At 48.0% G+C, this 72,089-nt stretch overlaps 1 protein-coding gene across 1 annotated transcript; it reads left to right on the forward strand.

Annotated features, from left to right (window-relative positions):
* The first annotated feature begins 3,311 nt into the window (after nt 1-3,311).
* Nucleotides 3,312-35,353, forward strand: LOC126995870 (PDZ domain-containing RING finger protein 4-like). The gene is given in 12 exon segments (XM_050855767.1): nt 3,312-3,665; nt 4,540-4,725; nt 15,204-15,309; nt 15,312-15,448; nt 20,134-20,232; nt 20,601-20,701; nt 23,773-23,950; nt 24,298-25,053; nt 25,481-25,894; nt 29,425-29,562; nt 34,941-35,238; nt 35,241-35,353. Coding segments are annotated over 12 exon segments (2,874 nt in total). The 5' UTR covers nt 3,312-3,317.
* The last annotated feature ends 36,736 nt before the right edge of the window (nt 35,354-72,089 follow it).

The raw sequence follows: 72,089 nt of genomic DNA on the forward strand, positions 1-72,089 counted from the left end.
GTGTGTGTGTGCACAGGCGCGGCTGATGGCTCAATAAATTAATCATTTATCTATTTATTCACGTAATCTTCCCGCCTATAATTTTTTCATGGCTTCGATTTGAATATTTATTAGGTTTCGGATCCCCGGCGTGTGTGTGTGTGTGTGTGTGTGTGTGTGTGTGTGTATACGTGACAGTGCAACGAGAACTGAACTGCCGTATCCCGTTTTATTTTTCTATAACTTTAAAATATGATCCGCGTCTAAGTCATTACCGTAATCACACGCCTCCATTACTACAATTCACGCTTTAATGTTCTCGTTCTGTCCAATCCCATACCTGCGTAATGGGAGCCATCTAAGTGTTAATATGACCCCACGTTCGAACCCCGGCCTGAGTGGAGACAGATGGCCGGTCACCTCACCTATGTCACCCAGCGGTCCTTAGGTAACGGGCGAAAGGTCCATGTTCTTAAACGTATCGGACTCCCATTACGACTGTTTCCCAAGGCCCCACAGAGAAGATTAGCCCACAACCACAATCACCACCGCAATCACCATCACCACCACCACCACCCATCATTACCAATCGCATGCTCCTCCGTCTTGCCATCATCACAGAGCCATCATCTTCCACCATCCACAATGCCCACTTACATCATGGACACCTGGCATTACCTGGCGGGCCCGCGACGTACAGGTGATAAAGATGGACTGGTAGAGGGATGGAGTGATGGAGAGGTGGCGGAGAGGTGCAGAAACTTAGTAATGGGGTAGTGGAGGGCGGGATGGAAGGAGGGACGAGAGAGGGTTAACCGGGCTTTCATGGGAGATTTTCCCGCTTAAGATGCAGAAGTCCTGATAACTAGAATCACAAAACAGTCCATGAAAGTCCCCGCAACTCATACGAGAGGCTTTTCCAACAGGCTTATACAGACGTGACACAGAGAAGATCAATCGGATTTTCATGGGTGACTTTCCCGTTCAAGGTGCAGAAGTGGTGAAAAACTATCGCCAGCATAAGAACATTAAAACATAAGAACGTAAGGAGTCTGCAAGAGGTCGGTTGGCCTATACAAGGCAGCTCCTGTAATCCTAACCCCACCTTACCTCACTATCCATGAACTCGTCCAACCTCTTCTTGAATGTATCTATATTATTGGCACCCACAACATGACTGTCAAGCCTGTTCCATTTGTCCACCACTCTATTAGTGAACCAATTCTTGCCTATGTCTCTGCTGAATCTGATTTTGTCTAACATAAAACCGTTGCTACGCGCCCTACCTGGCTCTTTTACCACCAAAACACTATTGACATCACCTTTATTAAAGCCCTTCATCCATTTATAGACTTCGATAAGGTCTCCTCGCAACCTTCGTCTTTCCAGAGAGTGTAAATTTAAATGCTTAAGTCTATTCTCATAAGGCAAGTTTCTCACTCCCTGAATCATTTTAGTCATCACAGAACAGGCCATGATAATCCCAGGAATTTATTCATACGGGCGAACCGAGGCGCCGTGACGCTTAAAAGTACGGGGTTGTCCTGTTTTCTGGAGGAGGTGGAGGAGGAGGAGGAGGAGGATAATGAGGAAGATGAAAGTAAGGATGAAGGTGAAAGAGAGTTTGTTAATATGTTCACTCAGTACCCTCCTCCTCCTCCTCCTCCTCCTCCTCCTCTTCCTCCTCTTCCTCCTCCTCCTCCTCCTCCTCCTCCTCCTCCTCCTCCTCCTCCTCCTCCTCCTCCTCCTCCTCTTCCTCTCCCTCCTCTTCCTCCAGGTGTGCGCCATCCAGGTGACCCTCGTTAACCACCTCATTAACGGCATGTACAACGTGGTGCGCACGCGCGCATGCACACACACACACACACACACACACACACACACACACACACACACACACACACACACACACACACACACACCAAACCTTCTTTTCTAATATTTTTTTCATTAATCTCCTTGCGTCGTTTATTAGCTAATCAGTACGCTTATACTTGTGCCGCATCCGAAAGTGAAAGTTAATACAGGTGTCACTATGAGTAATCTTCAATAGCCACCAATTAGTCATTATCATAGGAGTTAATTTCCTCACGCGCTGATAAGAATGATTTCAATACATATTATCAACGTGTCATTCCTAAGGCCTCCGTGGTGCAGTGGTTAGGGTGCTTAACTACGAATCCACTGGCCCAGGTTCGAATCCCGGTCCGGGTAGTCTGTGTGCATCTCACCCATCTGCATTTTCCCTTGCGGTCGATAAATGGGTACCTGGGGAAACCTGTGGAAGGCAAACTGTGGTAACATGGATGTCACACTGGCCCTGTGCCCCGGGGTGATGGGCTCATACCACCACAGGCTCGCGGGCCAATGTGACGGAGGTGAGCACCGGGGCCACGCCCAGCTATAGCCCCCAACTTTACCTTTACCCAAGACAACTATTTCTGCATGAGTTAAGATATTTTTCCAACTGTGCTAATTTTCACAAGGACGAGCAAGACAACTTCCATAGAGGATTTTTTTATTTTTATCTACGAGTCGTTTACACCTGCGTCAGTAATTTCCTTAGGTGCATATGTCCACAGGTGTTAATGAGGCTTATCTATACAGGTGCAGATATTTAGATATTAATTAGTGTAACGTCCACCTATGCTTTTTTTTCAACAGGTGTTAATGAGACATTTCCAGAGGTGTTACCGACAATAATTTCCACAGGTCCTAATTGCCAGAGGTGTTAATGTGGGTAATTTTCATAGTTATCAATTTATAGAGGTATTGACGAGACCCTTCCACAGGTGCTTATTTCCAATGGTTGTGATGAAGGTTATTTCCATAGGCGTCAGTGAAGTTCATTTTCTAGAGGTTTCTAACAGACTGACTTCCACCGTTTTTTATTTCCAAAGGTTATGAAGAAGCTTATTTTCAAAGGTGATAATGAGGCCTATTTCCATAGGCCTTAAGTATAACAAGTTCTACAGGTAATAAGTTTTTGGATGTCATAATTAAAGTTCCGCAGGTGCTAAGGTTTTGGAGGTGGTAATTAGTAAGTTCCACAGGTCCCAAGCTCCACAGATGTTAAATTCACAGGTGCTAAGTTTTTGGAGGCCATAATTAAAGTTCCACAGGTGTTAAGTTCACAGGTGTTAATTTTTTTGAAGGTGGTAAGAACCACAGGTTCTAAGTTTTTGGAGGTGATAATTTAAGTTCCACAAGTTCTAAGTGTTTGGAGGTGGTAATTGAGGTTCCACAGATGACAAGTTCCACAGGTGCAAAGTTCCACAGGGGCTAAGTTCACAGGTGTTGAGTTTTTGGAGGTGACAACTTCCACAGGTGCTAAGGTTATGAGTGTTATGATTAGAATAAGTTCTCCAGGTATTAATTTTCCCCTGTGCCACATCCCCCCGGTGCTAACGAACCTCCTTCTCCAGGTGAACGGGCACGACGTGAGCGGGCTGAGCCACACTGAGGCGGTGCAGGTGTTCCAGGAGGCGGAGGAGCCCATCCTGGTGCAGGTGTTGCGGCGCCCCCACAACAACAACACCCAGCAGCACCCGCCCTCGCCCCCCGCCCACGCCCACGCCCCGGGAAAGCAGGGGAGGAAGGGCGAGGAGGAGGAGGAGGAGGAGGCGCGGGAGGAGGAGGGGAGTGTGAGGGATGGAGATAGCAGCACAACGGGGACGCAGACGGAGGTGAGTTGGGTTGGGTTCGGTTGGGTTAGGTTGAGTTGAGGAGGGTTGGGTTGAGTTGGTTTGGGTTGGGCTGGGTTGAGTTGAGTTGGGTTGAGGAGGGTTGGATTGAGCTGGGTTGGGTTAGGTTGAGTTGAGGAGGGTTGGGTTGAGTTGGGTTGGGTTGGGTTGGGTTGCGGAGGGTGGAGGGAGGGTTATGTGCGGGGGCGGGTAGGGAAGGGGGGTAGAGGATGAAGAGGGAAGGAAACTAATGAAAAGAAAGAAAGTGGAGGAGGAACTAAGGGAAAGGAAGAATGAGCGAAGGAAAGAATCGAGTGGAGGAAACAGTGAATAAGGAAAAAAAAAGGATTGGGGTGGGGATGGAAGGGAAGGGGAGGGGGTTGTGTGTGTGAGGGTAGGGAGAGGAGAGGAGGTGTGTGTGTGTGTGTGTGTGTGTGTGTGTGTGTGTGTGTGTGTGTGTGTGTGTGTGTGTGTGTGCGCTTCATCATCATTATCGTTTTCTTCTTCTTTTACTATTACTTATGTTACTACTACTACTACTACTACAGGTCCTATTTCTTCTTCCTATTAGACTATCTTTTTCAACTCTTGTTCTTCTATTATCTTCTTTTACTCTTTTCCTTCTTCTTGTTTTTCTTCTTCTTCTTCTTCTTCTTCTTCTTCTTCTTCTTCTTCTTCTTTTTCTTTTTCTTTTTCTCTTTCTTTTTCTTCTTCTTCTTCTTCTTCTTCTTCTTCTTTTTCTTTTTCTTTTTCCTTTTTCTTCTACATCTTTTCTTCTTCTTCTTCTTCTTCACTACCACATCACCACATTCTCCTCCACCACCACCACCACCTCTCACTCATATCACCCCACTCCACTCATCCCTCTCCATTACAGATTTCCCTGATGGGCGTGAGCGAGTGGGAGGTGGCGGCGTCAGCGTGGGCGGCGGCGGCAGCGGCGGGCGTGGGCGTTGGTGTGGGTGACGGGAGCGATTCTGACTCCCCGGACGGCGACTACATCTTCCCCGGCGATCTCCCGCAGTCGATCTCGCAGTACTTGGAGCAGGAGATTGACCTTGAAGTGAGTGGCAGGGAGAGAAGGGAGAGAGGAAGAGAAGTGAAAGGAGTGAGTAAGTGAAATGAAAGAATAACTGGAGGAAGGGAGAGATAAAGGAAGGAAGAATAGAGTGGAAGAAAAGAATAAGGTAGGTGGAGGAATGAACTGAGTGGAGGACAGAATGAGGTGGAGGAGGAAGTAGATAGAGGAAACTGTAGATGGAGGAAATTAGTGGAGGAAAGAAGGTGGTAGAGAAATTGGGGAGGAAAAAAAGGGTGGAGGAAAGAACCGGGCGGAGGAAACAGAGGATGAAAGAAGGAAAAAGGAAGAATGAAGGAAAATGGTTGAGGATTGATGTAAGAAAAGATGATGGAGAAAGAAGGAGAGGAGGAAAGAAAAAGTGAGCGATGTGTGTGTGTGTGTGTGTGTGTGTGTGTGTGTGTGAGAGAGAGAGAGAGAGAGAGAGAGAGAGAGAGAGAGAGAGAGAGAGAGAGAGAGAGAGAGAGAGAGACAGAGATTTCAGACCATCATTTTGGGAAGGAAGAAAAAAATACGTAAAAATCTGGAAGTAAGAAATGAAGGAAAGAAGGAAGGAAGGAAGAAGGAAGGAAAGAATAAATCATAGGAGAGAGTAAGTGGAGGGAAGGATAGATGAAGGAAAATATATAAAGGGAGGAAGGAATATAGTGGAGGAAAGAATGAGATGGAGGAAGAAGTAGAGAGAGGAAACTAGTGGAAGGAGAGAAGGTGGAGGAGGAAATGAGGGAAGGAAAGAATGGGTGGAGGAAAGAACTGGATGGAAGAAAGAAGGAGAGTGGTAGAGGTTGAATGGAAGAAAGAAGGAAGGAGAGAAGAAAAGAAGGAAGAAAGATAGAAGGAAAAGGAGAATGGAGAATGAAAGAGAGGAGGAAAGGAAATTGGAGGATAAGAGAAGAAAGAAGAATGGAGGGAAAACAAAAGGGGAGAAAACAGTGAATGGAGGAGAAGGAAAGTCGATAATTAGATGTTTAGGTAACGCTTTTTCCCCCCCTCCTCCTCCTCTTCCTCCTCTTCCAACAATCGGACGAGAGTAAGTTCAGGAAAGCAATTACTGATGATTGTTCGTGTGTGTGTGTGTGTGTGTGTGTGTGTGTGTGTGTGTGTGTGTGTCATATCACCAAAGAAACGCCCGAAACCTCTAACAACCCTTAAGGAAGCTTCAAATCCTCCTCTGCCCCGCACCAAGGGAATCCAACACTCTATAGCACACCTTCATGGGATCCAAACCTTTCCAGTGACCCGCGTGTTATGGCTAATCGGGGAGTTTTCATGTTGGCCGTTTTCTTCCTCCTCCTCCTCCTCCTCCTCCTCCTCCTCGCTATGAAAAGAAGATTAGGAGATGAGAGAGAGAGTGAGGAGGAAAGGAGGGAGTGAGGGAGAGGAAGAGGAGGAAGGAGGAAAGAGAGGGAGGGAAGAAAGAAAGGGGAGAGAAAGAGGTTAGATATTATTGTCATTGATCTCTCTCTCTCTCTCTCTCTCTCTCTCTTAGCGAGGTCTCCTTAAAACCTTATTTATTGCGTTTTCATATTTTGTTCTGAGAGAGAGAGAGAGAGAGAGAGAGAGAGAGAGAGAGAGGGGACACAAAGGAAGAACAAACAACAGCAGACCTGCTGGTCCTTACGAGGCTGTTTGTGACAAGCTACACTAACTATCTAATCAAAGGTGGAAGATGAAGGACAGCAAAGGCGAAGGCTCCTCCCAACCCCCCTATCCCTCCAGCCAAAGCTGGCAGGAAAGGAAAAAGAACCATGCAGCATGGAAAAACTGCATGGAAATTATGTAGGAAAGAGGAAAGAACTACCATTACTGCTACCACTAACCGGGCGATAAAAGCGGACAAGGGCTTCAGTATTCGAAAGAACTTAACGTTATTACGACAATGAGTAATATTTTAGTTGCTGGTTGGATTCAAAACACTTGTCTAATCTATTCTTGAAGGTCGTAACTGTTGTACTATCAACATCACAGGGTAGAGAGTTACAAACATTAACTACTCGATTGAAGAAGAAGTGTTTGGCTTCGTGCGACGAGAATCTTTTACCACTTATCTTCAAATTGTGATTTCTTCTTGTTCTATTTGATCGATCAATTGTAAAGTAATCTTCCGCATTAATATCACTGAATCCTTTAAACATTTTAAACACTTCTATTAGATCGCCTCGCATTCTTCGTTTTGATAGACTGAATAAATTTACTTCATTAAGCCTTTGTTCATATGATAAATTTCTCAACCTAGGAATCATCTTTGTTACTCTTCGTTGAACCCGTTCCAACTTTTCTATGTCTTTTCTGTAGTAGGGAGACCAAAACTGTACACAGTACTCTAGACGGGGTCGAACCAGCGAATCATACAGTTTTAATTTGACTTTTTCCGATTTATTATTAAAGACTCGTCCGATGAAGCCAACCAATTTGTTTGCAGTTTTAACTACCTCTGAAAAATGCTGACCGGGCTTTAAATCGCTTGATATAGTGATTCCAAGATCTTTTTCTTTACTTACTGCAGAAAGTTGTTTGCCGTTCATTACGTACCGAACGCGATTGTTATTTTTTCCGATGTGCAACACTACATTTGTCATCGTTAAATTTCATTTGCCATTGATTGGCCCAACGTGCAAGTCGATCTAGATCTAATTGTAAAGCTTCTTCGTCGAGTGTCGCAATTACTTTACTAGCACTTTTTGTGTCATCAGCAAATTTAGATACTTTGCAAGTGAGCCCATCATCGATATCATTAACATAAATTAAGAAGAGCATGGGGCCAAGCACTGATCCTTGAGGTACGCCGCTTCTGACATCGAGCCAGTTAGATATAACACCGTTTAGAACTACTCTGTTTCCGCTCAGAGAGCCAGTCCACAAGCCAATTGTGAACGTTACTAGAGATACCGTGCGCCAATAGTTTCTGAGCAATCGTTTGTGGGGGACCTTATCAAATGCCTTTTGAAAATCCAGATATATGATATCTACTGATCTGCTTTCATCGAACACCTCAAAAATATAATGAAAAAAATCAAGTAAGTTAGTTAAACACGAACGTTTACTACGGAAGCCATGTTGCGAATTATTTATCATATTATTTTCTTCGAAGAATTTCACCATATTGTCGCGAATGATAGTCTCCATTAACTTACAAACAATCGATGTCAGGCTAATTGTTCGATAGTTTCCTGGATGAGACTTGTCCCCCTTTTTGAAAATTGGTGTGACATTTGCAAATTTCCAGTCCGACGGAACTTTTCCAGCTGTTAAAGATTTATTGAATATGATGGAGGGAGGTTTACAAATTTGATGTTTGATTTCTTTTAAGACCCTAGGGGTAATTTTGTCTGGACCAGGAGCTTTGCTTACTTTAATCTTTTCAGTTGTGCGTAAAATGTAACTTTCTACGATGAGCACGCCACTGAACATCTTTTCGGTCCTTCTAACCTCCGGCGGTTGAGGAGATAAACAATCTTCGTCGGTAAATACGGATGCGAAAAAGTTATTTAGGATTGTAGCCATTTCATTTTCATCGTTCGTGTGGTTGCCATTATCATTAGCAAGTGGTCCGATACCACAAGTGAGTGACTTTTTATTATTTGCATTGCTAAAAAATTCTTTAGGATTAGATTTACTCGTTTCCGGTATATATTCTTCAAGATTTTTCTTGCTTCGTTTTATTAATTTCTTGGTTTCGCGGCGAATTCTGTCCAACTCTAGTTTGTCAGCCTCGTTCTGAGTTGATATGTATCTACTGTATACGCATTTTTTAAGAGATAGGCTATTTTGAATTTCGTTATTCCACCATTTGGGTTTCTTCTTAGAAGCTGAACGTCTGTTACGATAGGGTACGCATATGCTTATGGCATTGTTCAATATTGTGGTGAAGGCCCCCCAAGATTTATCAATATCTGTTTCCGCCGTGATTTCAGTCCAGTCAGAATTATTTAGAATTGATCGGAGTCTTACGAAATTCGCCCTCTGATAATCAGACACCTTTTCTTTACTAGGAGTTACTTTACCTTCTTTCATATTGATGCTGAATGTGATTGTTCGGTGATCGCTAGAACTAAAAATTGGATCAACATTTACTTCGTTGATGTAAATCACTTTCTAGTAAATTTGTGTACAGGTCGAGCCCTGTATGACAGTTCAACGGTTCACCCCATCTTTTCACTGGCAAGTTAAAGTCCCCAACAATTACTGCCTCGCAACTGCTACTTGTTTGTAATAATAATTCACTTAATGCGTGGTCGATATCAAGAGTCTGCCTTGGCGGTTTGTAGGTAAGTCCAATTACTATTTTACGAGATTTATTTTTAATTTCAATGAAGACCGTGTCTACATTGGTTATAATATCTGTTTTCACGGATACTGGATGGAGAGAGTTGTGGATATAAAAGATAACGCCTCCACCCTGTCTGTTCTCTCTTTCATGACTAAAGATGGTATAACCCGGTAATCTATATTCCGCAATGAAATCTCTATTTGAAGTGTCTATCCAAGATTCTGTGACTCCGATGATGTGGTAATGATTTGTAGCTGCGAGGACTTCTAAGTCTTCAAATTTGTTACGTAGGCTACGAGCGTTTACATAGCAAGCTTTAATGTGATTCGAGTCGGGGGTTTTGCGGGTTGAGTGCTCCCTTACGGTGGAGCTGCTGGTGTTCTCGCCTCCGCGTTTTTTGGCTTGCGAAGAGCCACTTGGTCACAGAGCAGCCTCCCGAAACGGGCTGCTCCAACAGGGTTTAAGTGGATGCCATCAGCAAGGAACAAGTCTGAATCGTAGTAGAAACTGTTCCACAAGTTAGCGAACTGTACATTTTCTTGTGAGCAAAGGGACTAAAGTCTGTTGTTTGTGCTGAAGGCCTTACTGTAAAAGCTTGATTCGGCACCGACCCTCGGGAGGATTCCTGAGATTATGATGTTACTGGCATCCGTTTTACGTTTATACTGCATGATCATGCGGCGGTATTTTTCAAGCAGTTCCTCAGAACGGGTTGTCTGTACGTCATTCGTCCCCGCGTGAATAACAAAGAGGGTGTTTCGGTCGGCATTTCTCGTGACATCATCGCACGCTGCGGTGATGTCGTCCAGTCTGGCACCTGGATAGCAGTATCGTTTTCTGCGGCCGTTTGATGAACAACCACAGAACTCAACCAGCTGGCCACGCACCATGGAGTCCCCAACTAGGCGAGTCTCAAACTCATCCTCCATGGTGTCTGCCAGCACCTGGAACCTATTGAAGGTAGTGGGGGTCAGTAAATTCTTGGTTGCCTGCTTCGGTTTGGCTCCATTCCTTACAGGTTGGAACCCAACATCCTGTGATGCAGGAAGAGAAGCGTTAAGTGGGGCAGGCTGGAAGATGTCCTGTGAGGCAGCCTGGGAGTTAGCCTGTGAAGCAGGCTGGGGGTTAGCCTGTGAAGCGGGCTGTGGGTCAGCCTGTGAGGCAGGCTGGCGGTTTTCCTGTGAGGCAGGCTGGGGGTTAGCCTGTGAGGCAAGCTGAGGGTTAGCCTGTGAGGCAGGCTGGGGGTTAGCGTGTGAGGCAGGCTGGGGTTTAGCCTGTGAGGCAAGCTGAGGGTTAGCCTGTGAGGCAGGCTGGGGGTTAGCCTGTGAGGCAGGCTGGGGGTTAGCCTGTGAGGCAGGCTCCGGGTTAGCCTGTGAGGCAGGCTGGGGGTTAGCCTATGAGGCAGGCTGGGAGTCAACCTGTGAGGCAGGTAACACGTCCTCCCGTGAAGCAGGAGATTCGTCTGGAGAGGGCACAGTCTCGGTGGAGGGCCTCTCCACCATCGATGGTGGAGTCACTGCCACATTATTTGAAACAAATTCCTGAAGGGCTTCGAATTTCTTTTCAAGATCATTGTGCTTGACTTTCCATTCAGTCACAGCCTTCTGAAGATGTAATCTTTGAACGCAGAGGCGGCAAGTTTTACTCAGCTGGAAGAACTGAGCTGCAAATCGTCCGGGACAGACGTCACACTTAAGGTTCGAAGGCATTGTTAGAAATTTAAGCGAGTTTACAGTTTGGGCAAATATTAAAAGCGCTTTCGAAATAACTTAAAGTGTGACCATAAATTGAGTTGGATAAAAATTGTGCATGGAAATTAGATACTGCTATGTTACATGCCTCCAACACTGGGAGTTCGCTCCCACAGGGTCTTGGAAACGCCTCAAAGACCAATCGCTTGTCCTGAGCCTCGGTCACGAGAGAGACTTCACAACCCGGCGCTTTTCAGCTATTGTCCTCGAAGTTTTGTCCCATAGAACGGGGCCGGCGTAGTCACACAGAGCAGAGCTGGCAAGGGAGGAGAGGAACCAGCAATTCGTTCCCACTTTCCGAAACGTCTAACCCAACTCTGCGACCCTTTCGAGGCCTGGCCAGTGGCACCTGTCACCAGGTGTTCTCCACCAACTCTAGAGAGTATCAGACGCCCTTCCTGAGAGACCAAAAAGCTGAAATATTCCTTGAGTATAAGAAAAACCCTCAGAAACTCCACCTAGAAGCCGGGAGGTACAACCTCAAATGGCCCACGGAAGACATCTCTTTCAGGAGAAAACAAGAACCAGCTGTTATGCAGAATAGGGATGGGAGTACCGTCGATAGAGGGGAGGGACGGGGAGCTCACACCGACAACTGGTTCCCAGGGAGGCTTTTTAGTGTAGAGGTCGCCACACTCCTCCACCGCAGGCCTAAATAATTAGGCACGGTCCAGCTGACTAGGACCCTGGAACTCCAGCCATTGTCTCATAAAGAGATCCTCTGCCTGCAGTCCAACCCACCACTGCTGCTGCCCAGAGGCTTCACCGTGACCCTGGCACGGGAGACAGATCAGGTATTACACCTTGTCCAAGGGTGACCTGAGACTATGCAGGGCAGGGACGTCTAGTTCCCTGAGGTGAAAACACTTCACCCGCATACACCCGCATACCCGGAGGGTATGCGGGTAGATATAGATAGATAAAGAAAGGAAGATAGATAGATAGATGGATAGATCGGGAGAAGAGAGAGAGAGAGAGAGAGAGAGAGAGAAGAAAGAAATTCATAGAGAGATGGAGAGATAATTGAAGGAAAGTGAAAGGGAGGGAAAGGGAAAGTCAGAGAGGGAGAAGGGAGGAGGGTTAGAAGGGAAGGAAGGAAGGAAGGAGAGGGAGAAAATGGAGAAGGGAAGAGATGGAGGGGAAAGCAAAACGCATGAGGGAGAAGAAGAAGAAGAAGAAGAAGAATTATAACAACCAAAACACCACCACCACCACCACCAACAACAACATCAACAACACACACACACACACACACTTTTATTTCATTCCTTCATTCCTTTTTTCATTCGTTTATATCATTCCTTTGTTTCCCTCCTTTATTTCACTAATTCATTCATTTACTTCATTCCTTTACTTTATTTCCTTCCTCTATTCCTTTATTTCATCATTTAATTTCCTTATTCCTTCCTTCCTTCATTTATTTCACTCCTTTATTCCATTCTTTTATTCCTTCATTTCTTCCATTCCTTCATTCCAATATTCCTTCCTTTATTCCTTTATTCCTTTACTAATTCGTTTATCCCTTCCTCCTTCCCATTATTCTTTCCTCCATTCCTTTATTCCTTCTTCTATTCCCTTATCCCTTTCTCCTTTCCATTATTCTTTCCTCCATTCCTTTATTCCTTCCTTCCTTCCTTCCGTCACTCCGCCTTGCCGTGCTGGGTCGTGGCCGCGGTAATCAGTGAGGTAATGAGGACAAAGGGAGGACAATTACTAACATATTTTCACTTCTCTTTGTCCCTCAAGTTCTTTTCGTAAGTTTTCTCCCCTCGCTTATATTTATTTTCATATTATTTATCTTTCTTTCGTTCGTTCTTTTTTTATCTTTTCGTCTTTTCTCTTCGCTTCTCCTTCTCTCTCTCTCTCTCTCTCTCTCTCTCTCTCTCTCTCTCTCTCTCTCTCTCTCTCTCCTTCCTTCCTTTCTTCCTTTCTTCTTTCTCCCCTTCCTCCTCTCTTCATTTTCCTTCTCCTTTTCTTCCTCACTCTCTCTCTCTTCCTTCCCTTCCTCTCCTCCCTTTATCTTCCTTTCTCTTCTCCCTTCCTCTTCCTCACTCTTCCTTCCCCATCTTTAATCTTCCTCCCTCTTTCTCTTCCTTTTCCCTCCTCCTTCCTCATACTCCTTTCCTCCCTTTCTCCTCTCCCTTCTCTCTTCCTCTTCCTCACTTCCTTTTATTCCCTTATTCCTCTCTTTCTCTTCCTATCCTCCCTCTCTCCCTTCCTCTTCCTTTCCCTCCCTCCCTCTCTACATCACAAGGAGAAACAATAGAAGAAAATTTATCCTTCTCCAGAAAACCAATTAGACTTTGGTCTTTCTCTCTCTCTCTCTCTCTCTCTCTCTCTCTCTCTCTCTCTCTCTCTCTCTCTCTCTCTCTCTCTCTCTCTCTCTTCTTCCTCCTTTCCCTCCTTTTCTGCCTTCTCTTCCGCCTCTCTCTCTGCTTCTTTTCTTTTTTTGTTTTTAGTGAAAAATTTGTACAGGTTGGTGATTAGAGAGAGAGAGAGAGCGAGAGAGAATATAGATTGAGCATTTGATTATGTTATTTTCAATCAATTCTCTCTCTCTCTCTCTCTCTCTCTCTCTCTCTCTCTCTCTCTCTCCATTAGGATGATCAAAGCCTCTCTAAACCGATTCTTGAAAACTGGACACACAACAAACACTGGATTCTGATGCTGGGTTATATCATCGATTGTTTATCCTCCTCCTCCTCCTCCTCTTCTTCCTTCTCCTCGTCTCCTTCTTCTTCCTACAATTGCTTTTCCTCTTCCATTGTCTGTTATCCTCCTCTCTTCCTTCTTTTTCTTCTGTCTATATTTCTCCTCCTCTTCTTCCTTCTTCTCCTCTTGCGTTTCTCTCTCCTTCTCTCTTTTCAGGCTTTTTTTGCTTGTTTTCTTCTTCCTTCTTAACTTATTTCAACTTCTCCTCTGCGTCTATTTCCTTCTCTTCCTTTTCTTCGTTTTCCTCCTCCTCCTCATCTTCTTTTTCTCTCCTATTTCTTCTTTCCACTTTTATCAGTTGTCCGTGTTTCCGTATCTTTCTACTTTTTCTTTTTCTTTTTAATTTCACTTCTTTTTCATCAAAATTTTCATCTTTATCTTTTTCTTCTTCCTTTTCGTATTTCCTCTTCTTCTTCTTCCTCCTTCCCATTTTTCTCTTTTCACTCCTACTTTTCTTCCTCCTCCACTTTAAACTTCTCCTTCTCTTTTACCTCCTCCTCCTTTTTTCCTCTTCCCCTTCCTCCTCCTCAAACTTACCTCTTCCTCCATACACACACACACACACACACACACACACACACCTTCATCTCTCTAATGGACACGTTTACCAAGTCTGGAAGTTAGAATAATCTTTTTTTTTTTTGTCTTGGGTTGAGGGAAGGATGGATGGCGGCCTGGCAAGCGAACAACAGGAGGAGGAGGAGGAGGAAGAGGAGGAGGAAGAGGAGGAGGAGGAGGAGGAGGAAAAAGAAGCAGAAGAAGAAGAAAAAGAAGAGGAAGAAATAATAATAAAATGAAAATGTCAATGAAAACGAAAAGAGAAAGTAGAGAGGAAAATGGATCAGAGGATAGGAGGAGGAGGAGGAGGAGGAATGGGTAAAGGAAGGAGGTTAAGGAATAAGAGAGAGAGAGAGAGAGAGAGAGAGAGAGAGAGAGAGAGAGAGAGAGAGAGAGAGAGAGAGAGAGAGAGAGAGAGAGGCTGATTCTATTCTCTTTATATATTCCTCTTAACTTACCTGTATGAGACACTAATTGTGGCCTCTCACTATTCAAGTAAACTTCTTAAAGTCGTCTGAACCGAAATCGAACCGAGCCGAACCTTCAAACGATCGCTCAGTCACTTCAGTTCATATTCTCAGACGCATTCGGCTCGCTCAGCATCTAGTCGGTTTGTCATAAGTGTTTTAACGTTCATGGTGTAGGAGCCTTGTCAAACTATCTCTAGGCCCATAAAACTACCCATGGAAATAGTATTAACTCAACCTCTACGAAAGCCTTGCCAAATCTGTGTGTGTAAGGTCGGTATGGTCAGACGCTTTCGGCTCCCACAATTAGTTCCAAAGTCACAAAAGAGATTAGTCGGCTTCACATGAGTGGTTTTCTACGTTCATGGTGTTGAGGCCTTGTCAGACTGTCACTAGGCTCATGGAAATACTAACACAACCTCTACCAAAGCCTAAAAAAATGTGGATGTGTGAGTCACGAAATGTTGGAGAAGATGGCAGTAAGTGTTTCATCAGGAGCTCAGAGACCGCGCACGATGCTTCGGACGTTCAGAGAGAGAGAGAGACTAAATACCTACCTAACATTTGTACTTATAACTTTCATTTCCTTCCCTTACTTCCCTCCCTCCCACCCTCTTCTTTCCCTCCCTTCCCCCCACTTTCCCTCCCTCCCCCCCTCTCTCCCTCCCACCCAAACCCTCCTAACCAGTCACTCTTTCCCTTCAGGAGATCATCTTGGAACGCACCACGGAGAATGAGAAACTCGGCCTCACCCTCTACTACAGCAACGCCCCCGCCCCCCCGCCCACGCACGTAGCGGAGCAGGACCCAGGGCAGCAGAGGACGAGGGCAGGGGCGATGGGGGGCAGGGCAGCAAGGGCGTGGTGACGGAGGTCCTCGTGTCCCAGATTGAGCAGGGGACGGTGGCGAGCAGGGACGGCAGGCTGAGGATAGGCGACCAGATCTTGCAGGTGAGTACAGAGAAGGGTAGAGAAGAGCAGGGAAGAAAAGAGAACAGCAGGGAAGAAAAGAGAACAGCAGGGAAGAAAAGAGAATAGCAGGGAAGAAAAGAGAACAGCAGGGAAGAAAAGAGAACAGCAGGGAAGAAAAGAGAACAGCAGGGAAGAAAAGAGAACAGCAGGGAAGGGAAGAGAACAGCAGGGAAGAAAAGAGAACAGCAGGGAAGGGAAGAGAACAGCAGGGAAGAAAAGAGAACAGCAGGGAAGGGAAGAGCAGAGAACAGCAGGGAAGAAAAGAGAACAGCAGGGAAGGGAAGAGAAGAGAACAGCAGGGAAGGGAAGAGCAGAGAACAGCAGGGTAGAAAAGAGAACAGCAGGGAAGGGAAGAGAAGAGAACAGCAGGGAAGGGAAGAGAAGAGAACAGCAGGGAAGGGAAGAGCAGAGAACAGCAGGGAAGAAAAGAGAACAGCAGGGAAGGGAAGAGAAGAGAACAGCAGGGAAGGGAAAAAAAGAGAACAGCAGGGGAGGGAAGAAAAGATAACAGCAGGGAAGAAAAGATAACAGCAGGGAAGGGAAGAGAAGAGAACAGCAGGGAAGGGAAAAAAAGAGAACAGCAGGGAAGGGAAAAAAAGATAACAGCAGGGAAGAAAAGAGAACAGCAGGGAAGGGAAGAGCAGAGAACAGCAGGGAAGGGAAAAAAAGATAACAGCAGGGAAGAAAAGAGAACAGCAGGGAAGGGAAGAGAAGAGAACAGCAGGGAAGGGAAAAAAAGAGAACAGCAGGGAAGGGAAAAAAAGAGAACAGCAGGGGAGGGAAGAAAAGAGAACAGCAGGGGAGGGAAGAAAAGAGAACAGCAGGGGAGGGAAGAAAAGATAACAGCAGGGAAGGGAAAAAAAGAGAACAGCAGGGAAGGGAAAAAAAGAGAACAGCAGGGAAGGGAAAAAAAGAGAACAGCACGGAAGGGAAAAAAAAAAAGAACAGCAGGGAAGGGAAGAAAAGAGAACAGCAGGGGAGGGAAGAAAAGATAACAGCAGGGAAGAAAAGAGAACAGCAGGGAAGGGAAGAGAACAGCAGGGACGATAAAAAAAGAGAACAGCAGAGTAGAGAACAAAAGATCACATAAGTGAAGAAAAGAGAACAGCAGGGAAGGGAAGAGAACAGCAGGGAAGGGAAAAAAAGAGAACAGCAGGGGAGGGAAGAGAACAGCAGGGAAGAAAAGAGAACAGCAGGGAAAAAAAGAGAACAGCAGGGAAGGGAAAAAAAGAGAACAGCAGGGGAGGGAAGAGAACAGCAGGGAAGAAAAGATAACAGCAGGGAAGAAAAGAGAACAGCAGGGAAGGGAAAAAAAGAGAACAGCAGGGAAAAAAAGAGAACAGCAGGGAAGGGAAAAAAAGAGAACAGCAGGGAAGGGAAGAAAAGTTAACAGCATGGAAGAAAAGAGAACAGCAGGGAAGGGAAAAAAAGAGAACAGCAGGGGAGGGAAGAGAACAGCAGGGAAGGGAAAAAAAGAGAACAGCAGGGAAGGGAAAAAAAGAGAACAGCAGGGAAAGCACGAGAACAGCAGGAAGGGAAAAAGAGAACAGCACGGAAGGGAAAAAAAGAGAACAGCAGGGAAGGGAAAAAAAGAGAACAGCAGGGGAGGGAAGAGAACAGCAGGGAAGGGAAAAAAAGAGAACAGCAGGGAAGGGAAAAAAAGAGAACAGCAGGGAAGGGAAAAAAAGAGAACAGCAGGGAAGGGAAAAAAAGAGAACAGCAGGGAAGGGAAGAGAACAGCAGGGAAGGGAATAGAACAGCAGGGAAGGGAAAAAAAGAGAACAGCAGGGAAGGGAAAAAAAGAGAACAGCAGGGAAGGGAAGAGAACAGCAGGGAAGGGAAAAAAAGAGAACAGCAGGGAAAAAAAGAGAACAGCAGGGAAGGGAAAAAAAGAGAACAGCAGGGAAGGGAAAAAAAGAGAACAGCAGGGAAAAAAAGAGAACAGCAGGGAAGGGAAGAGAACAGCAGGGAAGGGAAAAAAAGAGAACAGCAGGGAAAAAAAGAGAACAGCAGGGAAGGGAAAAAAAAGAGAACAGCAGGGAAGAAGAGATAACAGCAGGGAAGGGAAGAGAACAGCAGGGAAGGGAAAAAAAGAGAACAGCAGGGAAGAAAAGAGAACAGCAGGGAAGGGAAGAAAACAGCAGGGAAGAAAAGAGAACAGCAGGGAAGGGAAGAGAACAGCAGGGAAGGGAAGAGAAGAGCAGGGAAGGGAAAAAAAGAGAACAGCAGGGAAGAAAAGAGAACAGCAGGGAAGAAAAGAGAACAGCAGGGAAGGGAAGAAAACAGCAGGGAAGAAAAGAGAACAGCAGGGAAGGGAAGAGAACAGCAGGGAAGGGAAGAGCAGAGAACAGCAGGGAAGGGAAGAGCAGAGAACAGCAGGGGAGGGAAGGGAAGAGAACAGCAGAGGAGGGAAGGGAAGGGAAGAGAACAGCAGGGAAGAAAAAAGAACAGCAGGGAAGGGAAGAGCAGAGAACAGCTGGGGAGGGAAGGGAAGAGAACAGCAGGGAAGGGAAGAGAACAGCAGGGAAGAAAAAAGAACAGCAGGGAAGGGAAGAGCAGAGAACAGCAGGGAAGGGAAGGGAAGAGAACAGCAGGGAAGGGAAGAGAACAGCAGGGAAGAAAAAAGAACAGCAGGGAAGGGAAGAGAACAGCAGGGAAGAAAAGAGAACAGCAGGGAAGAAAAGAGAACAGCAGGGAAGGGAAGAGCAGAGAACAGCAGGGAAGGGAAGAGCAGAGAACAGCAGGGAAGGGAAGAGAACAGCAGGGAAGGGAAGGGAAGAGAACAGCAGGGAAGGGAAGAGAAGAGAACAGCAGGGAAGGGAAGAGAACAGCAGGGAAGAAAAGAGAACAGCAGGGAAGAAAAGAGAACAGCAGGGAAGGGAAGAGCAGAGAACAGCAGGGAAGGGAAGGGAAGAGAACAGCAGGGAAGGGAAGAGAAGAGAACAGCAGGGAAGGGAAGAGAACAGCAGGGAAGAAAAGAGAACAGCAGGGAAGGGAAGAGCAGAGAACAGCAGGGAAGGGAAGAGCAGAGAACAGCAGGGAAGGGAAGAGAACAGCAGGGAAAGGAAGAGAAGAGAACAGCAGGGAAGGGAAGAGAACAGCAGGGAAGAAAAGAGAACAGCAGGGAAGTAAAGAGAACAGCAGGGAAGGGAAGAGCAGAGAACAGCAGGGAAGGGAACAGCAGGGAAGGGAAGAGCAGAGAACAGCAGGGAAGGGAAGAGAACAGCAGTTAAGGGAAGAGAACAGCAGGGAAGGGAAGAGAAGAGAACAGCAGGGAAGGGAAGATAAATGAACAGCAGGGAAGGGAAGATAAGAGAATAGCATTGAAGGGAAAAGAAGGGAACATAGATAGAAATAGAAAAAGAAAATAGGAAACAAGAATATATAGAAGTATAGAATGAAAATAGAAAAGAAAAAGCAGAAAGCAGGGCAAGACAGAATACAAGGCAAAACAAAGCAGCAGAAAACAGAGAAATGTAGAACAGTTAGGTAGGTAAGGTTAGTAATAGGCCTACATGCACCCTAGTTAGTTTAGGCCCCAAGGCACATTCATATTTCTCAAGCACATTCTTAGCACAGAAGTTTATGTGTGGGTCACCCTAAGCCTTCGTCTTGGGGTTGAGTGGACATTGCTGGGCTCATGAATATAATGTGATGATTTGTCATGGGTGGTGGTGGTGGTGATATGGGTGGTGCTGGTGGTGGTGGCAGTTTGTAAGAGGGTGGTGATAGTGGTGTGGTGGAAGTATTGTGGTGGTGGTTGTGGTGAAGGATGTGATGTGATGATGACAGTAATTTTTTTTTTTTTCACGATTTTCTATTTTTTTTTTTCTTTGCCATTTTTTTTTTTTTTTCCCTTTTCTCATTATTCACTTTTTTATAATTATTTTTTGCTATTTTTTCTTTTTTTTCCCTTTTTCTTATTATTCACCTTTTTATCATTATTTTTTTGCCATTTTTTCATTTTTCTCCCTTTTTCTCATTATTCACCTTTTTATCATTATTTTTTTTGCCATTTTTTCATTTTTCTCCCTTTTTCTCATTATTCACCTTTTTATCATTATTTTTTTTGCCATTTTTTCATGTTTTTTGTCTTTTCCTCACCTATTTGTCATCTTGTTTTACCATTTTCTCATATTTTCTTTGTGTGTGGAACCAGCGAATTACAGGCCCTATTTTTCTTGGCATAGCACTTGGGTTCGTATTCTCAGACACTCTCGGTTCTCACAGCAAACATTTCCTAAGACCACAGAGGAGATTAAACGGGTTCTCATCAGCGTGTCTTCACATTCATGGTGCAGAAGCCTTGTCAATTAACCCAGTAGCAGCGGGGATAATGTTTCTTAATGGTCCCTCTAAGCGAGAAAAATGAGAAAAAATCATCACTCACACAAACCATTTCATAATATATATCAAAGCATTTGTGATCAGTTTATGTATCATCTATTTTGGGGGGTTTATATCATGGCACAAATTTGGCCCGTCGCTGCTGCTGGGTTATCTATCACCAGGCTCATAACACAACCCATGGAAACACTAACACAACCTCCACTAAAGCCATATTATGAATGTGTAAGCCCTGCATTGTTATAAGAATGTGTCCCTTGATCTGTCTTCTTGTGCTGTAAGAAATATAGATGACCAACCTTCCTTTCTGCCTTCAGATCAATGGTGTGGAGCTCACTACCAAGGCTCAGACCGAGGAGCTCTTTGCTGGCTGTGGCACGAGGGTCAGTCTGCTAGTCTCCCGCACCCAGTATTACGTGAGTCCTCGAGTCTTGGTTGTGGTGTGGTGTGTGTGTGTGTGTGTGGTGTGTATGTGTGTGGTGATGTGGTGGTGTGTATGTGTGTAGTGATGTGGTGGTGTGTGTGTGTGCTGTGTGTGGTGATGTGATGTGGTGTATGTTTGATTACAAGGAAAGGTGATTTTTCTCACTTATTTACTTTTACTTTTTTACTTTGTTTTTCTCCAACTTTTTGACTAATTTTCTATGATTTTCTCCAACTTTTTGACTAATTTTCTTTGATTTTCTCCAACTTTTTGACTGTTTGACTTTGACTTTCTCCAACTTTTTCCTCACTGACCGTTTTATCTGACTGTTCTTGTGTTGACCGTCGCCTTTCCCCCCAGGACGAGGATGACCTGGTGGAGGGCGAGGTGCTGGAGGACGTGGTGGAGGAGGAGGAGGAGGTGGAGCTGCTGGAGGCCAACTCGGAGTTCCTCACAAGCAGGTCAGTCAGCTGGGAGGCAAGACAATGGGTGTCGTGTTGTCAGTGTTTTCCTGTATTGGTGGGAGTGTGTTTGGTTTGAATAGAGCTTTATGGAACGAGCAAGTGTACAAATAGACATACGCCTGATTTTTTAAATGTCGTATTAGTCTTAACAAAAAATGTGGCTGATTTGTCTTTTTTACCCACTTTTCAAGGCATTGCTCGTTGGTTCTGTTGATCTGTTTGTCACTTTTAACGACTGACACTTGGAAATCTGTAGATAAATTGAAAGTTTTTAAAGGCTGTACCACAAGCTCTTTAAGTCAGGGGCGGATACAGGGGGGGCAGGGGCAGGCCTCCCAGAAAATCTTGAGTGTATGTGGATAGTGGGTACAAAACTGACTCGCTTATAAATGTGCTGCAACTATAATATGGAATGTGTCGTCGGCTGTAGGCATATGCAGGCACGGATACGGGCGTGGGGAGCCAGATGAGATAGCCCGGGCCCCCCCAAAAAAATATTAGGATAGCTGAAACATTTGAAATATCCATGAATTAAGAAAACATGAAATATATTTAAGATACCCCTAAAAATCTAGAGAGCTGGGGATGAAGCCAGCTGCCGCTAGATAGCTCTGGATGTTGTCCTTCAAACTTTAAAAAATTCCTTATCTTTAGGTTCCTTGGGCCTTACTATGCGGAGGTGGACGGGATGCTCAGGCAAGATTTAAATTTTTTCGGTGTCTGATGTAATTTTTCACTCCTGCAGGGTCAGGGCACAACGGGCACATGCCCAGGGCCCCGCGTTTTTATGGGCCCCGCACTCATCTAACAATCTATATACTCCCCCCCCCCATCTGCTAAAATTTCCACTTTCTGAGAGTCAAAACGAAAACTGTTACCTTTCTGTTGCATTTCTGGAGAACTCAGGATTTTCTCTATTTATTTTCAGTATTTAAATTATGGAATCGTATATTGAATATTATAGAGCAAGATTTAAAGGCCTAGGAAAAAATCTTTGTGACATTCCTCACATGCAAGCAGAAAGTGAATTTTAGTGCAGGCCACTATCATCATTCGGCACTTCAAAGAGGAAATAAGGGAAGACTTCCTTGCCTTTGTGCACGCCCAAGACCTCACCGGTAAAGGTTTAGCCTGGCTCCTTTTGCGCACCGTTGAAGACCTCGGATTGGACATGGCCAAGTGCAGGGGACTTGGTTTCAATGGAGCAAGTGCCATGATGGGAAAATTCAAAGGGTGTGCTGCAGTACTCATGAAGAAGTAGGCCTACACCCTGGCCAAGCCAATCCACTGCTTTAACCACCGGCAGAATGTAGTACTGACGAAGGCGTGTGACGTCAAAGAAGTGAAGATCGCTCTTCAAACACTGACCGAGGTGTACAACTTCGTTCATTCTTCGAATATGCGCAATCTCCGCTTCACAGAGGTTGTCAAGCTTACCTCGGCCAAGCGCGAAAAGCTTGTTCCCCTGTGCCCCACCAGGTGGATTGAGAGGCATGACGCAGTGCTGGTTTTCGTTGAATTTCTGCCTGTCATCGCTGTTTTCCTGAGGAAGAACTTGACGCCACTGCTGGGGTCTTCATTGCCATACGTGTTCCCCGCTTTCTCGTTGGACTGGTTGTAGTGGAGTGTATATTGGCGCATACTCTCGAGCCGAGCCGAACTCTTCAGAGAAAAGATGGTGACCTGGTGTCAGCCTATGCCATGATTCGTGGCATCGAGACCATTTTTGCCAAGTTCAGAGCAGATGCGGAGAATCATTTCCATGACGTGTTCATGAAAGCGAAAGAGCTTTTGGTCAAGGTGGGGTCATCGCATGACACCATCCCTGTGCCACAACTATGTGGACGACAGACCCAGCGATCAAATGTTCCGGGTGAGAATGCTGAGGAGTACTATCACTGGGCGGTGTACATTCCGTTCGTGGACCACGTCTTGGCTGAGTTGAAGAGTCTGTTTGGCGACGATACAGTGCCTGTCGCACTTCAGCTCAAGCAACTCCTCAAAGGCCCTGAAATGGATGTTGCGGCTGTGCTTCAAGCGGCGAAGCTTTACGAGCTCGACATCGAATCCCTGACACTCGTGATGGCGGAAGCGGAGCGCTGGGCATTATCTGTTCCAGTCTTCCAAACTATCAAAGAAGCCCAGGCACACGCCAGCACCAGCATGTTCCACAATCTCGCCATTCTCTTGAAAACTCTGTTGACACTTCCAGTCTCCAACGCGGAAGCCGAGAGGTCTTTCTCAGCATTGAAAAGCTGAAAAACCTGTCTGAGGAATACCGTCGGCCAAGAGCGCCTGAACGGACTTGCCCTCCTCTCTGTCCACTATGATATCCCCATTTCAGTCGAGAGTGATAAGCAAATTCGCCGAAAAAAAACGCCGACTACTCTTTGCTTAGTGAGGCACTTGTTGAATACTTGGGAATTTGTAAATATATTTCTTTAGATCAGCCAATCTTTGCAAATGTGTTACCTCAATTCCATGTAAAAGAAGCCCTATAAGAATTCCTTTTTATCTTCAGCTGTGTCTAATTTTACCTATTAACTCTTTTTTGTAAAGGTTAGGTTTGTAATTCATATATGACCTGTATTATGATCACCCTTGCTGCTTACACATTGAAATAAACGTTTAGTTTTTTTCAAATGCTCGTATGGTGATGATTTCTTCCTGTTCAGATCTGCCTTTCACTGGTCGAATGTACAATTTGATTTGTTTCTTGTTATTGCTTGCCAGCTTAAATATTGATTGCACTTCATTATGTACAAGAAAAATTCATTTGTCACATATGCGTTGATTGCTCGGGAGCTACGGATTTTAAGCAAAGAACTGCCATCACTATCCATTGGTCTTCGCAGTTTTGAGGCTGTCGCTAACTTATGAAATTTTACCGTCGGGGGTCCCCCCCCCAAATTGATTTTCTGGATCCGCCCCTGCTTTAAGTATGTATAGTTTGAATAGAGCTTTCTGGGATTAGTAAATTAACAAGTCAACTAAGAATAAAGAAATTAAGCTGAAGTAAAGGGTGCAGAGTATCAGCAGCAGCATTAACAACATTCCCTTCTCCGCAGGTCCCCGGTGCTGTCCATGCGCAGCAGCAACAGCGGCGACAGCAAAAAGGTCTCCCAGGAGGACTCGGCCCACGCCAGCACCACCCGCTCTTCCTCCTCCTCCACTTCCTCCTCCTGTGAACGGAAACCGACCAAGAGAGACTCCTCCACATCCTCCACCTCCTCTAGAGGCTCACAGGTGAGGCTCATCAACCTGCCCACAGCCATACCTGGAGGCTGGGTGGCATTGTCAGGCACAGTGCAGTGACTCTGGAGTTTGATCACCGCTGCGCTGGCAGGACTCATTCACCACTATAAGATGTGCTCTCTAGTATTCAGTGTGCAGCCTTACTGTTAACACCTTTCTGAGGGCAGCAGGAAGGTGCCTCATCATGCAATTAAATTTGAAAAAAATAGAATAAAATATCCCCACTTGTCATAAGCCCTTGCCAAGTTTTCAGTAATTAGAATTTGTTGTATAGAGAAAACAAACATACACACAACAAACACACAAACATCCACCCACGCTATCATTGTGTCTTGCAGGTGCAGGTCGCTGGCGCCGGCACGATGGAGCGGGAGATGGCCGTGCTGGGGGAGAAGATGGCAGAGCTGGCCCAGGAGTGCGAGGAGCTGGAAGCAGAGCGGCGGGGCGGCCCCAAGGAGGTGGAGGCCCCGTACAAGGTTCCTCTTGAAGTGCAGCAGAAGCAGCAGCAGCAGGCACTGCAGCAACAAAAACGGTCTCCAGCCAAAGGGTCAGTCTCTGGGCGGCCGCCAGCCAGGCCGCCGCCGCCCCCTGGCTCAGAGTCGGAGCACATCTACGAGTCCATCCCAGACGTGAGTGAGTCTGACGAGCCAATCTACTGTGTCCCGTATGAACCCGGCGGTGGCGGCAGCGGCCGCCGCCGCACGCCAGGCCGCGCCAGCACCCAGCCCCGGCCCCAGGGCCACCAGAAGGCCCTGCAGCCCCAGCCGGCCCAGTCTGGCCGGGCAGGCCGGGGCAGCGGCACCAGCAGCAGCAGCGGCGGCAGTGTGCGTGAGCGGCGGGCGGCAGAGCGGAAACAGTCCGTGGAGAAGTGGATGAGGGAGAACCCTCACCCTCGCTCCCCCCCTTCCACCAAGCCATCACCAACCCCCCCGAAGCCCCAGGAGGAGCGGGACTCCTCCTCCGCCTACAACACCGGGGACTCCACCGGGAGCACCCACCAGCCCCCCACACTGGAACTGAGCCTCGGCCAGGACCCCGCCCTCAGGCAGTCCACCCTCACCCTCTGCCCGCCCACACACGACCAGTCACTCCAGGTAGGCACCAGGCACCCCGAGGCCACACTCCCTGAGTCAGGCCAGTGGTGGCACTGGTGGGGCGGAGCAGCAATTCAATTCAATCGCTATCAGTACATTAGCGCATGGACGAAACAAAGTCCTTTACTTTCTATCTCAGGTAAAAACAATTTAGTAATTATTTTCACCAATGTGTGTGTGTGTGTGTGTGTGTGTGTGTGTGTGTGTGTGTGTGTGTGTAAGTGGGTGAGTGGGTGTGGGTTGTGTGCATGTATGAGTGCAACATATCGCTTTTGTGACAAATGAGTGAGTGGGGTGGTATGGCTGCATGTTCTCTTTTGATTCATTTCTTCACACAAAGACTCGCTGCACCTTCAGCCAAGTGTTCCACCAGCACCAGCAGCAGCTGGCCCAATCCTCACTTTCCTCCTCCTCCTCCTCCTCTCAGGTGAGCCTTGAGTCGGACACATACTCCGCCATCTCCTGTGACAGCTGCCGCCGCTGCATGAGGCTTCCGCCCCTCCATGCGTCCCTCCCACAGAAGAGCAGCGGTGCGGGGCGGAGTCAGGACTCGGACCACGCCTCCACCGCCCCACCCCCCCATCCCCCCACACACAAGCCCCCCGGTGCTCCCCCAGACACGGAGAGCAACAGGAATTACGTGACCTTCCTGCCGGCCCAGACCATGTACACCAACGCCGCTAATCTGCAGCAGACCATCTGGCTCCAGCAGCAGCTCTTCCGGCAGGCCCTCACCAGGGACACCAGCGCCCCCTCCACCCCCACCTCCACCCCACGCGGCCTGCCCCCCCGCGCCCCGCCAAGAGCCCACCATGACCAGCCCGTCAAGATGGAGTGGAAGGTGAGGCGTAGTGGTAGTAGTAGAGCAGTAGTGGCACTGGTAGTTGTAATAGTAGCAGTAGTAGGGCCAATGAACCTCAAGATGGAGTGGAAGGTAAGGCATGGTAGTACTAGTTGTAAGTAGTGGAAGTAGTTGTAATAGTAGTAGTAGTAGTAGTAGTAGTAGTAGTAGTAGAGCCAATAAAGTGTTACAAATGTACTTCTCATAGCATGACTTCTATTAGATAAAGGTAATAACAATAATAGCACTAGATACAATAGTTGTAGTAATTACGACAAAGATTATTCGCTATTCAGTTTTGATCAAATCTTCAAACAGGGTTGACACTTTCAAGCCTTTGGTTCACAGGACAGCAATGATAAATACTTTGAGGCAGAGCATGGTATTGATGCTGTGGCAACCAAAACATAGTGGAGGGCAGACACTGTGCTTTCCCTCCAAAAGTCTACTGTTATCAGAGTCTCCTTCAACACAGGGAAAATGTCACTTAGAAATATGTGGAACTGCTGCACATAATTGTGTAAAATTTTCTGAACAATTTTAATCAAGTTCAGGTTCAGGTTTCAGGCTTCAATTTATTCCTCTGTTGAACTCACTGATTAGACTCATTAAAAAGTAAGAGCTTCTGAACAGTTTTTTTAATATTAAGTTTAGGTGTCTACTTTTAAATGCATTGTTATCTGGGGTCTAAAATTTATTCCTCCATCAAACAAAACTTAACCTTGGTCATCTTAACACTAGATTAATTTAATATAAGACATCCGCAATACACTCTTGTACACTGCTTGTACCCTTAACCCCTAAAGGGCCGGCCTGGGTGGTCATCTACAACATCCACAGGACCGGCACCTCAGCACCAAACACCGAAAATAGCCTATATTCACACACTTGATTCTGCTGAACTACAATGCAATAACAAATTACTTTGTCGTCATAGTCATCATCAACTCTTCTTCTTTTTAATTATTGCATGAAAACGTTTCTATGTGCTGTGGTTTTGGAGAAATATTGAGTTGAAGAGGAGAGACTTTTGGAGTTAGCGAGGCTCTTGCCCGCTCTGCGTGCGTTTAAACATGTGGCCTTGACTAGTGCGTAATGAAAACGGATGCCCCCATGCTCTAATTCTTATATATAGTCAATACTCTAAGCTTTCTCTATGTAACACAGTCTTGTGATGTGTGGTTTGGGAGTCATTGTAGCATACTCTTCTCATTCTCGTGTTGCTCTGCTGGGCTCGGCAGGGTCTGGCAGGAAATCGGACGCGTCAGAATCCGTGTCAGTACGCCTGTCCATCGTGAGAGCGGGCAAGATTCTGAAGCAGTAGCCTACCTAAACATATCTCTGGCAGTGTTGCCAACGAATGGTCATCGAAAATTACCGAAAAGTAAATAAATTTAGCGCGAAAAAAGCAAAGCGGCTATAACCGCCCCCGGCCCTTCCGTGGAAAAGCGGCTATAGCCGCCTCCGGCCCTTTAGGGGTTAATTACCCCCTACTCATAACAGGTACTCTCTTTAATCATCCTCCTCCTCACCACACACTAATTCCTCCATTGAACAAAACACAGCCTTAGGGAGACAGTTTCACACTACAGTACCCTCTCGAGTTTCGCGCTTGCTTCATTCCGAAGGTATGACGCTGAACTCAAGGATCGCGAAACTCGAGGTATTGAAATCCATGTAAAAGCGCTTATTGGTTCTGCCGACCCGTGGAAAATAATGACTTTTTCCAACTTTACTCCCTTGTTATCACGATTTTTTCAACTTTACTCCCTTGTTTATCTCAAAATACGTACCTTGTTAACAGGCAGAAAATGTGAAGTAAGAACAGATTGTTTTTAAGCCCCAGTTGAAGGCGGCTGCCTTACAATTGGCTGGCAGTTCTGAATACACGCTTGTGATCCACGTGGTGTCGTCTGCTAAAGTAAGGGCGGTCGCTAGCGGTCACCCGTGGGACAGTTGGACAAACCTATATTTTTCTGGAAGTTTTCTGTGTGTTATGAAATAATCTGCTAACTCTTTCTGTCAAAAATCATGAAATTGAACGTAAACCGCTGCCGCCGCCGCAAAATAGCTCGCAGAGAGGTTCAACTTGCTTGCTGTTTCCATATTTCCCTCAGCGCTCACAAAGATCACAAGCGGACAGACTAGAACAAAACCAGGCAAATTAATACTTTTAAAGCTGTGTATTCCCACAGCGTGCATGCGTGGTGGACAGAAGAATGACTAATTTCATCGGGGAGATATTTCTCGCAACACTGGCCAGTGTAGTGGAACTTCTTCTTTTGACTTGTAATGCTTTGTATCACTTCTTAGGTCCTCCTTCTCCACACTTTTATTCTTCACAACATGCACTTAGGGCCGCTTTCACAGTCATTTTGTTTGTTTTGATCGTTACCAATGGCGGCGATCGCTGCTTTAGTATTTCCACGTGAAACTGGCTGATCGGGTAGTGGCGGCTGCGGGGTTAGCCTAGCCCCGCACTTACCACACACTCTCAACATCTCTCGCTTCGTCTGCAGCCACCACTACCCCATCGGCCAGTTTCACGTGAAATACTAAGCGGTGATCGCCACCATTGGTAACGATCAAAACAAAGTAACTGTGAAAGCGCCCCTTAGTTACTTAACAGTGCACACTTGTACACTTCACCCTGAACTTAGGTGTTTTTCTGTCCTTTTCTTTCCCTGATTTTGCTTTTCTATGCCCTTTTTGGTTATTTTTCACTATTACTTTTCACCATCGCTGCCATGCATTACAGATCAGAAGAAGAAGAAGAAAAGGAAAACAACACCGAGAATTCTACAATTTTCATAGACTTGATATAGAGATTGTTGGACTGTGGTTCTACAGCACAGGGTGTTCTCTTATCTTGTTAGTTAAGTAGTAAGCAAAGCAGCTCTGCCAGTCCATTTTACGAGTCTATTGGTGGGCCATCTTCCACTGCTCCTCACTCCTCAGCCACTGCCGTCATCTGTTTGTTTACATGCAGCCGTTCGGTACCCACGCTCGTACTCACAACCGTTTTCCATTCATAAGGACAACCAACAATTAACTCGCTCCTGGTTGGGCATACGGGCAACCGCGGTTGTCCATAGCCCCAATGGTTGGACACCACCTTTAAAGGCAGCACGCATGACGCCAACGGTGGGTAGACGTGACCCGTACATGTCAAAGCAACGCAAGGCTCGTGGCGGTAATGTGCAAAAGTCGTGATGGTAAGAATTTAGGACTAAGCGCTAAACTCGAGGATCGCGAAACTCGGATAGTGCGAAACTCGAGAGGGTACTGTAGATTACTTTTCTACAAGACGTCCGCAATACACGTTTACCCCCTTTACACCTTACCACCTCATCCTCCTTGTCCTTTTCCTCTTCCTCCTCCTCACCACACACCCTACCTTACCCCTTACACCTTTTCTTCTTCATGTTCCTCTTCCTCCAATTCCTTCACACCACACACCCAAATACTACACTTTACCTCCCCTTCCTCCTCCTCACCACACTCACTAACTCACCCCCCATCCTCTCCAGGTGAAGCGTCGGCCTGATGGCACTCGGTACATCACGCAGCGTCCCGTCAGGAGCAAGATTCTGAAGGAGCGTGCCATCAAGATCAACGAGGAGCGCGCCGGACTGACCACGGACGATGATGCCATGTCCGAGATGAAGGTGAGGGTGATGTAAGGAAGGGAGGAGGGTGATCAGGCGGTATAGAGGGGATGGGGAGGTGCTAAGGGATTGGAGGGTGTAAAAGGGACAGGAGGGAAAGGGGTTTTGTGGAGGTGGTTGTGACCTGACCACTCCTGAAACTTTATTTGCATACTTCTTGATGGTTGTTTCACATTGCTGGGCTGGACAGCTGAGCACAGTCTTCACCACAGTTCTGAGGAGGGGCACAGTGTGGAGGAGTGGCTTGCAAAGAGTCTTCATTTAATGCACAATTAACTCACCTGCATTGAAATTATCGAGGTCATCCATAGTCCAAACTCCTCCGTGGTGCAGTGGTTAGTGCGCCTAGCTATGAAGCCACATGCCCGGGTTCAAATCCCAGCCCTGGCAGATGCTGCACAACTCATCCAGTTCTTCATCCTCCTTTTGGAGTTGGTCGATGAATGGGTACCTGGGGAAACCTGGGGAAGATGAACTGTGGTAACCCAGATGTCACACTGGCCCTGCGTCCCGGGGTAAAGAGCTCTCACCCACCGCAGGCTCAAGGCCCAGTGAGATGGAGATGACCACTTAGGTCACGTGCAGCTATAGCACATGCACCCAGCTCCACCTTACCCTAGTTGAGTTACCATCATTTGCAGGAATGTGCTGCCACTAGAGGCATGTGTTGTGGGTGCCATTCTGCTGAACAGTAGAATAAAAAATTAGTGAAAGTTTATTGCAATACAAAATCAAGTGGCTGAATGAATTTCATCATAATCCACGCAGCAGAGCACACCACCACTTGGAGGCTGTGAATCCTTGGCAGCGGCTGAACTTCTACCTTGACCTTAGTGCGCTAACACTTCATTTTTTCTCAAAGCCCATCAGCTTCCATCCACCTTACGGAGCAGGTGGGCAGAGTACAACACTGAGCACAAAGTGTGAAGCAGACAGAGGAGCCACCACTGCCACACTTTGGCAAGCACAATATTGAGTTGATACTGTAGCATCCTCAGCCTTGGGCTAGGCACAGTATTTTGTTGTCTCCTCTGCTTGCCTGAAACATGGTGTTCATTGTGCTTGTTATACAATACTTAAAATAAATAGAGCATGCACCATGGCAGGCAAGCATCAGGCAAAGGGTGGTGTCAACCCACCTCCTCCTATGTGTCAGAGAAAGCCAGTGACCCAGTAGCCGGCATGAAGGACTTGATCCGCACAAGTGAGGTGCCCGCACATGGTTGCCATATGTGGCAAATATGACGAAATTAAGAAAAGTGCCTGGCTGCTTTTAGGAGGAAGGGGCCCCTAGCCCTTCATTATCTTTTGGGGTGGTCAGGGAGGTGCTGAATATATTGTGGGTGAGGCTATAGCACACCCTGAGCCTCATGTCTCTTGTTGCAGTGTACGCTCCTACAAACTAGAGCAGGGTTCCCACTGTACTGTTCTGTCGGTGGCCGTAAATGATAATGACATCAATGATGTCATAAAACCAGTGGCTGCTCAACGCAGACGAGACAGATGCCGTCACGAGAAGTTTGTTGACAGACAAAGCACAGACCGCATGGACGGTAACGCTGTCTTGATTGCTGCCTTGTACTTGCTTCTGGGCCAGCCAGGAAGCAGCACAGGTTCTGGATGTACCGCCTGTTACTGGAGAGGCCGCCTCATGGAGGATGCAGAGAAGGTGGTTGATAGTGCGATGGTGTGCGCTGCTGTCACACTTACAGTTTTCAAAGGAAATTATTCATCATCACACGAAACAGACATACATAATGCAAATATAATTTTTTGTATCCAAGTACTTCTATTTCATATTTTCATGACATCTAGAATATTCAACATCACTGCACGGTCACCAGCGCTGCCGTCGCTAGACAAAGTTAACTCCATTTCATCTCTCAAACGTTCAGTGTCGGCCATCAACGGAGGATAAAACGACACCCAGTTCCCACTGTGGACTCTCATATGGGGAGGTTCGTGACATCATTACGTTGATGACCACCATCAAAACGGAATGGTGGGATCTCTGCGTAACTATTGGGGAGCATAGGGGGGGCATCACTGCACTCACTTACCACCTCCACCCTGGACAGTCCCCCTGAGCAAGCCTACATACACCTTACCTTCCCATTCCAATCCCCTCACCACAGCCATGAGTTGTGTGGGTGCCCCCTTGGTGCCCTCCACTCAGGGTTGTCTCGTACTGAAACAACTCTATAAGCAGGATCGATGATCGGAAGGTGCACCACGTGCCCATATAGCCAGAGTTTGTGTTCCTGGATTAAGTTTCATGATGAAAGTTGCTGGTTCAACACAAAGTCTTTCCAGTAATACCCTGTGATCCTGCGAAGGCACTTGGTACCAAAGGCATCAACACGCCTCTCCAAGCCACTATCCAGTGTTCATGTCTCACAGCCATACAGTAAGATGGGGAGCACAAATGACAGGTTTGAATCTCTGTCACTTGCCGAGGTCACCAGAAATTTTACATACCTTGGAAGTGTAGTGCATAAAATTGGTGGGTCTTACCAGGAAGTCACTCAGTGGATTGGCTTGGCCCTCTGTGTTGTGGACTCAACATGAGTATATGGCGATGTTGATATTTGTGCAGAACAAAGATCTGGATTTTCAATTTGCTTCTCCTCTGTCATATTCTATGGCGGTGAGATGTGGACTTTAAATAATGACAAAGAGGCAGATTGATGCTTCTGGTAACAAGTGCCTGTACAGAATCATGGGATATTGCTGAAATGATTTTGTGTCAAATCTGCAAATATTCCTTGGAAGCCATTACCTGCATAGTCTGTGAAGCCCAGAAGTTGACCCTGCTTGTCACCGGGATGTTTCTGTGAGAGACTGTACAGAGTGGAGGAGATCAAGGGCATGCCCACATGACTCATGGCTGTGTGGAAGGGATTGGAATGGGAAGGGTAGGTGTGTAGTCATGGTTCGAGCAAGTGAGTAGGTCTGGCTTGCCATGAGGTAATTACCATGGGAGGGGCCTGCATGGAAACTTGCCCGGAGGAACCCCAAGCTAAGGCAATGCCCCCTCCCCTCTTTGTGTATGCACCTATTTGTTGACTGTTTCTGTCAGCAATGATTTACAATGGTACCACACACATGCACTGTGACAGTAGCACTGAGCACACCCAAGTAGTAGTGTTGTTTAGTTATGGATGGTAGGTACAGGTAACTTGGGTTACCATGGGCTTTGGTTCTGAGAGGCAAGTCATAAGACAAATTGGTTGTAAGTCAAAATTTAAATTAAGGAATATGATATAATATCAATGAAATGTCCTGCTGCCAATAGAGCAGTGTGCCCATTCCTCCTTCCCTCCTCCGCCCCCCCTCTGTCCTCATGTGCTTGCCCCGCCCCAGCCCTGCATCTGGTTGACCTGTTAAGTGTGCAAAGATGTACAACATTAAGCAATGGAGTTACCGAGTCTTAGTTTTGCCAAGATAGCAGCATTAGTGTTTGTGAACAAAGGACGCATAGTTATATGAATGGCCAGTATCACCTTCGTTGCATCTTTTTGCCTTCTGCGAAAGTTTCATTCAGTTGCCCATAAGGACTGCTGCAGTAATGTCATGAGGGAGCTGTTGTTGTGGGAAGCCATGTTGGTTGCACAGTTGATGGACTGTCTGGCTTGGCTCCCCTCCCCACTGACCACTGCCTGCAGGGAGTGATGGGGCTAACAGGTAAACCCAACACAGCTGAGACTTGAGAACAGAGGAGATAACTTTGTGGACTCACTCCACCCTTCTTCGACTCACGTGCCAGCCAAATGGAGTCTGGTAAATCAAACTGTATGGTTGTATAGCTGACTGTAGCAAGAGCAGTACTCACAGCTTGAGTTCCACAGGCAAATGAGGAGGAAGTGTGGGTGGGCTGGGGTAAGGTGAGCATGGGAGGACAACAGCAGTGTATGGGGTTGGGGAGCTTTGTAAACAAATGGCTGCTCTACCCGTGGCAGGATATTTGAAGTGGCAACCCTTAACCATATATTACTGATATTATTGGCCTGTTCGTAATTGCAAGTGGTTGTAAGTCACATACGTCATAACGAGGACTACCCGTATTAAATATGAACAAATTATATCTTTGTAAAATGCAAACAAACTACAATTGAACTACAAGCTTGTTAAAGACTGCCTGTGTCAAAGTACATAAAGGTAGTCCTCAAGTGGATTATGACCTCTCATTTATGACCAGCCCAATATTAGTTAATACTTGGTTTAAGTAATGAGCGGACATTTCAAATATCCTGCCGTGGGTAGAGCAGCTGTATGTTTACATATAAATCCCACACTTCCTACCTCCCCCCCCCATCCATACCCTGCCACTGTCCACACACGCTGGGTGAGGCAGGAGGGGGAAGGGTGAGTGGCTGGGCCAGTCCACCCATGCTTCACGCTCAGTTGCCTGTGAAACTCATGCTGTAAGTACTCCAACACTACAGTCACTAGTCGCTACTCTATCAGTTTATAGGCCTACAGTCTGCTAAACATGCATGCTGCTAGATTCAACATGCCCCAGTTGGCTAGCACTCTAGCTGAGCAAAGGTAGAGTGAGTTTACCCAGTTCCCTGCACTGTTTACAAGCCTGAGATGCATTCAGCTCACCCATTAGCTGCCACAACTCCCCACACATTGAACAACATGTTTCAGGCAAGCAGAGGAGACAAAATACTGTGCCTAGCCCAAGACTGAGGATGCTACAGTAGCAACTCAGTATTGTGCTTGCCAAAGTGCGGCAGCATTGGCTTCCGTGTCTGCTTCACATTTTGTGCTCGTTGTTGTACTTTGCCCGCCTGCTCCGTAAGGTGAAAGAAAGCTGATGGGCATTGTGAGTGGCATCTCACAATCTTCCCACAGCAGCTCTTACAGGCGTTTGTTCACCAGAAACAGCAATCATAGTTGAACAAAACATTCACAGACGGTAAGAAGATGCAGCAGAGGTGATACTGACTACTTATTTAACTACAATGTATCCTTTGTAAGCAATGTGCTCCCCCCCTCCTCCCTACAACACAGCACAGTGACTTGGTGGGGCATTTGGCTAACACCACCACCTTGGCACAACTTGGTAGCTCAATTTTGTAACATTGCACAACACTGTGTGGCTAAAGGGTCAACCAAATGCAGGGCTGGGGTGATGCAAGCTTGTGAGGACAAAGGTGGGGGAGTAGGGAGGACTCAAGGCCCAGACATTTGAATAATATTTCAATGTAAATTTCGACTTACATCTGGCCTGTTGGTCCCAAACCTTGTTGTAACTCAAGTTCTACTAGTACTACAGATACTTGTGTTAGTCATGTGTTGGTTTACAAAGTTAGACGTCCCATTACCAGCCTGCTGCGGCCAGCCGTGACTCACCCACTCTCCCTCCACAGCTTGGCCGCTACTGGAGTCGGGAGGAGCGCAAGCGTCACCTGGAGAAAGAGCGAGAGCGACGGCGGCGACATGAGCTGCTGCGTCGCCAGCACCAACAGCAGCAGCCCCAGCCCCAGGCAGCACAGTCCCAGGCCCCTACAGCACACCTTCCCCCTGAGGAGCCCGTGCAGCCGCCCCCACGTCCCAGCACTCTCGAGAACGGCCTTCACCAGGCGCTCTGGCGGGACCACTCCAGCAGAAGGAAGACCTCGGCCACCCTGGACGCCTCCCACAGGAAAGTGTCGTCCTCCAGGAAGCGTGAGCGAGGAGCCCCTATGGAGTGAGGGACGCCCGTGGTGCCTCAACCCGCCCGCCGCCACACCAGGCCGGCCAGCAGCTGGTGAAAGGCCTCCTCTCCGTCACCACCGTCTGAGGCACACCAAGACCTCGCGTCACACGAGTTACTTATAAGTGATACCGATCGCTTCCTTCCTTTGGGTGACGCAGCCGCTGCACAGGTGCACTCTGACCCCTAAACACGAAGCACTTGCCATGTGCGGCCTGGTCCGGTGACCCAAGGGGAGGAGGGACCCACAATAGATCAGAGCATGTGACTACACCAGCATCTCTCCTTGCTCACACTGTTTCTCTAACCTCAGAGTGAAGCAGGTTGTGGCAACACTCACTCGGTTCACTCTCGAGTGCAGCGCAATCGTTGCCGCGCCGCCTGCACCCACTGGGCCTCCACGTGCATTGTTCAGAGACATAATCTGGCCCTGCAGAAGGAAAAATTGCTGTTTTATACAAACAATTGACTGTCTCATTGTGATAAAAATCCACATGTTCACTTTGATAAACATGTAAATACTGAGACACTTCCTTTGCCTACAAACACAGCTTCTAAATTCATCTGAGAAGAATTTTCAGTCTTCAGCTTCACCGGACAATCATTGAACCTTCAGGCCACTTGCTTTGGCACTCACTGTATCCTGCACAGGTCTTGAACAAATTTGTAGTACTAAACATTTTCATAGTAAACATGACTATAAAACAAAGTTTTGCTTTTAAAGGAATGTAATAATATCATTTTAATCTTATCAAATTTTTTTTTAAATTCTGAGACTGAAATATATCCTTGAGCAAAGTTTATGCAAGACTCTCCACACCCACGCCCTCACCGCCAGTGTCCAGCGGCAGCCTCATGGTTTAGGGCTGAGCCTGTTCCCAGGACACAAGCTTTCCTGGCTTAGCGTGCGAGTTCCCTATGGAGGACTTGCTATTCACTACGGAGACCTTGCTATTCACTGCATTGAGTAGACCATCTTCGTGTGTGTGCGTGTGTGTGTTGGCGCTTCAGTAGTCACAGCGATGCCCAGCCGTTGCTCTCCCTCCCTGGCCGAGGTCTTGTGTGTATCCCCACCCTGAGGCTGATGGTGACCGCTACCCTCGGGCACCCCTGGAGGCATAATGAATGACAGCTGATCTACCAAAAACTCCAAACTCCCTCCCTCGCCCTCCTCCACCCGGCACCCCAGCTGTTAACGTTAGCTCTATAGTGCAACCTAGTTCTCTTCATAAGTTTCTTGTAAATAAGTGGTTTGTACAGGAGAGAATGGAGCAGTGTGTCATAAAGAGAATGGTTTGTGCATCCTTTGTAAACAGGTTGAGGCTCCTAATTTGCACCTGTTGTGAAGCGATGCTCCAGACAGAGGCTGCACTCACCTCCGATGCTGAGTGATGCTAGGAACAGACTGCAGCCACTCGCTCACTCCCGGCAGCTGAGTGAAGGGATAGATGAAGCATGCTTGCCCCTTCACTGTGGAGGGGCAGAGCAGCAAAGGCAGGCAAAGTCCTCTTCTTCCTTCTGCAGCGTGATAGAAGGCAGCGTTCTCACCCCTGCTTGCCTGGAGTGGCCACCGGCAACACCCTGGAAAGATAAGAGTGTGTACAGGGTGTGCTGCCCACCTGTGAGCACCTCTGCACGCAGCACGTGTCAGGAGAAACACTGCTTTGGAAAACTGACCTTCAGCTTGAATATAAAGTTTGAATATAAAGTATCAAAATGATCATTTATTTGCACAATATTTTCTATAACCACTCAAAATGACTCAAGTTTTTCCCTGACACATGCACTACTGTAAAGGGTGCCTAAGAGGTGGCAGACCAAGCCATGCCCACACAACCCAGGCAGGGCGGTGGGTGGACAGGCAGGCAGAAAGACGCAGCATTTCCCAGCCAGTGCATGAGTGCCAGTGTTCCTGGGCCGGCACCCAATAGTTACCATGAGACACAGCCACCCTCACACCCTCCAGCCCACAAACGCTGCCACTCCCATGCACTCGCTGCCCAGGCCAGAGACACAGAACAGTCTCTGGCAGCCCAGTGAGCATTACACTCTTGGCTCGGCTCCACCAGCAAGTTTTGTACATAACACTGAATGCTGCTCACTCAACTCGTCCACACGTGTGCACCATCATATATGTATGTGCGCGCACACACACACACACACACACACACACACACACACACACACACAGTCTAGCAGAGGAGATGGTGTTTGCAGACAACATACAGAGCTTTAAAAACAAATAAAGAAATGTATAGAAAAATTTATCAGGAGGCTGAATATAACTTGTATAGCTCATCCCTGTTAAGAAAATATAAGACTACACACACACACACACACACACACACACACACACACACACTGTTTTATACTTGGTGTTTACATGTGTAATAAAAGCAAAAAAATCAACATGTCAGTGAATCAAGTCTACACACACATTGGAGGCGCCGCCGTGTCCCTCCAAGCGCTGGTCGGGTTTTGTATCTTCAGGATTTTGTCTGTGCCGCGCGCATCAAAAGCGTCATTCATCCGACTTTCTGTGGCTTCAAAGCATTGAGCACAGTTGTGTTTCCTACATAGCTCTTCTTTTTGTTGTTGTTGTTGTTCCTGCAAGGCTGAGGGTGTGCTGGCCAGTCCACGTGCGCCACACCACTCCAGTTACCTATCACAACCGGGGGAAATATAACTTTGAAAATGGTGGACTTTCAAATCTGCTTCTGCACTGCACTTACCATTCCTTGTCTGGCATTCACAACATGACTCCAGACCGAAGGACCAGTAAATGTCGTGCTGCTCCATACACTGAAGCAGCCACCCTGACAGTCCCCTTGTGAACTGTGGCAGGAGAATGAAGCTCGGCCACGGTGAAGGTTGATATGCATTCTTGACTCTTGGCAGTACAGGATTTCCTTCATAAACCTCAACTCAAGTTTTCCAGAGTGCCACCATACCAACAACAATTTGCACTTAAAAATAATTATACAAAATTGATCCCCTTGAAGCTGCCTTCAGGAAATAATGGAAAAAAATTTACCCCGCTCTTAAAAATAATTGCAAAAAGTTGATCCCCTAAATTTAGTTAAAAAAAAATACGGTTAAAATTTGATCCCCTAAATTTGCCCTTCAGAAAATAACTACAAAAGTCAACCCCAAAATTTGCCCACCAGAAAATAATCTTAAAAAAATGACCCCTTACATTTCCCCTTCAGAAAAAAATCATAAAAAGCAGACTTCTAAATATTTTCTTCAGAAAATGAGTAAAAAGTCGACCCCTAAATCTCCCTTTGAGGAAGTAATGAAGAGCCCTGCCCACCCACACACGGCCGCGGCAGGTCCCTGGGTGAGCAAGGTAACTGGAGTGGAGGGCACGGACTGGCCACCACAGCCCAGTCCGCTCCGTCAGGCCACTGTGTTCGCCGAGGCAGCAGCCGCCCCACGCCAGCGGCCGCCACACCACTAGTCTCCCTCTCTTCCCTCCCTTGGTGATTTTAAAAATTTATGCATACTCTATATTGATGTATATTTGTGTATAGGAACAAAAAAGCTTTATATTGAATATGGCAGTTTAAGAATATGTTATGCTTGAAAGTAAATCATTGATATTTAGTATGGATTTTCTGTCTCCTTTTTACATGGTGCATTGTCCTCTTTGGTTGCTGTGAGTGGCAACAGCTATTTGGTGTGTGTGTGTGTGTGTGTGTGTGTGTGTGTGTGTGTAATTCACCACGGCATGATCACATGTTGGACTCGTAATCGCCAGCAGGTACCCTCCTGACATGAGCAAGTGCTCTTTATTGTCGATCTCTGGGTACTGCCAGGACTTCACACACCACACACCCCATCCCCATTGCTCAAGGGGGGACAGTAACCACTCCTATAATCAACGGAAAGAATCTGGCCTGAGCGGGCTCGAACCGCCGCCCTGTCAGGCCGTGAAGCCTGGCAGCGCAATGCTCTAACCAGTTGTGCCACGGTGTGTGTGTGTATGTGTGTGTGTGTAATTCACCTCTTGGTCTGCTGCGGGTCTCTCTCAAGACAGCCAGCCGTTCCCCTACAGAAGAGCACAGAGCTCATAGTACCGATCTTCGGGTAGGGCTGAGACCACTCACACACAACACACCGCGACAACAAGGTCACAACTCCTTGCCTGACGTCGCGTACCTACTCACTGCTAGGTGAACAGGGGCTACACGTGAAAGAAGATGAACCCAACTTATTTTCACCTGGCCAGGGAATTGAACCCCAGTCCTTCCGGTCGTGAAGCAGATGCTCTATCCACTCAGCTACCGGGCCGTGTGTGTGTGTGTGTGTGTGTGTCAGCAAGGGGAGTGGACAGTGGAGTGGTGGAATGAGTGAAGTGAGCTGCTCTTGAGATGCTTGGGGAATGTTAATAAGGATAAGTTTGTGACTAATGCATGAGAACAAATTGAAAGGAAATGTTACCAACAGAGGACCATCAGTAAAATGGATCAACAGAGCAGATGAGTATTGCAAAGTTGGCTGGGAAGGAGTGAAGAAACAGTGTATGTGTGTGTGTGTGTGTGTGTGTGTGTGAAAAATTGCAGACTTCAGCCATGGCCCTCTTGAGCAGGAGTGAGGGAAATGTTACCAGGAAAAGACCACCAGTAAAATGGATTAGCATAATAGATGAATATTCGAAAGAGTTAGCAAGCAAGAAATTGAAGAAGCAGAGAGTGTGTGTTAGAACAGGAAACATTGGAGATTTCAGACATGCTCCCCTTCAGCAATGTTCCCATATATAGTCACTTGGGCACAAGCACCAATTTCAAAAAGCATGAAAAGCCTAGTTAAAGTTAGACTCATCTATACCTACTCTGCACTATCTAATGTTATGTGATGAGGTTTATGATGACCCATTGGCCCACTTGCAGCTATAGTGGATGCCCTCAACTTGACCTGAACTTTTATCATCTCCCAGAAAGCTTACTAAAACACAAAATGCTCTAATGATTTTCCTTGTTGAGAGCAGACCATTAATGTACACAATACCATCATACATTGCTCCCTCGCCCTCGTCTACCCACGCTTTCTTCTCTCGTTACTTACTCACTTACTTCATTTCTTTCACTGTTGGTCTTTCTTTGGTATTCTTTCCCCCAGTCTTGCTTTCATTCACTCTTTACAAAGTCATCCTCATTCATTGCTTTCACATGTCCAGACACCTCAAAGTACCATACTTCACCACTCAGCCACACAACTCACTCCCCTCACTGTCACACCCATACCAAGACTCTCATACACTCACACTATGTACTTCTTCCAGGACAGTATTACCTATCCTTGAAACTGTTCGAATTACATATCATCTTAAATTAGTCTCAATATAAAAGAGAAATAGATCAAGCTCAGGAAAGGGGAAATACTCGCATGATCAGCCAGAAAGGAAGCTCTCTACACAGTCAAGCAGAGGTACAACAGCTTAATGAAGTTGAGGGTCTTTCCACTCAGGCGGGCCACTAACACAATATAGCCTTCCTTGTGCTGCCTTCCCCAAGGATCACAAACACCCTGCCACAGTTCAATTCTTTCCCCTCCATATATTCCACGCCTACACAGGATTGAACTGATTTTTTTTAAACTTATCCACTTCTTCACACAGCCACACTGTGCATCTTGCTTCTGCAGTCCACCATAACAATGATGACCCTCATGACAACTGCCTCATGCCCATAGTACCTACATACATGTTCCGCCTTCCTTGGCCATCCCCTTGATATCAGCTCCAACAACATCCAGACCTTTTTCCCAATTAGCTTTCTGTGAACAACTTTAAAGAATAAATGGCTAAAATTAGCATTGTAATTTTCTCTGTTTGTTATATTATGGTACAAGAGGGCAATGAAAAAATTATATAATTGAAGTATGAGAAGGGAAGCATGTACTATGGGCTTGAGACAGTTATCATGAGGCTCAGTGTTATGGTGGATGGCACAAGAAAGATGTACCATGTGGCTGGGTGAAGAAGAGGTAGATGAGTTTAGGCAGCTCAGTCCTCTGTATAAGTATGGAATATATGGGGGGAAAAGTGTCCATAGTGTGTGGCAGGATGCTTGTGATCCTTGGGGAAGGAAAGCTATCGTGTCAGTGACCCACCTCCACTGTACAACCTGCTGAGGCCCACAGGATGGTAAATTGCCCATCTTGACACCAGAATATTTTGTCTCCAATTAACAGAAATTTGACGAGATTTCTAAACGACCAAACAAGTCAGCTTTTCTCACTTCTCATTCAAGGAAAAAATAAAAGATTTCTCAAGCACTGAATCACTGAAACTATATATGTGCTGAAGAAGTTAAAATAAATACACACTTAAATTTTCATAATTTTCATCATCTTACCTCAGCAGGCGAGTGTTCATGTTCTGTCTTCATATTGTGTTTCCAATGACACAACTTTGGTGAGGAAATGCCATATTCTTGACTGTGTTGTGTGACCGCTGCACAGCTTCTGGCCTGGAAACAATAACAGCCTTGAAAGGGAGAATGAAAAGCCCAGAAGGTTGGCTACAGGCTCACACAGACCCATTGGCAGATCCAAGGGGGAGCCCAGGGGGCCTAGACCCCCCCACGGTCATGAGCGGATACAGGAAAATTAGCTCAAAAGCGTGCTGCGGCTATAACAACAAAACTCTAATACTAATGCCCCTTCCACCCCAAAAAATCCTGGTATCAGGCTCCCCCAGACTTTTTTCCTGGATCCACACCTGCACAGACCCTAAGACATTTGGTGTGATCTGCAGAGATGCAGCAAAGTGACTATGGAGAGGGCTCATGCACCATCATGCACTGTATAATGTTCACCAGACTGGGACTCTAGCACATCCAAGCAACATGAGACACACAATGGACAGGACCCATATCATGTTCTTGTAGGAAAAAAAAATCCTAAAAATGTTTTGCAGAGGTTTGAGACGTCATGACCAAATGATGATACAAAGCAATTTCTCCATCACTGCCATGAAGGGAAGAAACAAAGTTAGCTTGTGTTCTTTATGAGAAGCAATTGACCGACTCTGTCGTGCCGTTCATGGGCACTCTTTTAATTAATTATGAAGGTTCATTATACCTCAAAGTAGAATTAATTGTTGATCATTTAAACCACAGAGTAAAATTAGTAGTTTATTCACCCAGTCTTACAAGGCACCATTATCGCACACAGGATCATCACCTGCCCAAGTAATATAGGTAACGCGACTTTAAGAATGTTACTTGAGGTAATTATTGTGTAGAGATTCTGATGGTGAACTAAGGGTCATAGGACAGGGTCCACTGACTAGAGGTTAGCTTACGTATCTTACATCACTAATTACACTTATAAATACCATGAACACAGGTTAACATTAACACCTTAAACTAACATGCACCCATGGGAATAAGTAGCACCATCATAATTGTTTCCACCCACACGGGGAAACACAGACTCCACCATTCCACACCTTAATTAAGTCCTAACTAAAACTAGTGGGTGTTTGCACTTATCCATTGTTACCCCTGAGAACGACACACATACCACCCTTTTGGCCTTCTCCTTCCTTCCTCTCTTCACACACCCTGCCACAGGCAATCCCCCACAACACAGCTTCAAAAGTGTTTACTGCTGCATGTTGGCCTTGGTCTGGGCGACGCCCAGCTTCCCATCTGTCAGGCTTGCCTTTGGCACACCTGAAAGGGGCAATGTCGCTCGTGAGAATCCAGTCTCAGTTATGGTATTATAGCCGAAGTGAGTTGAACACCGTGAACGGCTCTTTCCTCACCTGAAAGGGGCGATGTCGCTCGTGAGAATGAGCTCGCTCCCACAACCCAGGGCGAGGAAGTCTCGGCCCCAAAACGTCTTGGTGTGACGTCACGGAATGACAAACTGATCACAGGTTAGGCCTGCTTGAGACCTGAGATTTCCTTGGTAGGCCTCCAATATCAATATAAGGTCACTGGTATTTTATTTCCATTATAAATATTTACCGTTCTCCCGCAATAATTAAAAGAAGGCAGACTGACCACTTTTGGCAACGATACCCAGTTTTGACCCCTGACACCTCTGAATTTTGTTGACACGACAGATTGTAGGGGAGATATGGGAGCACAACAGGCCTCTTTGTTTCAACACCCTCGACTTGAGCTGCCAGTCCCAGTATCCCTCTTGGGTAACAGGTTGGATGAGCGTCCGCAACAGGGACAAACTCGCCTCTCTCAGCGACAGGAAACGGCACCAAGGGGTCCTGTTTAGCAAGCAACATCCGCCCCAAAAAAATCCAGAAAAGAAACAGAATCGTTCAACCCCCAGACATACTTCCTAATCACACAACTCATCCGTTTCCGCAGCAGTCAATGCACCCATAGCCTCATGAAGAGATACTACCAGGTCCTGCACACGGGGCTAGCATCCACGCCGGCACAACTTAAAACCTGAGCTCAAGTGAGGTGTTCCCCCTCTGCTAAATATCCACATTATACTGCATCCCTTCCCAACCAGCTACAAATCATCCCCCAAGAATAGACACCAGCCACACCAAGCTGGAATGTGTAATACCAGCAGAAGGGTAAGGGAGAGGAGGAGCTTAACCCATCCTGCCTAGGTGTCCCTCAATTAACAACCCCTCCCCCTCAACATATCCGGGTAACACCTTGTACAACCCAAAATCCTGAAAAAACATACATTATAGTACCATTGTAAAAATCCTGAGCTAACACAGATACAAGTTTATGAACTATGGACACAACATTCCTCCACATATCGCCTTGGTGGTCGACGCACTCGGGGCGGGAAAGGTTCAGGTTCAGTTTCTTCAGGGATTATTATCTCTCTGGGAGCGGTGATCCACTCCTCACTACCACAATAAGGTTTGACCTTCTCTGCAGCCCTTTGCAGTATTCGTCCATCAAAAACATTCTCAAGTACATAAGCAGAACCATCCCTGATCACTTCAACCACTCTGTAAGGGCCCAACCATTTCATTTCAGATGGGAGCAACCGTGATCTAATTCCAATCTTGCTTTTCTAACAGAGCCCTAAGTTTGTCACGCCAGGTAGGCTACCCTCACTTTTCACCCACACCAGAGAACGCACACCGACCATTTGGTTTCTGCGCCCACGGTTAGCTACTGCCCGAAACTTCCTTGACATTTTCTGGTGTGTCTCCCTGAGGATAGCGTAAGCTTCTGCTATACCCTCCTCTGTACTTTCAATTTCTGGGAGACGAACACCCACCTGGTGTGGCGGATGACGCGAGAAGAAGGCAAAGTACGGCTGCTCACCCGTAGTGGTGTGCACTGCCATGTTCAGTACCTTCTGGCATGCTGGGAGCAACCTTGGCCACTGAAGAGGGTGTCCTTGACATAGGGTGGCCAACACAGACTTGAGCGTTCGGTGGTAGCGCTCGCTGATGCCGTTTCCTTGGGGATGGTATGGGGTGGTGTGGCACAGGGTGATACGGTTAGTGCGGCAGAGGTTTTGGAAGGAGGCTGAACTGAACTCGCCACCATTATCCACCAGGACAGCCTTAGGAGCTCCAAAGTCTGCAATATAACTCGAGAAAGCTTCACATACTCCCTCTGTGGCCTTAGTCTTCAGGGGAAACAATTTAGTGTACCTACTGTAGTGATCTAATACAGTCAATACATACCTAAAGCCTTGTGTACCTGCTACCATATCAACTACATCCATACTGACTCTTTCAAGAGGCTTATCTACTGCTGGCATTTCTTGCCACTGCTGCTGTAAGCCTGCAGAATGTTTCAGTTGTTGACAAGTGGAACAGGTTTTAACATAATTACATACCTCAGTCTTCATATTACACCAGAAAAATAGAGACTCCGCAGTGGTGAGGGTTTTCTTTTGACCTAAGTGACCTGACTGGACATGTGCATGATGGAGTGCACTCTGCTTTAAGGACTCAGGGACAACAAGGCAAAATTGTTCACTGCTGTCCTTCCTGGTCACTGTATAGTATAAGATATTATCCCACAAAGAGTACTGGTTCAGGGTGCAACGAGGAAACCTTTTGCATGGAATTCTACCACCCTCAAGGTACTCAATCATTTCCTTCCATTTATCTTCCTCTAACTGCAGTGCCCTCATTTCCTCCTTGCTCTTACCCAACCATATTGGTTCTTGAGGCCTCTGTATCATCCTTACTGGCCGTGAAAGGCTATCAGCAACATGATTATCCTTGCCCTGAACATAGTGTACTATATAGTTATATTCCCTCATCTCCAGGATCCAACGGTTCATTCGGGGGGACTTAGTCTTTTTCTTAAATATACTAGTGAGGGGCTGGTGGTCTGTAAAGATGGTAAACTTTGCTCCCCATAGGTAATGATGGAAGTTCCTACATGTTAGGACCACTGCTAGTGCCTCTTTATCTGTAGCTGAATGCCTAACCTCTGTTGGCTTCAGCTTCTTTGAGAAGTACGCTATAGCCTTGTTTGTCCCGTCAGGCTGCACTTGACTTAGTACACCACCCACATGTGTTTTACTGGCATCAGTTGTTACAACGAATGGCTGAGAGATGTCTGCTCTTACTAGGATTGGTGCTTGTGTAAGGCACTGTTTCAATTTATCAAAAGCTTCCTGACACTTCTCTGTCCACACAAATGCTACATTATTTTTAGTAAGGTTGGTGAGAGGAGTTGCAATTTTGGCAAATCTGGGAATATGTTTCCTATAGAAGCCACACATTCCAAGGAAATGGCAGACTTCTTTCATCTTGGTTGAGGCTTCCATGTCTCTTATTGCCTCTACATTTGACGGATCAGGCTGACATCCCTGTTCAGACACAATGTGACCTAAGAATTTCACTTGCCTCTGACCAAAGGCACATTTACTAAGATTCAGTTTGACTCCACTCTGGGTGAAACACTTGAAAAGGGCGTCCAGCCTCTTAACTAGAGTGTCAAAATCAGGAGCCCATAGAATAACATCATCCAAATAGTTCCTTATCCAGCCTTGTTTAATAAGGGGAGACAATATTGTGGCCATCTGACGGGAAAATAAAGCTGGACTGCAATATAAACTGAAAGGCAACCTTTTGAACCTGTACAAAGACACACCGTCACTGAAGGTGGTAGCGTCTCTGCTCTCCTCGTCCAGCATCACCTGGAAGTAAGCATCTTTCAGGTCTAATGTGGCATAGTACTTGTTTCCTGATGCAGTTTCCACCAACTCTTCCAGTCTGGGGAGAGGATAAATGTCAGTGGTGAGGTGGCTGTTCACTTCTCTATAATCAAGACACATGCGTTTACTGCCATCTGGCTTGGTAACAAGGACAATAGGGCTTAGCCAAGCTGCCGTTGAAGGTTCTATAATGTCATTAGTATCCATATCTTGTAGGAGATCTGCTCTTATCTCTCTTGCCTTTTCCAGGTAATGGTAGGCTGGTTCCCTAACAGGCGTTGGATCACTAATACCAATGTTAACTGGGGGAGATTGAATGCATCCCAACTCTTATTTGTCCAATATGACTGTTAGGTGATGCTCCTGGATCACCTCTGCCAGAAGTTGCTGTACTGTTGGTCTTTTGATAAATGATTCCAATCTTGCTTTTCTAACAGAGCCCTAAGTTTGTCACGCCTGTCCCCACTCCTACGCGGCTGATCTGAATGTGGGAGTAAATCGTTGTGGATGACTGTGGTGGATTTCACGTTACTGCAGTCTGGGGTTACTTGTTCATATGTCCCCAAAAGTGTCCCAACTTTGAGTACTCTGTTACTTCTACCCTTGTTCTCTATAAGGCATATTATCTTATTCTCCTCATCAACTGTGCTAATGTAAGGGTAATTCATACCATGATGAGGGTAAACCATGATGGTCTTCCCTTTTGCAGCCTTCAGCTCTAATGGGTACAAGTGGGACTGATAAGGAGGAATGACAAGCCTTTCCCTCACTCTGAGCTGGTTAGGTGTTTTAACCCTTTGACTTTCCCTGGCAGCAAGGCTCTGTACTCTTTCCACCTTGCCTGGTTTCTTTGTTACTCTGGACACAGGATAGGTGGCATTTCCCCACAGCATAAGGCGGTTTGACTGATTCCAGGTGAGGCTGGCCTGTCCTAAAACGTCACAGCCCAACAAAACATCTGAATCTAAGTAGCTGTCTGGCACTACTGGGAACCACTGTTTATAATTTTTTTCTTCTCCAACTGCTATCTCGAGCCAGGCCATTCCCACAATACGTAGAGGGGTGCCAGTCACTCCAGCTAGGTTTGGTGTTTCTTTCCTGGTATTGATCTCCCCACCTTGTCTCTCTACTACTGATTTCTTTACCAGTTACCAGTTGCCTGTGTCAACTAAAGCCTGCACGACTCTCCCATTTACTGCGATGGATATTATTGGGGAAGTATTTCTTATGGATCCTAGTCAGTGTGAGTTAGATTGGGGCTTCTTCCCTGGACAATTTGGGTGCCCGCGTCTACAGTACTTTCGTAGACAATCAAAACAATGACCTGGTGGTGGGCTGTGTGTACATTCACGCTGGTCGTGGGAATTACTGCGGAAGTAGGAGCAATACCGCTGTCTTCCCGGGGTGAGGCGCTCAAGCTTCTTTGAGAGTGAATCAAGTTGGTTTTTAAGCTCCTGGAGCTCACTCTTTGACTCAGATTTCGGGTTAGTGGCTTCTGAGGCAGGTTGCTCCTTCTCAACTCTACCTATTGTAGGGACATGCTTTGCAATTATGAACTGTCTCTCGTGCTCCACTCGGTCAACAAACTTATTGAGGGGGTAACTCTCATCCAAAAAGCCTTCTACCCTTCCTTTTGCCTCTGTTGGCAATCCACTCCACAATTTCCTTTTTATGGCCTTTTCTTTGTTAGGGAGGGTGTCACTGGGGAACTTACTTTCAATAACAGCATATTTGTACATTAGAGTATTCACAAACCCTTGTGGGTTGAGAGCCCAGTCATACTGATGGCTCTCAAAATGCTGCCAGGTCCTATCAAGAGTCACCTCAGCAGCAAACTGGGTTTTTAGGAACTGTTTCAGATCCTCCCAAGACTGGCAACTACTTTTCCCCTACTGATTATGAATGAGCATGGCAAGATCTGAACTAACTCTTGTTTTAGCCACCTTCATTCTATCCCCATCCTCGGTGGTACATTGTTCGACAAGGTCAAAGAAGAGACCGAGTTTCCCTGCAGCCTCTAAATCATCCAGTTCATGTAACCTCAGGTCCTCAGTTCACCTCAGGTCCTCAAGGTGATAGGACGTGCTCGGGCTAGCTCTTGGGTTGACCATGTCTGGTGGGATGAGTTATAGTGGTGCAGTGAGGGGAGGAGGCGGGGCCGGTGGGGGTACAGTTGAGTTAGTAAATTCTCTCTTGGAGAGAACTGAAGAGTTGGAGAGGACTGTGGAGGCCATGAGGAAGGAAAATCGAGTCCTTCGTTCATCAGGTCCCCAGACAGGCGACGTACATAGTACACCGTCACAAGATGGGGGCTGGCAGGTAGTCAAGAGCCATGGCAACTGCTTAAAGCTGAAGAGGACCAATCCTGCGGGTGTCGAGTGCCACAACTCCTTCCAGGCTCTCTCTGAGCTGAGGTAGGGAGTGAAGGGCAGATGAGAAATCCCTGCCCAGAGGTTACATTTTGGTTGTTGGGGATAGCCAGGTCAGGTTGTTAGATAGGGCCTTCTGTGCTAAAGATAGGACACGTAGGACAAGGGTATGTTTTCCTGGGGTGGGGATTAAGGATGTCAGCGACAGGGTAGAGTCGTGCATGTCAGGCGAGGGAGTCAAACCCATCATCTGCCTGAGCGTGGGAGGGAACGACATAAGCAGGTTAGGTAGTGAGCAGCTCCTGCGTCGCTACATTGAGGCTATTCGAAGAATTATGTCCAAAGGCGGGGTTCCTGTGGTGTGTGAGGTTCTGCCAAGGCGGCGGGTTGGTGCCATTTGGAAGTTCAGGGCTATTGCATTAAACTGCAGGTTGGCAGATTATTGCAAAGCCAATGGATGGAAATTTGCCGACACCTGGGACAGTTTCTTTGGCAAGAACCACCTATACCAGAGGGACGGGGTTCACCTTTCAGGGGAGGGGGTACAGATCTTGTCTGATGCCCTTGAACATGGATTGGGGGCCCTGCAGGGTTTTTTAGGGTAAGTAAGAAGGGGCCTAAGATGGCAATACCAAGTGGGAGCACTAAATGTAGTAATAATAATAGCGGCTGCAGGGTAAGGCAAGGGGTAGGTCTAAATGTGTACTATACAAACAGTGGAAGTATTAGGAATAAGATAGATTTATTGAGGGGAAAGGCTTGCATAGAGAAATTTGATATGATAGCGATCACAAAGTCATGGATAAACACTGCAGACAGACACTTTCTCCCAGAATTAGAGATTGAAGGGTATAAGTTATTCCACCAAGATCAAATAGGCAGGAAGGGGGGTGGGGTCGCACTCTTTGTCAGGGACAATCTTAAGTGTGTCATTAACAACTCAATCAAGGAAGATAGCAATACAGAATCCCTCTGGGTAGAAACAATAGGTAGGAAGGAGAAGCTTGTCATCGGAGTACTTTACAGACCGCCCAACCTTACCAGGGACAGTAGCCAACCCCTTTTACAAGAAATCAGTAGGTCGTCAAGATATAGGAATGTGTGTAATTGGGGATTTCAATTATAGGAACATAGAGTGAGATACTTTATCAGGAGACCAAGAGGCACAGGATTTGTTAGATGTGATACAGGATAGTTTCCTTAAGCAGTTAATTAGAACACCAATGAGGGAAGAAAATATTTTGGATTTGTTGTTAACTAATAGAGAGGACATAATAAGCAACATTGAGGTTGGGGATTCATTAGGTAACAGTGATCATAAGGAAATTAGATTTAATATTAAATGGGAGGATAGAGTCAGCAGTAACAACACATTAATACTTGAGTTCAGGAAGGCAGACTACGAGGGATTAAGAAAGCAGCTGCAGAGACTTACGGGAGTGAGATCAGAAGTAGGTTGGGACCCAGAGCAGGGAGGGGCGGTAATCTCTGGTGAGGTCACTAGTCAGGTCAGTAGCTTGGAGGGTGAGTACAATAGTCTGGTCAGGGAGATTAAATTAGGACAGAAACAGTTTATACCTCACAGGGAAGTCAGGTCAACAGGTAATTACCCGCGATGGATGACAGACAGGCTAAAAACTGAAATAGGAAGGAAAAGAGGACTATATGTTAGAATCAAAAGGGGGGAAACTCACCTAAGGGATAGTTACAACGATTTAGCTAGAGCAGTAAAGAAAAACACACGTATGGCAAAACGTAATTATGAGATTAGAATTGCCAGGGAAGCAAAGACCAATCCAGAGGGCTTCTTTCAGCTTTATAAGACCAAGGTTAGGGATAAGATAGGGCCGCTAAGTCAGGAGAATCACTGATTGATAGTGATGAGGAAACGAGCGAGGCGTTAAATAGATATTTCTTAACTGTATTTACCAAAGAAAGATTAGATGATATACTTCAGGGAGAACAGATCTACAGGGGAGAAGAGGTAGAAGAATTAACCGACATCAACATAAGTAGGGAGCTCGTGATTAGACAGATAGATAGACTTAAAGTCACAAAGGCGCCAGGGCCAGATGAACTTTTCCCCAGGGTAATAAAGGAATGCGTAACTGAAATAAGTGGGCAGTTAACAGAAGTATTTAGGAAGTCACTAGACACAGGGGTGGTGCCTGTTTCATGGAGGCAGGCACATGTTATTCCAATATTTAAGAAGGGAGACAAATCTTCTATGGAGAACTATAGGCCGATTAGTTTGACGTCAGTTATAGGTAAAATGATTGAGTCAATAATAGCTGATAGTATTAGGGACCATATAGACAGACATAATTCAATTCACGACTCACAGCATGGGTTTACTAAAGGAAAGTCGTGGCTCACTAATCTTATATCCTTTTACAATAGAGTATACGAGTCAGCTGACAATAACGAGAGCTATGATGTGGTTTATCTTGATTTTAGTAAGGCCTTCGATAAGGTACCTCACCAGAGACTGTTGAATAAAGTCAGGGCTCATGGGATAAGAGGGAAGGTATTTGATTGGATTAAGGCGTGGATTAGCGACAGGAAACAGATGGTTACTATTAACGGTAAAAAATCCGAATGGGGTAATGTTACCAGTGGGGTTCCTCAAGATTCAGTTTTAGGCCCGCTTCTATTCATTATTTATATCAATGACATAGACAATGGGATAACTAGTGACATAGGTAAATTTGCAGATGACACCAAAATAGGACGCACTATTAGGACAGGGGAGGATGCTAGAGCACTGCAGGAGGATCTCAACAAACTGTCAGCTTGGTCAAAGAAATGGCAGATGAATTTTAACATCACCAAGTGTAGCGTACTTAGTGTAGGAACTCGCAACCCATTACACGGGTATAGTTTAGACTCCACAACGATAGGCAGGTCTGAGTGTGAAAGGGATTTGGGAGTGTTAGTGAACTCTGACCTAAAACTAAGGAAGCAATGTATTAGTGCGAGGAATAGGGCTAACAGGGTATTAGGCTTTATTAACAGGACGGTATCCAACAGGAGTGCAGAGGTCATCCTCAGACTCTATTTAGCGTTAGTTAGGCCACACTTAGATTATGCTATCCAGTTTTGGTGCCCACACTACAGAATGGACATCAACTTGCTAGAATCAGTTCAGAGGAGGATGACCAAGATGATTCAGGGGCTGAGGAACCTCCCATATCAAAATAGGCTGAAACATCTAAACTTACATTCACTAGAGAGGCGAAGAGTGTGGGGAGATCTGATAGAAGTATTCAAATGGGTCAAGGGTTACAACAAAGGCGATATAAGTAAAGTACTGAGAATTAGCAAGCAGGATAGAACTCGCAGTAATGGATTTATATTAGAAAAGTATAGATTTAGGAGTGATATGGGCAAGCATTGGTTTAGTAATAGGATGGTGGGGGAATGGAATAGACTCGGCAATCACATAGTTAGTGCAGGGACGATAGCTTGTTTTAAGAGTAGACTGGATAGCTACATGGACGAGGACGACAGGTGGCAGTGAGGTGTGGGTGCAGTAAGGTGACGGGGTACTGGATGCGTGCCTAGTACCGCCGGTATAATGAGGATCAAGCCTCTACCTGTAACTCCTGTAACTACACCTCACCCATCGTGAGTAGTGGGGGGGATTTTGGAGCTGCCCTGTGTAGGCCACCCGGCCTCTTGCAGTTTCCCTATGTTCTTATGTTCTTCTTATGTTCTGGGCTTAGTAGAAATAGTTTTGGGTGGAGGTGAGGTTCCTACTTCTGTCTTGACAAGGGTCTCATTACCTAGTTGGCTAAGAATTTCCCCCTGTGCAATAATAATATCCCCCAGCTCTTTCAATTTGTTCTCAAATTCTACAATCCTCACTTCTGGCTCTTGGGGTCCTCCTGTTGCCCTGGTTAGGATTCGTTTTAGGTCCGTGCCAGTATCTCATTACCTACCTTATGAAACATCAGTATCTCTTCATATATCTTTTCTACAAACCTTCAACAGTCATGGAAACGCTTTGAAAATCCAATTCAAGGACTTTTTTTTTACTCTTGAAGATATGGGATAATGTTTACGAAAGTGCGTCGCCTCCTCTGCTGGCCGCGGCGACGCTGCAGCGGGTGTTGCGAGAAGTACCTCCTCGCTGAAATAAGTCACATATACATGAGGGGGGGGGGGGTCCAGGGGGGTCGAGGGGGGCGCAGCCCCCCCGTTAGTAGGTCATAAAGTTCGGTTGGAGTAGTGTAAATATACTCCCCGACCCTGAGCCCTCTGCGAGCTATTTTGCGGCTGCGGCGGCTGCAGCGTCGCCGCGGCCAGCAGAGGAGGCGACGCGCTTTCGTAAACAATATCCCTTATTTTCAAGAGTTAAAAAAAAGTCCTTGAATTGGATTTTCAATGCGTTTCCATGACTGTTGAAGGTTTGTAGAAAAGATATATGAAGAGATAGTAATGTTTCATAAAGTAGATTATGAGATACTGGCACGGACCTAATACGAATCTTTACCGTTGCCCCTGAGGACTCAAGTTTTACCTTGTCTCCAGGCATGTTGACAATTAATTTCACTTCTACTGACACTAACTCTCAACAAGTGAAGCCCGTCCCAAGCCTGTTGTTCACACCATCAAAGTAAATCATCCCACTGCTGCCACCATTTTGTCGTGCCGTTCATGGGCACTCTTTTAATTAATTATGTAGGTTCATTATACCTCAAAGTAGAATTAATTATTGATCATTTAAACCACAGAGCACCGTTGCCAGATTGCCGTACTCAGACCATAGTATTTACCGGTTTCTGACGCCTAACTATTGCCAAGAAACATCAGGAATTAAATATTTTAACGATAATTTTAAGTGAATCTCCTTATTGGGGTCCACGAGACAGTTTTGGGGTCGGAAGTCGGTAAATATAAGCGGCTGAGTAAGACAATCTGGCAACTTTGCCACAGAGTAAAATTAGTAGTTTATTCACCCAGTCTTATAAGGCACCATTATCGCACACAGGATCATCACCTGCCCAAGTAATATAGGTAACGCAACTTTAAGAATGTTACTTGAGGTAATTATTGTGTAGAGATTCTGATGGTGAACTAAGGGTCATAGGACAGGGTCCACTGACTAGAGGTTAGCTTACGTATCTTACATCACTAATTACACTTATAAATACCATGAACACAGGTTAACATTAACACCTTAAACTAACATGCACCCATGGGAATAAGTAGCACCAACATCATAATTGTTTCCACCCACACGGGGAAACAGACTCCACCATTCCACACCTTAATTAAGTCCTAACTAAAACTAGTGAGTGTTTGCGCTTATCCATTGTTACCCCTGAGAACGACACACATACCACCCTTTTGGCCTTCTTCCTTCTTCTTCTTCTTCGTGGGTGTTTTATGGGGCTATTTAGGCTGTGGACCCACAGCCTCTAGAGCCCCGTCAGTGGTAGTTGTTATCAGGAGTTGTTGGTTGTGCTGGCCGGCCTGTCACCAGGGCGGGAGTTAGATCCTGTCGAGTTGCCCCGACTTCTGCAGGAAGGTTTGCGTGCACTTGAGGGCGTGGAAGGCAGTGGTGGGGGTGAGGGCGTCGCTGCCCAGCAGGTCCTCTAGGGTTGGCCTGTGAATACGGAGACTGGTTAAGGATGCTTTGAGGGTGGTGCGGAGGGAGTGGAATCTTGGGCAGTGGAGGAGGAGGTGTTCTGGTGTGTCAGGTTGTGTGGGGCACCATGGGCAGTGTGGGTCTTGGACTATGTTCAGTCTGTGCAGGTGGGCATTGAGGCGGGTGTGTCCAATCCTGAGACGGGTGATGGCTGTGTCCAGGGGGCGAATGGGGGAGAAGGGGCGCCAGTGCTGGGCGGGGGAGTGTCTGTAGCGGCCGAGGGTGAGCTGTCTGAGGTCTATCGTCAGTCTGGTGGTCCAGTGGCGGTTGGAGGACTGTCGGAGGTGGATCTTGAGGTCACTGTGGTCCGGAGGGCTGGGAATTGGCTGGGGATGTGTGTGTGCCAGGTTGGCAGCTTGGTCCACCACTGTGTTGCCCATGATGCCTATGTGAGAAGGGACCCACTGAAGGTGGACCCGTCTGCCCCCGGAGGTCAGCTGTGCCAGGAGGAGTGGATGGCAAAGCATAGTGTGATGTGTGTGAGGTCTGTGAGTTGAGATGAGTTGGAGGGAAGTGAGGGAGTCAGTAAAGAGGAGACCGATAGGTGTGGGGAAGCGTTGTTGCTGCTGTGAGGCCTTCCTGATGGCAAACAGCTCTGCCCCAAGGATGGTGGTGTGGGGTTGGAGTTTCCAGTTGGTGGAGGTGTGTAGGGTTGGGAGGTATATGGCCGCACTAGTGGAGGGAGGGGAGGGAATGTGTGAGCCGTCTGTGAAGATGAAAAAGGTGTCCCTGTATTTGGTGGAGAGGAGAGTCAGGAAGAGGGCCTTTCCCTGGTGAGGACAGTCTGCTTTGGTCCATGGTGTCTGAAGGTGTAGGGAAATGAATGAAGGAAGGGGGAACCATGGACCTAGGGGAGAGAGGTGCGCAAGGGGGGAGAAGGATGGAGGGTGACAGAGAGCGGTGTAGATAGAGAGGGCTCGGGTGATGAATGGCGTGTGAGCGTGGAAGGCCTGTGGGGCTGGAAGTGGGTCAGGTTGGTGTTGGGACAGGACAGTGTGAAGGGAGGAGTGAGGAGAGGATGTTATTCTGTGGAAGGTGGTGACTGTCTTAGTGTTGCGTCTGTGGTCTAGTGAGGGAAGGCCCGCCTCTGCCTGCAGGGCCAGGGTGGGAGACGATCTGAAGGCGCCGAGGGCTATCCGCAGTGCGGTGTTCTGCACCACCTGCAGCTGGCGGAGGAGCGTCGGGGAGGCTGAACCGTAGACCTCGCATCCGTAGTCGATTTTGCTACGGATGTAGGCGCGGTAGAAGTGGAGGAGCGTCGCTCTGTCGGCTCCCCACTTGACACCCGCCAGGGCCCTCATGAGGTTCAGCCGGGGCAGACAGGAGGATCGGAGGGCACTGATGTGGCGCTTCCATGTGAGGCGAGGGCCGTCCAGCACTAGACCCAAGAATCTGTGTGTTGTGCGGAAAGGGATGACTGTGCCTGTGAGGTGTGCTTGAGGGATGGCGGGGATGCGGCGACGGGTGAAGCACATGAGGCACGACTTTGGTGCACAGAGGGTGAGGCCCCACTGAGTGCACCATTGGCTGATGGCGTCGAGCCCCCCTTGGAGGAGGGTTTGTGCCTCAGGAAGAGAAGGAGCGGAGCATAGGAGGAAATGTCATCCGCATAGAGGAAGGTATGAGTGCTAGGAGGGGAAGGCAGGTCGGACAGAAGAACGTTGAAGAGGAGAGGGCTTAGGGGTGAGCCTTGGGGAACCCCTCTGCGGATAGGATAGGGGTGGGAGAAGGTGGTCCCGATAGAGACGGAGAAGGTGCGACTCGAGAGGAAGGAGCGGACCCAGAGCAGAGGAGCGCCGAAGAGGCCCAGGGAGGAGAGTTTAGAGGATAGCATTGTGGGAGGCAGAATCAAAGGCCCCTTCGAGATCCAAGAAGGCGGTCAGCGTGAAGCGCCCGCCAAAACCCTCCTGAACATGATGGTCTAGGTCAAGGAGGTGTCGATGGTTCCTCGGCAGGGCCTGAAGCCAGACATGTTAGAGGAAGGAGATGATTGTGTTCCAGCCACCAAGAAAGCCTTGTTAGCACGAGGTGTTCAAAGAGTTTGCTGATGCAGGAAAGAAGGCTGATAGGTCGGTAGGAGGAGGGTGAGGCGGGGTCCGTCCCTGGCTTTGGGAGTGGAAGGGTGATGGCGTGGCGCCACTGATGAGAAAGTGCCAGAAAGCCAGCTGTGGTTAAAGAGCTGAAGGAGGAAGAGGAGTAGGCCTCTGGGAGGTGTTTGAGAAATTCATTGGGAACGTCGTCATCCCCAGTGGATTTCCCCACCAGTGCAGCTATGGCTGTGGCGAGTTCATGGATCAAAAAGGCTGGGCGATGGGGTGGATGGTGGACTGTTGGGGTAGTATGGGGAGGACCGGGTCCAGGAGCCCAGGCGTGTGCGGAAGTGTGAAGCTAGGTGTTCCACCTTCTGGGCATCCCAGCTAGTGGAACCCCGTTGTGGTGGAGGGAACATGAGAGGGGCCTGGGGCCGGACCATCTTCCTGAAGAATAGCCAGGTTTTGTGGTGAAGTGGAGAAGTCTAGGGAGGCGCAGAAGGCGGACCAGGATGCCCTTTGGCTGACAAGATCGTGCGCTTACAGCGAGCCTCCAACTGGTGGAACCTCCGGCGCAGCTCAGGATGGGCCTGCGACGCCAGGCATTGAATGCCCGCAGCCCTCACCGCAGCCTCGCACTGTCTGTTCCACCAAGGGGCCCGAAGGAGACGTGGGGGCTGAGAGGAACGAAAGGTGAAGCAATGGGACCCCGCGACCACCAAGGTGTCAGCTAGGGCCTCTATGGCTGTGTCAGAAGAAGGGTTGGGGGGGAGGGGCGAGGAAGAGAGGTGTTCTAGGAAGGAGTGCCAGTTGTCAGCCCTAAGGGACCATCTAGGGCGGCCTGGGGCCTGGGGTGGCGGGTGTAGTGACGGGAAGGTAAGAATGACAGGAAGATGGTCGCTGCCGATGTGTGGCCCGGTGGTGACAGTGATGAGGTGCAATGGACCACTACCAAGACACAGGTCAAGGGTGGAGGCCCTGGCTGTGGCGGGATCAATCCGGGTGGGAAGGTCCGGGGGGGTGAGAAGAGAGAAGGAGGCACTGCCGGCGAGGAAATCCACTAAGGAGTGGCCGGAACGGTTCTGCTGAGCCGCAAAGAGGGACGGCTCCCAATGAGTGTGGTGGGCATTGAAGTCACCCCTTCTTCCTTCCTCATCCCCCACAACGCAGCTTCAAAAGTGTTTACTGCTGCATGTTGGCCTTGGTCTGGGCGACGCCCAGCTTCCCATCTGTCAGGCTTGCCTTTGGCGCACCTGAAAGGGGCGATGTCGCTCGTGAGAATCCCAGCCTCAGTTATAGTATTATAGCCAAAGTGATTGATTGATTGATTGATAGTTTATTGTTGCAGGTAAACAACAAGGGAGAAGGGAGGAGCATGCCATCCCAACCCCCAGGCAGGACAGAGTGTGATTATACAACTATTAATACATGTGTAGGGAGCACCATGAAATTAAAAAGACACAATGGCAGGAAGGAAAGCACAACAAGGGAGGGGGCGGCACCTCCCCCTGGACAATAAGACAATAAAATGTGGGGATGGAGAACATTGCCCAAGCACTAGATGGGAATGAATACAGAGATAGAGTAATACTAGTCCTTAAAGTAAAATACTGCAGAGATCACAGCCTTGTATAGCACGGCAGTAGTTCAGGCTGCCACACACGGCATCACCACCTTGGTGCAAACTGAGGGTGTTCTTTGAGGATAGCAGGGAGGACATCATGGTTCAGGAGCCAACAAATTGTCTGGGGCAGGTCAAGGCAGTCCCGTGGCTTAAACTGAGCAATGAGAGGGCATTCCATGACATAGTGATGCAGTGTGTGGCCCCTCGGCCTGGCACAGAGCGTGCAGCAGACACCAGGGGAGTTACTAACCTCCCAGTAGTACCTATAGCCTAGCCTAAGGCGCATTGCTACCACATCCTGAGGGGCACTGTGTCGCCCATAGGGGTAAACACAGCGCTGGGAGACACTAACATAGTGGAGGCTGCTGGCGCTGCCATTGTCACAGCAGTGTCTGAGTTGGGTACAATGCCGGATTTATGTATAAGCAGACTAAGCACCTGCTTAGGGCACCAAGGCTCTGGGGGCACCAGGCTGTCTGGGCAAAAAATAATGGTGATTAAAAATATTATTTAAAAAAATGTAAAACCTGGTTTGCCAACTGTTCGCCAGAGTGATTCTCTAACACAAAAAATGATAAAGATGTTTTAACTGGTTTTTGCATCAAGTGGTGAGACATAACAGTGATTAAAAATAAGGTGATAATGACAGAGGGTACCTGCCCAGGAGCTTCCACAAGTTAGGGGCCTCCATAATTTAGAAGCACCAAAATAAGTGAGAATTTTGTATATGAACTCAAGCGTTGACTTGAACGTAAGTTACATCAGGAGAAAGAGAGAGAGAGAGAGAGAGCAGGTTGCAACACTCGATCGTTTCATTGTGCTTGTTTTACGAGATCATTTGTGATACATTTACGGTGGGACCCGACGGAAAAATCCTTGAGTTTTCCACCCACCCGTAATTGAACCAGGCCCTCTCGGTTGTGAGCCTAGCGTGCTACCCACTACACCATGGGGATCCCAAAGAAACCCCTCAATCTAGCATGCTTTTTACAAATGCTGCATATCAATTCAGTTTTCATTAAATTATGTAAAATATTGTGCACTTTCATTTCATTATACCACTCGGTCATCATGGTAAGCGAAAAGTGAGTTAGCATAATTTTAGCGTAATTATATATTCCATTTAGCATATTTTTTGTAATGTTAGCATAATTTCGAAGCAAGTCTAGCATATTTTCGTCAAAACGATTTGGCAACACTGTCCTTGGTGATTGTTTACCCACGCAGAGCCCCCACCCAGTGACCACTAAGCTCTTGATGCAGGTAAAGATTGTTTTTCTTACCTTCCTTTGTATTGTTTCCATTGTTTATCGTAATCTGTCACTCTATTAATATGTCAAGAACCGGTAGGGTGTATCAATATGGTGCAACAGTGATGCATTAGGAAGATATTTCCGTAAGAGTATAGTTTATTCAAGCGAAATCTCAGTCAAACATGCGTGTTCGGTTGTATATATATTCCTCGTGTCCAGTTATTATGAGGTTAATTGTAAATTTTAGCACGTCTTCTCCGACATAAAATAGTTGTAAATTTGAATGTGCTTTTACATCTCCCATAGAATGTCATACAAGTGGGAAAATTACAGGTTTATGTGACTATTTCTCGATGGCGGGCAGATGGCTGGCGGATATATTTTTATTTCTAGATATTGTTTCTTAATTTTTCATGGTCTTTTCAGGCTGTATTTCCTAACACTGCCATAGCACTAAGAATATTTCTCTCAATGATGGTAACTAACTGTTCTGCTGAACGTTCATTTTCACTGCTCAAAGGATCAAGAACCCTTATCGAACAACCATGACCCAGGAGACTAGATTCTTTAGCATTACTCAGTATTGAATCCGATTTTGTTAGACAGCTTTCTTTTGAGGATATCATAAAAGATTTTGCATTCAACAAGTCTAGAAGGAGAACTGTTTGAAAACCTTCAAGTTATTATTTTGGCTTAATGTTGTGGATGAATTTTAGATTTTCATTCATTAGACATGGAAACGTATGGTAAAGTAGTTACCACTGACACTATCTTGTAATTATGTGTTGTGTTGCAACAATATATATTAGCGGATAAATTACAGTATTGTAGGTGTTCAATGTATGTTATACCTTGGTAACGTTTTCACAAATGTTTCTTATGAATTATATTTTCATTAGTTGATCTTGCTGCCCACTATTATATTTCGTGTCAATAAAAGCATTTTCCAATGCACCAATGGTATTTATTTATTTATTATTTATTTCTGATGTGTAATAAAACATATTATGTGTTATCCTTGTGGTATGGGGCACCATGTTACCGGGTGTGCTTAGGGCACCAGGATACCTAAATCCGGCCCTGGTTGGGTAGCAATGCTATCACGTGAACAATGCCTAAGTCTATTCTTAACATAGCTAAGCGTATAGTCAGTGCCAGGGTCCACTGTGTCATCCTGAAGGGCTCGGCGAGCAAGGCAGTCTGCCTTCTCATTGAGCTGGATGCCCACATGAGAGGGCACCCAGGTGAAGTGGACCGTGGCACCTGCGGCCTCAAGGGCACGGACGGCAGTCAGGCACTTAGCTACAAGATCACAGTCGGCAGGGGAGGAGGACACAAGTTCATGCAATGCAGCCTGGCTATCAACAAACAAGTAGACATTTTCGTGCAAAGCTGCTACAGTGTGGAGAGCCTCAAGGATGGCATACAGCTCAGCCCGGGTCGAGGACAGGTACCCCGGCAGCCGCCTGGTAACCTCAATGTCAGTGTACTGGGTGGGGGAAGCGTAATCCCGGATAAACACGCCACAGCCCGACCTGCTGCCATCTACGGAGCCATCACAGTACACATGGACAGCCCGAACACGGGGGTACTTGGACAGTTGAACACCGTGAACAGTTCTTTCCTCACCTGAAAGGGACGATGTCGTTCGTGAGAATCCCAGTCTCAGTTATAGTATTGTAACGAAAGGAGTAAGGGGTGGCGCCCCTTGGGGCCTGCTTTCGCCACAACTAAGGGATCGGGGCCTTGCAGAGAACGGGAAGGGCTGAGGGAAACACGTTTTCTGGTAGCTGGTTTATTGGCTCCCCCACAATAGCGACACGCCTAGACACACTGGTCGAGTCCCAGCCTTCTCAGCACCTTGCAGCTCCGTCAGGGGCGCCGAGTACCGTCCCCATCCGCTCGTGGGGTTCGCTGTGCTGGCGTCCTTTCGTTCCTCAGGGCGCTCAGCGTAATCCAATGGGCCCCTGGGAACCGCAGAGCTGTGCGTGAAGAGGTCAGCTTACGCAGTGTGGCCAGCTCAGAGGCGCTGGGTGGACTCATTCTGAGGCAGCCAGGCGGTGGAGACGTCAGCTTGGCCCTGGTTCGCCGAGGCCTACGTGGCGGGTCGGTGAGGAGGGTGAATCATGGCGGTCCGTCCCCGTGAACCACCATTCGGGTGCGGGTTCGCTCGTGTCTGCGTAACACTGCCCCCTCCTGCGAAAGAAGTGGCGCCCTCGCCACGCTAGTATTAAACAAGCAAAGACACATTTACACAGTGCTACCACACAATAGTCTTACATTCACGGCTAATCCTCCTCCTCAAGGAGAAAGTCGTCGAATCTCCGAGGCCTCCTCCTCTGTCTCTGGGGCCGCGGCGCAGACCCCCCTCCGACAGGTGGGTTCTTGTCTATCGAGACCTCATCCGCCTCGGGTGCCACGTCGCCGTCGTCCGAAGATGGCGACACGTCCTCCCTCTCAGCATCGTAGTCCGCTCCCGGTGTGTGGTCCAGTAGGCTCATGATGTCGTCATCTCCATGTTCGGACAGGGTGTCGTTCGCCTCCTGCTCCGGACCCCAGGTGTACCGCCCTGGGCCGTGGTAGCGCCACAATCGGTCCACGTGCACCACCTTTGGCCGGTCGCGTGTCCCGCGGCGAATCCGGTAAGTCACCTCAGATACCCGTTCGACAACGATGTAGGGGCCCTCCCAAGGACTCTGTAGCTTGGGCGAAAGGCCCTTCTTCCTCCTTGGGTTGTGGAGCCACACCTGATCACCCTCTGCGTGACCAGTGACTCTGGAACCGCGGTCGTAGTGGCGTCTCATTGCCTCAGCGGCAAAGTGCAGGTTCTCCCGCACTTGGTGGTGGGTCTCTGCCAAGCGTTCTTGTAAGGCCGTGGCGTATGTTGTTCTTACTGTAGGTAATTCCTCATCCGGAGGACGACCAGTGACGAGGTCCACAGGGAGGCGGATTTCCCTCCCCAGCATGAGGCGGGCAGGCGTGTAGGAGGTGGCCTCGTGCTCTGCGGAGCGATAGGCCATCAGCAGCAGCGGCAACTTCCTGTCCCACTCAGTCTGGCCATCCTTGCAGAACGTTGCAAGCTCCTGAGCAAGGGTGCGGTTGAACCGTTCTACCATCCCGTCCGACTGCGGCCGCAAAGGTGTAGTCCTGGTCTTCCTTGAGCCAAGAAGTTTGCAGCACTCTAGAAATACTCCTGCCTCAAACTCGCGGCCCTGGTCGGAATGGAGCTCTCCCGGAACGCCGAATCTCGAGAAGAACTGCTCGACCAGCACTTCGGCGACGGTGGTGGCTTCGTGGTTGGGCAGGGCGTACGCTTCAGGCCACTTCGTAAAGTAGTCCATGGCAACACAGATAAAACGGTTGCCTGCAGCTGTTGTCGGGAGTGGTCCAACGATGTCGACGGCCACCCGCTCCATGGGGGCCCCCACCTGGTACAGTTGCAGAGAGGCCCTGCTCCTACGTCCGGGACCCTTCTTGGCGCTGCAGGTGTCGCACGCCCGGCACCACTCCTCCACGTCCTGGCGTAACCCTGCCCAGTAAAATCGCTGCCGCAGTCTGCCGAGCGTCTTCTTCACGCCCAAGTGTCCACTGGTGATGCTGTCGTGGGCTTCCCGCATCAGCCTCTCCCGCATGACCTTCGGAACAACGGTCTGCCAAAACCGTATTCGCCCGTCCGGCATCAACCACCGCTTAAGCATCACTCCCCCGCCCAGGGCGAGGGTGTCCCACTGCTCCCAGTAGTGCTTCGCAGCGGGGCTCAGTGCTGCTACCTCCCCCCGTGGTGGTCTGGCCGCGCCTGACTCAAGCATCCTCACGATGGGGCCGATGTCCGGGTCTTTCCGCTGGGCCTCCCGCCATCCGTCTTCGCTGTTGGACGAGTCCACGGACACCACTGTCCGTCGGCATTCCACTGGCTCCTTACCGCTACAGTGACGGCAGTCTGGTTCACACGGGCGCCGGCTGAGGCTGTCAGCGTTGATGTGTGCCTTACCTGGGCGGTGCACCACGTGGTAGTTGTGCTGCTCCAACTTTCCGAGCCAACGTGCCAGCTGGCCCTCCGGGTTCCTCAGTGTTTTCAGCCACCGTAGGGCTGCGTGGTCCGTCCTCCCGGTGCACGTGGCACCATAGAGGTAAGAGTGAAAGTGGTCCAGGCTTCTAACCACAGCCAGCAGCTCCTTCCTTGTGACGCAGTAGTTGCGCTCAGGAGCGCTAAACTTCTGGCTGTAATACGCCACCACCTGCTCTTGTCCGTCCTTCTCCTGGGAGAGCACAGCACCAATACCCTCGGCGCTAGCGTCGCAGTCCAACAGGTAAGGGAGGCGAGGATCTGGGCACGGTAGCACAGGGGCGCCTGTCAGGGCCTCCTTTAGTCGTTCGAAGGCGGTTTGACACTCCGGGTCCCAGCGGAACACCGCCCCTTCTCGCGTTAGCTGGTGCAGGGGAGTGGCAATGGTAGCGAAGCCCTGCACAAATCGCCTGTAGTAGGTGCAGAGTCCCAGAAAGCTCCGTACTTCCTTCACTGTCCTTGGCACCGGCCACTCCCTCACAGCTGCTACCTTCTGAGGGTCCGGCCTGACTCCATCCTGGCCGACAATGTGCCCCAAAAACGGTACCTCCGGCTGGAAAAGTAGGCATTTCTTAGGGCTGAGCTTCAGGTTAGCCGCCCTGAACCGCAGGAACACTGCTTCCAGCCGCTCCAACTCTTCCTCGAACGTGGTCCCGTACACAATCACATCGTCCAAATAGACTAGGGCGGTCTTCCACTGGAGCCCATCAAGCACCCTTTCCATCAGTCGCTCGAAGGTTGCAGGGGCGTTGCACAGGCCGAATGGCATCACCTTAAACTGCCACAGTCCCTGCCCGGTGGAGAACGCCGTCTTAGCCTTGTCTTCCTCGGCTACCTCTATCTGGTGGTATCCTGACTTCAGGTCCAGGGTAGAGAACCACCTGGCTCCGACCAGCGCGTCCAGGGTGTCGTCAATCCGAGGCAGGGGGTAGGAGTCCTTGACTGTAACATCGTTAAGTGCACGGTAGTCTACACAGCATCTTGTCGTACCGTCCTTCTTTCTCACCAGGACTACCGCCGACGACCACGGGCTGCTGGAGCGCTCCACTACTCCCTGTTCGATGAGTTCACCTACCGCCCTCTCCATCTCTGCGCGACGGGCAGGGGCGATTCTCCGCGGGGGGTGCTTGATCGGGCGACTGTTAACGGTGTCGATGCGATGCTTGGCCAGGTCGGACCGTCCCAAGTCTCTGTATCCTGTCGAGAATACGTCAGCATAAGAGATGAGCAGTTTCCTCAGCTGGTTTGCTTGCCTCTGTCCCAGACATTTAGAGCTCCTCCCCAGCAGCTCCTGGAGGTGCTCGGGCACGCCACCGCCAGCAGCCCTCGCCACTGACCTATCGTCCGTAGTCTCCCGCGCCCGTTCCACCTCCTCGCACGTTCCCAGTGTTGTTCCTGCCTGGATATGATGCTCACTATCCGAAGGGTTAGCCACCAACACCGTAATCTCGTCCTTATCCCGCTGAACCAAGGTCCTGCCGACCACCAGACCGCCCTGCAGTTGTTCGGCGGGCGGCGGCTCCACTAGGCCGTCCTCGCTCGCCATCCTCCGGCTCAGTCTGCATCTTACGCGCGTCTCCGACCTCGGGGGGACGCATACTGCTCTGGCCACGACCACCTGGGCGGGGCTACTCGACTCGAGCAGGGGCACCACGACGTTCCTGATCCGCATGGTCATGTCTCCAAAGTCGACCCGTGCCCGGCTCTTTTTGAGGTAGTCCAGGCCCAAAAGACAGGAGTCCTCAATATCTGCCACGTACACGGGCAGTCGCTCCACCTCTTCTCCGATGGCGATCTGGGCCTCCACCGGTCCTCGCAGCTCGGCACAGTGGCCGGTAACGCCACACAGGCGCTGTACCGCCACAGGAGGATTTGGGGCCGCCATCACGTCCGGCCGGACGAACGTTCGCTCCGCCCCGGTGTCTACCGTGAGCCGACAGGGTACCCCGTTCACGGCTCCCTCGACCTGTACGCTGCGGGCGGCTGTGGTACGGCATCTTAGAAAGACTGGGGCCTGGATGGGGATGGCTGGCGCCGGCCCCCGCCGCCCAGCCGTCCTCCATTTCCCGGTGACGCCGAATCATCCTCATGTCCAGCCCGTGGGCTAGAGCTGGTAGGTTGTGTCGGCTGGCTACACCCCTGGCAGACACCCTGGCCCGCACCAGTGCTCTGTCGCTCACTAGAAGACGAGCGGTTGGCAGTAGGGCAGTTTCTCCACATGTGCCCCACACGATGACAATCCCAGCACTCTCCGGGGAAGCTTCGCGTGACAGTCCCCTCCCCTCGAGCCCTCACATGTCCCCTTTGTGCTCGGAAATCCTTCCTCGCTTGGTCAAACCTGGGCTTCACGGGGCTTGACTGGACGAATGACTCGAACTCCAGGGCCCGAGCTAACGCTTCCTGAAGGTCGCCGACGTGAGCTTGTTTCACGTATACCTGCAGCTGTTGGTCGTTCAGTGCGTCCACAAACTGGTCTCGCAACAAAATTGCGAGGAGGTCTTCTGTGGCCGCCGGATAGGCCTTCCTGGCCAAGTTCTCCAAGTCCTGGGCTAGCTGCTGCAGCGTCTCGTCCCGGACACGAACTCTGGCCCGGAACCTTGCCCGGAACACCTCCGCTTGGTGTTGGTGGCCGTACCGTCGCTCTAGTACCTCCACGATGCTGGAGTACGATGAGCGTTGGGCAGGTGTAAGCTGGCTCATGACTTCCACGGCTGGACCCTTCAGGCTCGATGCGAGCTGCACAGCCTTCTCCCATGGACTCCAGCCTTGAGCCTCTGCCATTAGCTCGATCTGAGCGAGGTAAGCCTCTAGAGAGACCCCCCCGTCGAAATCCTGGGGCTTGCGTCGACCTGCCGTCTCCCGGCGGGGAACCACGGAGGGAGACATGGGAGGAGAGCGTGGAAGAGTGGCGGGATGGGTACGGGACGGATCTAGGGCACATCCCGGGGCGTCCCTGCGACTAATCGTCCCGCTAACCTCTCCTTGATAGCGTGGCGTCCGCCTGTCTGCCTCTCCGTCGTCACGGTCGTCAGCATCAGGAGAGTCGCTTCCCTCAGGTGGTGCCTTGTCTCCATTGTCAGGCACCCCGCCTTCCTCCACCGTCTATCCGTTCCTCCAATTTGGCTACAGCACCACTGAATCCCGCAACCACAGTGTCTAGCTGGCTCATCACCTGATTTTGGAGGTCCTTTTCTATCTTGGCCACCTACTCCATCACTTCGCTCTTCACTTTCCGACAGCTGTCCTCGGCGAACTGTCTGGCCTCCTCCCTGAGGTTGCCTAGGCCACTTTGAAACGCGTCCTTAAACTCAAAAACGGCTTGGGCCTGAACCTGTTGGCCCTCGGAGAGAGCTTGTCTCGTTTGAGCCTCTCACTGCCGAGCTTAACCTTGGAACGGCTGATTCAACACCTCCACCAAGTTCGCTAGCGTCGGCGTGCCTCCTACTGCTGCAGGGTCAGCCATCTTGCCAGGTTCTCCACTGCGCAGTCAAGGTAGCCTTTCCCAAAACCTCGCCGTCTCTCCAAAGGCCACTAATCCCACACCTGACACCAGTGTAACGAAAGAGGTAAGGGGTGGCGTCCCCCAGGGCCTGCTTTCGTCATTACTAAGGGATCGGAGCCTTGGAGAGAACGGGAAGGACTGAGGGAAACAAAACAATGTTTGCTGGTAGCTAGTTTACTGGCTTCCCCACAATAGCCGACACGCCCAGACACTCGTCGAGTCCCCGCCTTCTCAGCACCTTGCAGCTCCGTCAGGGGCGCCGAGTACCGTCCCCATCCGCTCGTGGGGCTCGCTGTGCTGGCGTCCTTTCGTTCCTCAGGGCGCTCAGCGTAATCCAATGGGCCCCTGGGAACCGCAGAGCTGTGCGTGAAGAGGTCAGCTTACGCAGTGTGGCCAGCTCAGAGGCGCTGGGTGGACTCATTCTGAGGCAGCCAGGCGGTGGAGACGTCAGCTTGGCCCTGGTTCGCCGAGGCCTACGTGGCGGGTCGGTGAGGAGGGTGAATCATGGCGGTCCGTCCCCGTGAACCACCATTCGGGTGCGGGTTCGCTCGTGTCTGCGTAACAGTATTATAGCCAAAGTGAGTTGAACACCGTGAACAGTTCTTTCCTCACCTGAAAGGGACGATGTCGCTCGTGAGACTGAGCTCGCTCCCACAACCCAGGGCGAGGAAGGGGCGTTGTTAGTCTCAGCCCCGAAACGTCTTGGTGTGACGTCACGGAATGACAAACTGATCGCAGGTTACAGTGTTGCCACCTCGAAAAAAAAAAATTGTACCGCATGCTGCACTGAAAAAGTACTATTCGTACCACTAAATTTAAAAAATGTACCACAAAATGTACCACTTTCTATTTCATGAAATTATGATGGTTGATAAGGTAATGTACAGACAAATCCTTGGTAATCAATGCGAGAAAGGAATACATCCATTGTTTACTTCAATTTAGTTGATATTAATGAGTTGTAGGTTTAATGTTGTATAAAAATACAATAAAGGAGATGGGAGGTGCCTGCCATGCCCAGCTAGCAAAAAATGTGGGCCCCATGTGGGCAACATATGGGAAAATGTGGGCAAAAATATGGGTTCCCAGTTTGGCAATCTTGGTGGGCCCCGGATAGGCAAATATGGGCCCCACATTTGCCCACACGGACCCCAGATGGGGGATGCAACAAGGTATCTGTGTGGGGCCCAGGTGGGCAGAGTGGGCCCCATGTGGTAACCATATGGGCATGCATGGGCAACATTCCCCTAGATGCACAGGATGAATGTTCCTGCTGCCCACATATTCATTGTTGGAGCTCAAATAATATCCCTATGTACATCAGTTTATTGCCTTTTGTTGAAAGTAATTTCTTGGTTTCAAATCCTTGAAAGTCACCTTTCAAGGATTTGAAATAAATACTCAACAAAACACAAACATGTATATAGATGTCATTGACTCCAACAATGGATCTGTGGGCAGCAGGAACTATCATCCTGTTGGCCTAAGTACAGTATCCATGCTTATCAACCCAAGGCAAATTTATCAGGCAGATGTGCCAACAACATGGAATACACTCCATGAGAGCACAGTAAGAAAGCCCAGTCTTGGCAATGATCTTTCTCAGGGGCCAGGCAGCCTAGGAATCACCAACAACAACCTGAGGCAAAAAATATGTACTTAAAACTAAATCCTGGTTTATTGCTTTTTGAAAACTACAAAAACACAAGTTATTTTTCACCCTACTGAAAATAATGCACTGGTTCCATAGGCCATGAATAGCCAGCCAACCAACTAATTCTGAACATGGGTTTGCTGGAAAATAGTAAATGAAATTACTCAATGCAATCAAATCAACACATATGAATAACAGCAAAATATGATTTGTACCTGTCTACTACTTTTGTGCAAATACATAAATTGCTTCTCCTAAGAGCATGAAAGCCCAGCTGTCTCGGGGTCATGTCACTCAAATGTGGTTAATAGAAAAACATAACAGGGGTAGGTGGGTGTGCAAGAGCTATATAAAACAGCCCATACTGCACAACTAAAACAACTTCAAATAATGTCCTCAAGAAGAAATACTCTGATTATTGCAATTTGGATTACCAGCAGTCGTTATATACACTCGACGGAGCGCAGAAATCAGTCCAAATATTCTACATTTGATTCAGTTATGGCTTTTTTTTTTTTTACAACAAAGGAGGCAGCTCAAGGGCACAAAAAAGAAAACAATAATAAAAAAAAAACCGCTACTCGCTGCTCCCAAAAAAAGAATCAAAAGAGGTGGCCGAAAGCAAGATCAAATTCGGGAGGAGAGGTGTCCTGATACCCTCCTCTTGAAAGAGTTCAAGTCGTAGGCAGGAGGAAATACAGATGAAGGAAGATTGTTCCAGAGTTTACCAGCGTGAGGGATGAAAGAGTGAAGATGCTGGTTAACTCTTGCATAAGGGGTTTGGACAGTATAGGGATGAGCATGAGTAGAAAGTCGTGTGCGGCGGGGCCGCAGGGAGGAGGCCTGCACTTAGCACGGTCAGAGGAGCCGTCAGCGTGGACATATCGATCGAAGATAGAAAGAGCGGCAACCTCGCGGCGGAATTTAAGCGGTAAAAGGCTATCAGTTGGAGGAGGAGAGCTGATGAGACGAAGAACCTTATACCTTCCACTCTGTCCAGAAGAGCTATGTGAATGGAGCCCCCCCCACACGTGAGATGCATACTCCATACGAGGGCGGACAAGGCCCCTGTATATGGATAGCAACTGCGCGGGGAAGAAGAACTGGCGGAGACGATACAGAACGCCCAGCCTCGAGGAAGCTGATTTAGCGAGAGAGGAGATATGAAGTTTCCAGTTGAGATTTTGAGTTAAGAATAGACCGAGGAAGTTTAGTGTTGAAGAAGGTGACGGCTGAGTGTTGTCGAAGAATAGGGGATAGGCGTTTGGAAGATTGTGTCGGTTGATAGGTGGAGAAATTGAGTTTTTGAGGCATTGAAGGACACAAGGTTCCTTCTGCCCCAATCGGAAATGATAGCAAGGTCTGAGGTTAACCGTTCTGCAGCCTCCAGTCTGGAGTGGTGTACTTCCTGTTGTGATGGTCTTCTATTGAAAGAAGTTGAATAATGCAGAGTGGAATCGTCAGCGTACGAGTGGACAGGACAGTTTGTTATGGAAAGAAGATCACTGATGAATAACAGGAAGAGAGTGGGTGATAGGACAGAGCCCTGTGGAGCGCCACTGTTGATAGGTTTAGGGGAAGAGCAGTGACCGTCTACCAACGCAGAGATAGAACGGCTGGAAAGGAAACTGGAGATAAAGGAACAGAGAGAGGGATAGAACCCGAAAGAGGGCAGTTTGGAAAGCAAAGACTGGTGCCAGACTCTATCGAAGGCTTTCAATATGTCTAGCGCAACAGAGAAAGTTTCACCGAAACGGCTAAGAGAGGATGACCAAGAGTCAGTTAAGAGAGCAAGAAGATCGCCAGTAGAACCCCCCTTGTGGAATCCAGATGCTGACAGGCAGAGACGAAAGAGTTTGACCAGGCAGGGTGTCAGCACAGAAGCACAGTTTTTAAGGACAATAGGAGGCACTCCATCAGGTCCATAAGCCTTCTGAGAGTTGAGGCCAGAGAGGGCATAGAAAACATCATTAGGAAGAATCATAATAACAGGCATAAAGGAGTCAAAAGGGGGATGAGTAGGAGGAATTTGCCCAGAATCGTCCAAGGTGGAGTTCTTACAGAAAGTTTGGGTAAAAAGTACAGCCTTAGAGACAGATGAGATGGCGGTGCTGCCATCAGGGTTAAGGAGAGGAGGGAAAGAGGAAGAGGTGAAATTGGAGGAGATATTTTTGGCTAGATGCCAGAAGTCAGGCCTACCCTCTAATGATACCCAAAATAATAGTCAACAAAGCAAGCCTCCTCCTATACCGTGCTTAACAGTATATAGCTAGGACGTATTATAGCAAGAGAGGCAGAATTTTCGGTAAAAATTCTCTCACTAGTCTCAGTCCAATTGCAGACAACAAATAAATAGGGCAAGGTCAGGCCTATAACTATCAACACAGCCTACATATATACAGCAGTACCCGGTAAGTCAAAGAACAGATACAGAGTAGATAAACATGTACAGTAGGCCTACTACATGTACTACATAATAGTACCTACAACATAAAATACCCACCAAAGCAAGGGAAAATTCGATACAGTTAATTAACAGCTGGCACCTAAATTAAAATTATTGTTGCACACCCACCTTTTTCTCCTCACCCGTACGTCGGATGGCCACCACCGGGGGTGTCAACAGCAACAATCCACTACACACGCAAAAACACTAGCTGGCAAGTGCACACTCACACCAACATACAATTCACAGGCACTCATTGCACAGAGTGCACCCTCACGCTCACATCATTCCAGCCACAGTTAAATTAGGATAGATTGCGTTAGGTTAAGTTGGTTTTAGTTAGGTTAGGTTTAGTTACATTAGCAGGAATGGGTGTGAGCGCGAGGGTGCACTCTGCGCAATGAGTGCCCAATTTACGTAGGTATACCATCCAAACCCGCACTCACACACAAGGAATAACCACTCACACACCTATATAGATGTGTATCGATCTAGAAAAAGATGTATACACTGAGACATATGTTTCGGCCCAAACAGGTTTTCTCCTGACGAAGGTGGAAAGAAAAAAGGCGAACTGCACACCGTTACAGAAGTAATACGAGCAACATACGTACCGTACTATACTACACCACACAAAACACATCCACACACATCATACTGTTAGTATTAGTTGCAAACGGCAGGTCAGAGCAACAAGGAAATCACCAAAGACGGGGGAGGGCGAGAGCGATCTTACTGTACATGTTCTTGTTGTGTATTTGCTGGAACTCGTGTAGGCTGTGGTACCACAGCTTCTAGGGGAGGCGGTGGCTGAACAGATAGCGAGACGGCCCCGCGTTCAAGAGGACGCGAGTTCAATCCCCGACCGGTGCCACCAAGCTGGGATTTTTCAACCGCCGCCGAGTGGCTTAAAACTACCCACATGCTGTCCAGAAGACCACCTATCAACCCGGACTCTAGATTCTAGGATTAAAGATGAGCTCCGGGAGGGCAGCATGAGCCAATGCAAGATGGCGCCACTATAAACACTCGCCTGCGCCAGAACGGGCTGGGCCGACCATCAGGCCCCACCGGGAAGAAGCCTTGGACCGACCAT

Source organism: Eriocheir sinensis, chromosome 9 (genome assembly GCF_024679095.1).
Source record: "Eriocheir sinensis breed Jianghai 21 chromosome 9, ASM2467909v1, whole genome shotgun sequence".
Taxonomy (NCBI): domain Eukaryota; kingdom Metazoa; phylum Arthropoda; class Malacostraca; order Decapoda; family Varunidae; genus Eriocheir; species Eriocheir sinensis.